We start from the raw sequence: 72,089 nt of genomic DNA on the forward strand, positions 1-72,089 counted from the left end.
TTGGACTTTCTACTAGGGCAGTGTTTCTCAAACTGTGGGTCAGGACTCACTAAGTGGGTTGCGGGCCAATCAGGTGGGTGTCCATTCATTTCAATATTTTATTTTTAATTTATTAGACTTGCTGCTACCATGGTATGTGACTGCATTTGGAGAAATGTTACAGACCTGTACTTTTAACAAGCTACTATGTATATTCTTTGAACAATGATAGTCAATGGGACTTACTCCTGAGTAAATGTGGGTAGGATTGCAGCCTAGGATTGTTAAAAATGTTCCTGCTTGATGATGTCACTTTCAGTCATGACATCACTTCTGGTGGGTCCTGACAGATTCTCATTCTAAAAAGTGGGTTCCAGTGCTAAGTGTGTGAGAACCACTGTACTGGGGGAGTGGATCATTATGCCCTAGGTTCAGGTGGGGAGGAGGGAGAAATGTAAAACAGTAACAAGAAATATTGGTTCCAGAGTTGCCAGACTGCAATCTGGAGATCTTCCCTCTCTCTATAACAAATCTGCACCCACAAAAGAGAATGCAGGATAGCTTCTTTTCCTCACCTTGGTCATCCCTGACTCTTCGCTTACTATTTTTTCTCATCTATTGTGTCAGGAGGAGCTCCAGGAGGGGTGTGTGTGTGTGTGTGTGTGTGTGTGTGTGTGTGTGTGTGTGTGTGAGAGAGAGAGAGAGAGAGAGAGAGTGAGTGAGTAGGGGAGAAACAGAAGACCCACAGCTACAGATATTAGGGAGAACTGTAGGAGCATTAGCAAAGGACCAAGGAAAGTGCAAGGATGACAAGTATTTGCTTATTTGGTTGCAAGAAAACAGAGCCAGGAAGATTCTCCATTTCAGAAACATATGCAACCACTACCAACTGAGTCAGACCGTTGGTCTGATCTCACTCAGTATTGTCAGCGCTGACTGGCAGCATCTCCCAAGAATTTCAAACAGGCTTCTTTTCATGCCCTAGCTGGACCTGGAACTGTCTATGTGCCAAGCACCTGCTATAACCTTACATGCTAGCACTTGCTGTAGCCTTACCTGCTACAGCCCTTCCTATGAATTGGTGACCAGGATCATCTATTTTGGTTTGGGGAGGGGACAGGCAGTATTTTTATTTTTTTTTATTTTTATTGGAGAGCATGATGTTCTGATTTGCCTCGAAACCGACCCTTAGCCAAAATCTCAAGAATCTCAGCCAGGCCAGTGTTTCAATTTTATGCAGACCAGCTTCGAAGCACAATGCTGCATAAGGGATGCAGCGAGGTACCGCAAAGATCTTATAGAGGAATCTGGAGGACAGGCAGTAGCGTAGCTAATGACTGTGTAGCCCGGTGCCAAGCTCAAAATGTTGCTCTGGAAGTGATGTCACAACCGGAAGTGATGTAACAACCGGGCTTTTTAAAAATAGAAAATTGGGAGGAACCCACCTCCTCCCCCCAGCCACTCACCACCCACTTGCTCTGCTGTCTCCCCCTAGTCAGTGGCATAGCTAAGGCATCTGTCTGCAACCTGGGGTCAAAGAACATTTGTAGCCCCCCCAACAAAAATCAAATTAAATAAATTAAATAAATAAAAAGTGTGCACCTGGGTACCACTTGAAAAAGTGCCTTTTTACCCATTTAGCAGGGGTAACTGTATTATGATATATGGAAATGAGAGCTGATTCATATTAACTCCTTATTGGTTTCATGCTGTATCATGATAATATGTCAACATGCCAATAAAATAATAACATATCATTGGCTCTCAGAATAATCAATCTCATAGGTCAGTTTTGAGTTAAGAAAATCCACTTTGTGTTATGTTTTCATTTTCTGGTTAATTGGCCATAACTTTTGATAGAAAACAGATATTCCAGTGCCGTTTGTTGCATAGCATTCTGCATTAAATTACCTTTCCAGTGATGTAAAACATGATGGTATTATTCATACATACCAAGATTCTCACAATTTTGGTCACTAGCATCAAGCTCAGTTTGTTGCCCCCCCTAAAGCTTGATGCCTGGTGTAACTGCTACCCCCTGCACCCTGTTAGCTACGCCACTGGGGACAGGGATGGAGGAAGTGCTTTAATGATGATGCTAAGCATTTACATGGTGCTTTTCCTGAACATTCAAAGCACCTGGCCCACAACAGGTCTATAAAGTATGCCACAGCTGCAATGCCCATATTGCACATGGGGGACTAAGGATGAAAACAGTAGCTAGCCAAAGACCACTGAGGAGTGAGTTTGGAAACAGGGACTTCATAGTTCGAACACTTAGCCACTCCCCTTACCTAACTGGTTTGCACAAGAAAAGGGAAATACGTCAACACACGTACAGAAGCTGAGATTGCTTGAAATCCACCAGGAAAGGTGGGATCTTGCTCCCCCATGTTATATCCCCAATAAGGACCTCCATTGCTGCTCTTACAAGACAACAATTACATGGGGGGGGGGGGTTCCAATGAGAGAGGTTCAAAGTAATTGCTAGTTTAGTCTTAAGTCTGAGCCCATTCCTTGAAAGAATACTTATTCCTCCCCAGTTAGAGTTGCCTCTGTATCCCTCCTTTCCTTCTGTTATGTCCTGTGTCAAATTCTAGACTGTAAGCTCCTTCAGGCAGGGAACTCTCTCCTTGTACTTTGTATAGCACCATGTGCCTTGATGGTGCAACATTATTATGAATGATAAGGATAATAATGCACTCTTTTTACAACTTAAATATGAAATTGAACACTGTGAACAAAATTCTCCATGCACGCTTGCTGAAAGGCCACACAGTGGCGCTATCAAACAGTTTTCATCATTCCTCTAATAAGGAGTCATTTGAAAACTTCCTGTGCTTTGGTTGCTGCTAGTCTAAGAGCATGTGGCATGCCTGAGGAGTTCTTAGCTTTTTTCTTTTCTTTCTTTACACAGATCTGCTTCATGGATTACTGCTTCTCATTCACATTTTCTCATTACTACCATCCTCCGCTCCCCATTCACAAATACCGATGCTTGCTTCCCCATTCACCATCACAGAACAGCCCCGTGGCCAAGCAATAGTACAATTAAGGAAACAGCTTTATAAATGTACATTTCTGCTCAAGATGTTCCTTCAAATCAGCACTAAGTAGCACCTGCAAACTGGAAGCAGATTTCATTCTCCTGTTGTTGTGTTTTAAATTTTTGTAAAGGTACTAAATATAGTACCTTTAGCTGGATGATGTGATCAGTGCTTTGAAGAACTGAGATAAACACGGCTGGTATCTAGCTGATGATTAATTAATGCAAATTAGCAGTTAGAAGTGAAGGTGAAGCAACAACAGAGTACATGTGTTCAAATGTGTCTCATTTCTTACATAGCCCATTATAGGATGGGGGGAAAGTGCATGACTGCAGGAACTTAGTTATTCCATGCCTTTTCCTTGAATGTGAATCTTGCATAAGAAAAGGTAAGTTTCTAGTCCCTCTTACTTGCAAAGATGCAAAGAAAACCACCCGTGAATTATTCTGGTCTGCTGTTCCAAATAAGCTCTGCTTGGCATTTTTTTTAAGTGATGGCTGCAAGCCTATACCTACTTATTTTGACACTGTGGGGTCTCACTGCTGAGTAAATATGCATAAGATCATGTGGTAAATATTATTAAAATTAGGGTTACAATGTTTAATCAGTCCAATTTTTTCCCCAAACAAGCAAATCCTTCTGATCAGCTAAAAAAGGTCCCAGTTAATGAGGCAGAAGACTCTTTTTTGAACTGTTGTATTTTTTATGCAAGTGCTTATGAAAACAAGAACTGCCTCAAATAGAGGCATTCCCCATTCTCATCTGGGCACTAACCAGAGCTAGACCAGCTTAGCTTTAACAAGGTAACATGTCATGTACCTGCAGATCTTGGGAACTTCTGGACTCTTTTACCTCATGTGATTGTTTTTCATTTTATTGCCTTGGTCTTCACTGCTGGTTCCTGTTTTGAGCATGTTTGATTATTTATAGTGATTTGAGTGTTCGTATTATTATTGATAATAATTTTGGGGAGCTGCCCTGGTTCCCATTGGGAGAAGGGTGGTATATAAGCTTTCAAAAGTAAATATCCGTGTCGGAAATGCTGCCCATTTCTCCACTGTGGTTCTGCAAAGAAGAATAAGAAATGAGGAGTGCTCTTGTCCATTAGCGGGAATGGGCGGAGTGCAGAGATATGTGCTTCCTTTTTCATTTCTAGGTGGAAACTTACTAGGGGCTTATACTTGTCCTACATTTTTGTCGTCCATTGATCCTTGCCCTACATTTTTGTTCTGATCATACACGCTAGCAGATAAGTCTGTTTTAAAATGGTTGCTTCTGCTGAGTTGGGAAAGTATGGTTAGGACTTTGGGCCCAATCCTATCCAGCTTTCCAGCACTAGTGCAGGCACAATGCAGCCCCAAGATAAGGGAACAAACATTCCCTTATCTTGCCTCCCCACCACAGGATACAGTGCATGCCCCATTTGCTTGGTTGCACTTACACTGGAAAGCTGGGTTGGATTGGGCCCTTTGTCTATTACCACCACCAAAGTTTCCTCCAATAGTGTGCCTTTCAGTTGGCTTACTTGTGTAGGGTGCTTGATGCTTGCACCCTATGGGATCCTGGGGCATATTTGTAGCTAGAGTCAAAACATCCTTTTGCAATCCAAAAACGCGAGTTAGCAGGCTCCTTGGTCCTCTGCTGTGTGAATCCATTGACCTTGTTGTGTGTTTTGTTTGTGCAAGGGATTGTCCACCATTGTTCTCCATCTGCCTTCATCTGCCCATCTTCCTTTTGTGCATGACCGTATCTGTTTTTCGGAGGTGGTACTGCTTGGTCATATTCTTTATTTATTTCGCAGGTTGGGAGGCTGCTGTGGGCCTTCCCAGAAATCACTCTAATGCAGTGGTTCTCAGACATTTAGCACTGGGACCCACTTTTTAGAATGAGAATCTGTCAGGACACACCAGAAGTGATGTCATGACCGGAAATGACATCGTCAAGCAGGAACATTTTTAACAATCCTAGGCTGCAATGCTACCCACACTTACCTGCATGAGTAAGTCCCATTGACTATCATTGTTCAAAGAATATACATAGTAGCTTGTTAAAAGTACAGGTCTGTAACATTTCCCCAAATGCAGTAAACATGTCATGGTAACATCAAGTCTAATATATTAAAAACTAAATATTGAAATGAATGGGGTCCCACCTGAAATTGGCCCGCGACCCACTTAGTGGGTCCTGACCCACCATTTGAGAAACACTGCATGTGTACATTACCAAATCACCTATGCTCCTATCCCTGGTTCATTCTGTAACCTGTACACACCACTAAAAATAAAGCATGACACTTTAATTTGCTTTAGGAAGCATCTCGTGTGAAAACATGCAATTCTCTGCAGATTACATGCGAGTAAGCATTCAATGGGGTTACATGTAGAATTGCACTGTGAACATATAATTCCTAAGATTCTTGTGGTTGGGATAAGAACATAAGAACAGCCCCACTGGATCAGGCCATAGGCCCATCTAGTCCAGCTTCCTGTATCTCACAGCGGCCCACCAAATGCCCCAGGGAGCACACCAGATAACAAGAGACCTGCATTTTGGTACCCTCCCTTGCACCTGGCATTCTGACATAGCCCATTTCTAAAATCAGGAGGTTGCACATACACTTCATGGCTTGTACCCCATAATGGATATTTCCTCCAAAAACTTGTCCAATCCTCTTTTAAAGGCATCCAGGCCAGATGCCGTCACCACATCTTGCAGCAAGGAGTTCCACAGACCGACCACACGCTGAGTAAAGAAATATTTCTTTTGTCTGACCTAACCCTCCCAACACTCAGTTTTAGTGGATGTCCCCTGGTTCTGGTGTTATGTGAGAGTGTAAAGACCATCTCTCTATCCACTTTATCCTTCCCATGCATAATTTTGTATGTCTCAGTCATGTCCCCCCTCAGGCGCTTTTCTAGGCTGAAGAGGCCCAAACATAGCCTTTCCTCATAAGGAAGGTGCCCCAGCCCAGTAATCATCTTAGTCGCTCTCTTTTGCAACTTTTCCATTTCCACTATGTCCTTTTTGAGATGTGGAGACCAGAACTAGACACAATACTGCAGGTATGGCCTTACCATCAATTTGTACAACAGCATTATAATATTAGCCGTTTTGTTCTCAATACCTTTTCTAACGATCCCAAGCATAGAATTGGCCTTCTTCGCTGCCGCCTCACACTGGGTCGACACTTTCATCAACCTGTCCACCACCACCCCAAGGTGGGATTTGATAGAAAGGCCTAGAGTTTCACCCAGAAGCAAATGAGCAAGAACTTTGCTTCTACCTCAGTTAGGAGTGGTTCACACATCCATGTACATCAGCTCTATGACTGGTGGCTGAATTTGTGACCTAGGACCCTGTGCATATGAAGTGATATGAAAGTTTCCCTGGTGATGGGAGCATGTGTGTGTGAACTAGCCTCTAAGAAAGTCCATCTGGGATCAGTAGCTGGAGCAAGTTAGATTCAATTCACATGTTTGTGAATATATCAGTATAGACCAGGGGTGGGCAAACTTTCAACTTTAGGGATCCTGGACCTTTAATAATTGTATAGAAGAGGTAATTTCAGATGACAAGCTGCACCTGCTGAAATTTTCCATCCTCCACAATTGTTAAAGGTTCAGGATCCCTAAAGTTGAAAGTTTGCCCACTCCTGCTATAGACAAACGCTTCAGCTAGGACTATCTCCCATCACTTCCAGACCATGCTTTTCAGTGGGGTCACACAGGTAGCTACCCATGATGAACTAGGAGCCCCATTCATGCATGTGTGAACCTGCTACTTTTAGGTATCTGATCAGAGATTGAGGACAGGATGCTAGGTGGCTCCTTCAAGAAGGAGGAGGAACTGAGCATGGGGAGGGGGGGAAAGAGAAAGACAGAGAGAGGTGATGGGGTGCAGGCAGATCCTCCAGTTGCATAGCTAAAGGGGGTGCAAAGCACCAAGTTTTGCTGGGAGACTCACCACAGCATCACAGCAGTGTAGGGGGGGGCAAAGAACTAAGTTTTGCAGGGAGCCTCACCGCAGCATCTCAGTAGTGTAGTTGGGGGTGCAAAGCACTCAGCTTTGCAGGGAGATTCAGGGCAGCGTGCAAGGAGCCCCTCGCCCTCCCCTTGGAGCCATTCCAGGAGGGGAGCGCCCAACGAATGTGCCCCCGTCGCCTGGAATGGCTCCAAAGGGGAGGGGCTCCTGCAGAACTTAGTGCTTCGCCCCCCCCCCCCCCAGCGAGGCCACCGAGACGGACCCCTGTGGTGCGTCTGCGTGCGCCGGCCGGGGAAAGGCGGGGAAGTCCGCGCGGGCCGGCCCGCCTGGAGGACAGGAGCGCCGAGGGGCCCCGCGCCGACTGGGGCGCTTCTGCGGCCGTGGGCGGGACGCCGTCGGGGAGGAGGACGCGGCGTTGGCGGCGGAGGCCACCTGGCGGGCCGGGCGCCCCGCAGCTCTGCGCGGGGGAGGCTGTGGTGCGGGGCGGGCTCCGCGCAGCCCGCCCGATGGGGAGGGAGTCCCGGGGAGGCTGCGGGCGGCGGCTGCGCGGAGATGCTGGCGGGCAACGCCAGCGGCTGCCCCGGGTGCCGCTTCCCCCACGAGGCGCGCCACTCCCTGGCCGCCGTGCTCATCTTCACCATCGTGGTGGACGTCGTGGGCAACCTGCTGGTCATCCTGTCCGTGCTCAGGAACCGCAAGCTCCGCAACGCCGGTGAGTGACGGGGAGCCCAAGCCTTAGCACGCCTGCTCGGAAGTAAGTCCCGTTGCAGTCAATGGGGCTTACTCCCAGGACAGTGTGGACAGGATGGGGCTGTGAGTGGGGCGGGCGGCGGCGTCCCCGGGGAAGGCGCTCCGCAGTGGGAGGACCGGGACCGCCGGCCCCGGGGTGCCTGGCACCTCTTGGGCCGCCGGGGAAGAGGGACTTCCTCGCCTCCCTCTCTGGCTCGCCTTGGAGGCTGCAATTCTACCCACACTTTCCTGGGAGGAAGCCCCACTGGCTATAATGGCACTTACTTCTCAGTAGACAGGCATAGGAGTGGGCTCTCAAGCTGCAATGCTGTCCACACTTTCCGGGGAGAAAGCTCCATTGACTATAATGGGACTTACTTTTGAGTGGATGGGCATAGCCCTGGGCTCCAAGATGCACCCCCTCCTAATAACAATACATGGGCGCTTGTATCGCATCAAAGTGATTTCCCTACTTTAACTTGCAATCTTCACAGCGACCCTGCAAAGCAGTCCGGAATGATTACCACGTGAAGGGGGGAGCTGAGGCTGGGCGAGTCGTTTATGCATAGGATTGTGCACTTATGCAGTTCTGTGGAAGTCCCACTGAACGCAGTGCCACTTAGAGCACAATCCTATGCATGCTTACTCAGAAGTAAGTCCAACTGTGTTCAGTGGGACTTACTCCCAGGAAAGGATGCATAGGCTTGCAGCCTTATTTCTGAGGAAATCTGCTTTAGCTCCAACTGTTTGGCCAACTAGTGAGTTGACAGTGAGTGAGTTTCAGGAGCTCCATTCATCTCTTAGCTACCTGGCAAAAGGTAGTAGCCATTTGATAAATTGTAATCTCTTTGGACTCCTTACATGTTTCCCTGGTTGTTCCTTCCCCCTCTCTCAATCCCTCCTTAATTTAGAGCCCAATCCTATGCATGTCTACTCAGAAGTAAATCCCATTAGAATCAATGGGGCTTACTCCCAGGAAAGTGTGGATAGGATTGGGCTGTTAGTCATGCAGAAAAGGGTAACTAGGAATGCACTCCTGTGCACACTTTCCATCAAATACAATTGCACTTACTTCTGAGTAAGTTGTAATTGTGCTGTAAGACACAATCCTATGTGTGTTTATTCAGAAGTAAGTCCCATTATAGTCACTGGGGCTTACTACCAGGCCAGTCTGGATGGGATTGCAGCACAAAGCCCCAATGAGTGTTCCTATATCTCCTTTTCCTTGTTCTGTGTCCCAGTAAAAGTGTCTTGTGTAGAACTTTGCAAATTCTTCGGCTTTGGCTTATGTTGGGGCTCACAAGGGGTGCTCAGTCCCAGATCATGTTTTCTGTACCAGGTTCAAGCCCTGAAGCATGTGAAGAAGTGATGGAATGTAACCCCTGAGCTCATGCAGAGTGCTTACTGCAAATCTAGGATACCTAGGGGAATAGGCTTCAAGGAGAAAGGTCAGAAACTTCCACACAGTGTCAGAGCATGAGTGTCCTCTTTCCTTTTTGAATTTCAGCTCTGCCTGACTGGGTGAGAGATCTGCGAAGTGCTTCTAAAGAGATAGAAACAGTCTTGAATGTCCTGACTACAGATCGGGGTGGGGTGGAGGTGGAATAACAGCTCTAATGCACAAATGCAAGCTAACCAAATTTTATGAGGAGAAACTTAACACAAATTTGTGGGTTAATTTGTTTAAAAAGTTTTAAAAGTCATAATCTGGTAATACCTTTGTTAGGTTTGTCTCTAAAATGACACACAGTTGTAAACCACAAGGTGTCTAGTTTTACAGAATTCTCAATTTGTTTGGATGGCAAAACGAAAAAGGGGGGAGGAAGCTGGGTATGGTGTCTGAGTCTCATAGTCTACAAGAGTCTTGAGATAGTGAACAGGAAGAATTGCATGGACCTAAGTGGGTTAGCCTCGCTAGGTGGCATTTGGATTTATCAAGGGGATTTTCTCTCCAAGACAGTTGCACATGATGTTTTCAATCAAATATTTTTCTAGGGATGTATTTTCTACAAGTGTGCCATAAACTTTTAAAGGGAAGGTGACTCTCTTCTTCAGCCTCTTTGGAATTGACTGTGAGACTGCTTTGAGGATGAGGGTGACCGAAACAGATGTGATGTCCACTTGCAAGCATCTGCTGGAAAATCTGTTTCTATGAGACTGGGACATCCAATGGATCTTGAGAGGTGGTGTGATTTCTACCATACATGTAATATGCAAAACAGATTCATTAGTCATTAATTGTGTTGCTGTCTATGAATGGGGCATAACCACATGAGAAAAAGCTTTGCACAAAAGTCTACTGTAAGGCTGAAGTCCTAAATGCACCAAGTGGGAAGTAAGCCCCATTGCATACAGTGGCTCGAGTAAATGTGCACAGGATTTCCTATCCTGCAATGCTGTGAATCTTATGTTCCAAATGCTTACTTGGAAGTAAGTCTCCATGAACTCCTTGCAAACATTCTTAAGATCATTACTTGTTTCACTTAGGTCAACTGAATTCTTAGCATTTGTGGATCCCCAAAAGCAAATGAAGCCAACCTTATCCTGTATGATTTCCATGCATTTCTCAAAGCACTTGGGGATAACCTCATATTGGAAGCCCAAATGACTCTCATTAAGGAAGAGTTTGAGGAAGCTCATAGCCACTTAGCCCCCAAACAGACCTAAGCATGTGCAGATCTGTACTTCAAATATAAAGTTGAGGATCTCTGCTTTTAAAGGTGGGCTGGGATGAATTGTTATTAACAAAGTGTGCATAGGTTTAAAGTCACCAGGCTTATTTGTGCTTATCTTTAACCAGCAGCAGGCAGTAGAGAGCTTGGAAGAGAGAACAAATTAAGGGGGAAATTGTGGTGGATTGGTCTTTGTATTTACTGAGTGGCTTATTTAGCTGGAGCCTCCTGATCAAGTTTCTGTTGATCAACTGCTTGTTGGTGCAAGGTTCATGACCTAACAGAATCCCCATTTGCTAGCTGGTGGCTATTTGGTATCTCCTTTCAACATTTCTGATTGCAAAGGGCTGGTTTGTGACAAGGTGCCTTCCTTAACATTACCTGTGGTGTTGCTTCCCCCTCTTTTAAAACTTGTAAAGCTGCAGTTATTGCATTGTAATCCAATTGCAGTGTGATTATCTCCAATTAAAAGTGTATCTGAATTAAAAGTCTGAAGTATATAATCAATTACCTTGCTGGAAGCAGAGTTGGGATTTGAGAGTGCAGCTAGCCCAGCTCCTCTTATTCTTGCTGAATGGATTATTCATATAGCTTTTGTCATTTTTTTAGGCACATTTGGTAATTACTCTGTATCATTTTGTTCCCTGTGAATCTTAATATGTGAAATTTTTTGCTGTTGGCACTTTTGTTTTTGGAACTGCAGAAGCCAGTTGGTTAAGTGAGAGCAGGATGTGAGGACCTTTATAAGTATCTGTATTCAGAAATTATAGTGTTGAAACATGTTTAGCTGTGAATGCTCATCAACTCTGCATGGCAACTTAGGCAGAAATTCCTCAGTAAAACATGTAGTGTTGTTGGGAGAAAGAATGTAAGGTTTGTTCACACATCTATGCACATGTGTGGATAAAGGCCCCCCATTTCAGGCCCCCCCATATTATGAGGTCCGTTGCTTTCAATGAGAGACCCAGTGGTGATTTTGCTACTTATGAATTTTTTTCTTTGGACCATTTATCCAAACTCTCTTAACTTTGTCTGGGCTGATATCTTGAGGGGCTATCAGGCTGACTGAAGATGAATTGGCATGTTCATTTTCATCCCCAATTCATTTTGGAAACCAATGTACATCCCTAACAATTACTGTATTATGAGTGGAGCCATACAAATTTGGAAGTTCTGAAGCCCTTGATGTTTGAGGTGGGATATACTACTGAAAGGAGACTAGATTTGCCTACTCCTGCAAAAGTAAGCAGGGACCCAGAAATGCTACACATGGGTAGTGGATGAAAGGACCAGAAGAGAAGAAATGGATGGGGGGAAAAGCCACAGTGGCTGCATCTGCCTTTCAGTCTGGTGCTGAATCTCGGAAGGGGAAGTCTCCAGGTGACAAGCTGAAGTAGTTGCAGAGAACTGGGAGGAGAAGTCAAAGTACTGCATTGGAAGGGAGACAAATGATGATTCTTGTTGATCTATGAGAAGAAATGGCACCGAATGTCCCCATGGTCTGCCAAGGACAGTGTGTCCCCTGGTCATGAGATGAAGCTGAATCCATAGAGCCAACATGCACCCTTCCCTTTGGGATGTTGGTGCAGTAACTGTCCAAGGAAAATCCAAATGCTTTTCTTGGCTGGCCCAAAGGAAAATGGATTACAGTATGGTCAGAAATACTCCCTCTTGGAATTAAAATAAAACTGATTGAAAAGCACATTGTGGCATAGCAAAGAGCCATTTTCAGGAGTTGATAAGTCTCTGCGTTTGGAATTGGCTTAACCCATTTCTGCCCAGCCCTCAGGTGTAAACATTTGATCCCTGTTGCGTATATGCAGTGTTGGGTAGAAATAGCTTAATGGCATTCAGGACATGATCCTGAGCAACGCGCCAGCCCAGCACCGGCATGCAGTGTCACAAATGTGCCATAAGGCACACCTACGACAGTCTCCACTGGTCCAGCACTGGAGCAGGCTCTGTACAAGCCCGTGCTGAGCCAGCGCTGGTCGGTGGACAGAGGACCATCGCCTAGAGCTCCGGATGAGCACTGGGCAGCAGAGAGTTAAGTCGGGAGGGAGGTGTTCCAGGATGGGGGGAGGGTGGGGGAAAGGCATGGCAGGGGAAGGAGCAGGGCGGGAGAAGACGGATATGGCATCAGGCCCTGCCACCATATCCTTCCCCTCCTCTGAGCACGGAAGACCTGACTCAGGTCTCGTCAAACCTGCACCCACTCGGTAGCAGGCACAGATCCGAGGAGACCCATTGGGGCTGCCTGGTTGCTACAAGAGGTAAGGGAGCATAAGCTTCTTCGAGTAGCCCTGGCAGTGCTTCCCAGCCCCTTGGAGTGAAGCAGTAGCCATTCTGGCTACTTCTTAGGCTGTTCGTCCCTAACTGTTCCTTTGCCCCTCTAATAACTCTGAGTCAAAGAGCTCATTATACTTGTGTAAAATGTGGGAGTGTGTACAGCTGTTTCCGAAGTATCAGTGATGACCAGACATTAAAACAAGGGAGATAATTTGCACATCAGATGTTTGAATATTCAACAACCCCATGAAAACAAATCCCCACTTCTTTTTTCTTTTTGCCTCTACGTAGAGAAATGGAGCAGGAGCCAACTACACTTTTCAAGTCCAGATTCAACACTGAGGCTGCTAGTTGCTGACCCTTAGTGTATAAGTTATTTTAAAAAATGTTTGCACCCCGCTTTAGCCTCTTAATAAAATAAGATGCTCAAAGCAGCTTGCAGTAATTAAAACACATTTATAATGCAATAAATACATCAAATAAAAAAATAAAACCGTGGTGCAATAAAATGGGCCAAAATAAAATCCAAATTCAAAGAGAGAGAAGGGGGAAACTAACAAAAAACTCAACCTGAGGAAGAAATCTGGGCAAAATAAAAAGGTCTTCAGGCTCCATCAGAAGGGGAGATGGGCCATTCTTAGTACTGTGGGGAGGTGGCTCCAGAGATGATGCCACCACCAACCATGTTTTGTGTAGTGATAGCTCACATAGGAAGGGCTCACCATATGATCTCAGGGGGTGGGCCATCTCATATGGAAAAAAGTGATACTTCCAGGTGACTCTTCAGATACCATGAATGATAAAGAAAAAAAATGTTTATCCTGCTTTTCTCCCACCAGGGGACTCAAACACAAGCTCTCTGCTGCTTCAGTAGATGACAACTGACCGTCGCTTCTTGTGTTATCACCTAGATCTGATATTTATCCTTTTTTATTTACATTTTTGTAAATTAAGTTAGGCACCCAGAGGTTAATCAAATTATACCAGTGGATAAAGTACTTTGAGCACACAGAAACATTAAATACTATTAGGTTTCTCTATACTCAGTACCCGTTGTCTTAGTTCTCATAGATGGTCCTCCCTACGAAATAAATATATGAACACACAACACATTTCTACTGTGAAACAGTAGATATGAGCTTACCTTTTTGCTGACATTCTTTGAAGATGTAAATATGCAGCCTCTAAGCCACCCTCGCAGCTGTTCCTAAACCTCACATCAGCAAGCCAGTTTTTATATATAAAGAAATTTTGCCTTGGATTTTTTCTGATGGGCAATTGTCTCTATAGTGTTCTTATTCAAATCTGCCATGCAACACATCATTTCTTTTTCCTTTGCCAAGGTGTTAAATCTGTCCTGGGTCATTGTTCTACTTAGGAAGGTTTTATCCTCTTCAAAGTAGAGAAGCACATTTCTGCTTCTGCTGTTGTTAATGGAGCAGTTATAAGAATTTTCAAGAGTTTTATCATCTCTGTAAATGTGTCCTATAGACTGTTGCTGAAGAAAAGAACTTTAGTAGTGCCACAGTTCCTGTAGCACTTTGAAACTTTTTTAATATAGCAGTGTCCGTTCAGAATTGAGTCTTTGCCAGCATAGGGTATTATTATTATTATTAACAGTACTTCCCCTGGGTGCTGGGGATAAGAATAGGCCCTCGGTTTGGCTGTACTTGTCGTAAGAGGCGACTAAACAGCCACTGGGTAGATGGACTCGTTAGCCTGGGAAGGCAGCTCATCTGAGAGAAGGAAAACTCTGATCCCAAACCTCCCATGCCTTGTGGCTACATCCAGTTATGGAAGAGGCTTCAGGAGTCAACCTCAAGGCAAAATCCGGAGCCGGAGTCCCTGAGGCAGTTCATGGCTGAACACAGTCACGTTCTGGCAATTCCTGCGACGCCACAGGAACCAACCGTATTGGCCTCTCCACTGGACCATTTCAGCGACATGGAGAGGGGGGATTTGCTGCATGGGAAACAGTCTATCCTCCATAACTACTTTACCCAGGCTTCGCGCACTGGAGAGGACACTCTGTTCCAGAACCACCATTCAGAGTGCGATACCATAGTCTTCCAAGACTGAAGGATGCCAACCATTAACAGTATTTATATACCACTTTCAACAAAAAGCTCACAAAGCGGTTTGCAGTGTTTTACAGAGAAAATCAAATAACTAATGATGACACCGTATCATTGAATGGCTGTACTGAGAATACTTTGCAAAGCAATCACTGTGCATGAGTTTTGCACTCACTAAACACTTGGTAAATGTAACTCTTTCCCTAGAATGTACAATGACAATACCGCCTGCTTCATATGCCGTTCGTTGTAGTGTTTCTATATTGCGATGGCACCACTGAGCACTTTGGTGTGCAAGCCCTTTATTTATGGCAGCCTGTGTTTCATTTATGCAGTTGGTGAATTAATTGAGAAATAACCTTTTCTGCACACACGGAATCCCAGTTTTGCTTTTGTAGCTGATTGCATAGTTTGACAACTTGAGGCGTTAGTTCGTGAAAGAGAGAGAGGGAGAGAAAAAAACCAAGGAACAAAGAAATTCCTCATCGAGTTCCAGAAATCTTTTTCAGCTTCTAGCGTCATGGACAGCATTGTTTACAAAGCCATCTGAATTGTCAATGTAATGAATACACTTCCTCAGATCCTTTCTGTGTTCATGCACCATATTCAGTGTGTGAATGTGAACAATCCAGCATGTCCTGGGTCCTGCTGGTTTTCCACTACTGTGTCATCTAGGATTTCTGTCCTATTTGGAGGAGAAGAAGAAAAGAAAGCTGGAAACCCATAGAAGCTAGAAAAAAAATATTCTCGCTTTAGTGACCTGAGACACTGCTTGCTGTATTATCAGGTTGAGTTGGTGAGCATGACGGTGTACGTAATAGGCATAAGGGTATTGATCTCTAACTGTTTTCTGGAGTCCTCAGTCTTCTCCATGCATTCTACTTGCACTAACATAGCACAGAGCAATCAACTTTTTTTTTTTTTTTTAAATCTTGGAAGCATTTCTTCAAGTTTTAATAACGTAGTAGCAATGGAGCTTGAAGAAGCATAATGAAGACATATTTAGCTACCAAGGTACTCTACTACTTGATTTTTTATATACAGTACGGATATATTTTGGTTCTCACTACTGGCTGAGAATGATACATGAGATGTGTCATCTCCCTGTATGGCTATAAATCCTGCTTTTGTTAATGGCACCCATTGAAACTTCCAAAATGCAATCAAAAAGTTCAGTTTGAATAGTTTTGGATGTTCCTTTGAACATCGCTGCAGTTCTCAAGTGTGTTGCTGCCATCACACTATGCTGGCTAGCTTACCAAATAAAGCACGTTTGTGCCTCCTTAGGCAGGAGCCGCGTTGGCGCATCCAGATGTGCCGATGCGTGGATGGAGGCAGAAGCCTCCGCCACGGTTCCCGCGCTGCCGCTTGTGCCTTCAGGTCAATCCTAGAGGGGTGGCAACTGCAGGACACAACAGCACCAATTTATACTTAAAGAACACAAATGTGTTTTTAACCTATTAAGACAGGGGTGTCAAACATAAGGCCCGTGGGCTGAACGTGGTCCGTGGAAGCAATTTATCTGGACTCCATTATAATTGGGCTCTCCCAGCTTAATAATTAGGCTCTTATATCTTGAAAATCTGAACAAGATTACACATTTTCTCTTTATCATTAATGAGTTTCATTAATGAGCAGCTAATGAGTGTGAAAACGAAGTGCTTATTTCTGGGCATTGTCTGCTTAATGATGTCACTTTCTACTTAATGATTAATGATGTCACTTTCTGCGTAATGTCACTTTCTGCTTAAAGATTAATGATGTCACTTTCTGCATAATGACGTCACTTTCTTCTTAATGACATCACTTCCAGCCGTCAGCAGGCGCCATAATGCTAACTTTGGCTCTTTGTATGAAACGAGGTTGACATTCCTGTATTAAAAATTAACATTCTTAATTAAATATGAGGTGACCCCAGGTGTAGGTGTCCTCATAGGCCAGTCATGTCTGGCAGCTTCACCACAGGGTTTTTGTAAAGGGGGGGGAAGAGGGTTGAGGGAATGAAATGTCCAACACTTGGAGCCCCATTGGTGTGAAGGGACTCCCATTTGAACATTATTCCTTGGTGGGAAGGAGAGGACCCTGAGGAAAAATTTGAACATAAAAGCCCTCAGGTCCACTTTTCCACACCAACCGTGTGGCAGCCATGGCAGGCCTGTTGCGAAGGGAGGGGGGAACCTGCTCCTTAGAATTGCGCCTTTTCTTCCTTATATGGTAATGACCCCGTTATAGACCCCACCAACTGTCTGTCGTACTAAGAGTCAGGCAGCCCGTTACAAAGGGAGGGGGGAACCTACTCCTTAGAATTGCGCCTTTTCTTCTCAGGCGAAGTCTGAGGTGTAAAAATTCCCAAATTTTGGGAATTTTTTTAAAAACGAGAATTTGCAATCTTTCAAAAGTAAAGCTGGCACAATAGGGCATTTTCTATAACTCCTTAATGCAGTGGCTCCCAAACTGTAGGTCGGGACCCATTGGTGGGTCCTGTAGCAGCCAAGCAGAGCCTCCAGTGAAAAGATCACTAATTTCCTCAATTACCTGAAGCCATGAGGCTATTAAAATTGCTACTAATTGCTTTACAAAGAGCTCAGCTCCTGCAGTTTGCAAGCATGTATAAATATAAGGAGATAAATGTTTTAGCATCTTTTTTTCCTGGTTATTATCACTTGTAAATAAATAAATAAAACTATTTCTTTCTGCAGTCGATCTCCTTTTTCAAAAAAAGTCTCATAAATCTTGGTGGGTCCTGCTAGAGCAGCCATCTTCAACCACTGTGCCATGGCACATTGGTGTGCCACAAGTGGTCCACAAGTGTGCCACAGGAATATGGGGGAAGGTCGTTTATTAGTAGGGCCAAGGGGGGGATATGAGCCCCCACTGGCAGCATGGCATGCCTTGTCAATTGTCAAAAACCTAATGGTGTGCCTTGATAATTTTAGTGCCTTGTCAGTGTGCCATGAGATGAAAAAGGTTGAAATTCTCTGCAGTAGAGTGTCACTTTAAAAACTGGGTCCTGGTGCTAAAAAGTTTGGGAAATACTACCTTAACGTATCATGTTTTAAATTTTTTTTAAAAATTCAAATGCCAACCTGTTCTGGGGTCTTTTCTGCTATGGCACAGGTTGGGCATCCCTTATCCAGAATTCTGAAATATGGAGTATTCCAATATACTGAACTTTTTTGAGCACCAACGTGACTTTTTAAAAAACTTTTTTTGCCTAAAGAAATATGATCACAAACCTTGTCTCATGTACAAACATTGTTTCATGCTCAAAATTATCAAAAAATATTGGGTAAAATTGCCTTAGGCTACGCATATAAGGGGTATAGGAAACAAAATGAATGTCGTGTTTAGACTTGGGCCGCACAGTCATGTGCTGCTTAACGACAGAGATGTGAACCAGCATCCCTGTCGTCATGTGGGGCTTGACATAATGCTGAACCTCCAAAGGCAAGGGGATGCTCTGCTCCTCTTGCCTCCGGAGGCATGTCCGCACACTGCCTCTGTGAGGCTCAGAATGCCTGAATCACGCGAGAGACATGACTTCTGACCCGCAAATTGCATCTCTTGCACGATTGGGGCATTCTGAGTCTCGTAGAGGCAGTGCGCGGACATGCACTGCCTCTCTGAGGCTTGGGGGTGCGCCCAGGTCTGACCACGTGACCAGCGGTGGCTATTGCATATGCAACTCGTCGCTGGCCAGAAGGTTGTTAAGGGGCACATGCTTGTATATTCAATTATTCCAAAATATGGAAAAATCTGATAGCCAAAATGCTTCTGGTTGCAAGCACTTTTGATAAGGGATACCCAATCTGTATTGGCATTTTCCAGTAAATGTTAGATGGAATCTGGTTGCATTTTATTAATCAAGGTGGAGTGAGTGCAACTGTGCACTAAAATGACTGAATGACCATCACTTTGGTCATCCTTGTTGCTTCTTGAACTCCTGATGTTATTTGGAGTTTGTAAACTGTTCCAGGTCTGCCTAATTATACATAAGTTTGACAGTTTTTCATTTAGTTGTGAAGACCAAACTAAACGAGGTGTATTTTGATATTGAGTAAATTGCCAAATTGAATTGCATCTTTAAATGCATTTTTTATTTTGTTTACTTTTTTTTTTTCAATGGCTAAGACTCATTTGCCCCTACAAAGGAGCTTTCACTGCCTCTTTACGTAGGAATGTGTTTACAACAGTTGTCGCCAACCTTTTTCGTGCCACGGCCCCAATAAATAAAGTATGAAACTGGGGACCTGCTGCCAATCCTGGGATCCAGTCTTCCAACCCGTTTCCCGCCCTGTTTCCCCCTAACATTTGTGTCTTCACAACAACCCTATGAGGTAGCAGCCTGAGCAAGGCCAGCCTTAAGAGCTGCAGGGCAAGACAGCACGAAGAGGCTGTGCAGGATTATATCAAGAACTCTGTTTTGTTAAGGCAGTACCATTATTAGATTGGGTCCAAGCCCTCTTTTGCACAGACTTTGAAAGGTTGCCACGACGCCCCCCCCTCAAATGAGGCTTCACAACCCCTTTGGGGTCCCAACACACAGTTGAAGAACAGTATGTTACAAGACCCAAGTGAGGCAGGTGAAGACCCCTTGCTGGTTGAAACTCCCAGAGAGCCACTGCCACTAGTCTATACTGACCGAGATGGATGTACAGTCTGACTAAGCATAAGGCAGGTTCATAAAGAACGGAATTAAATGATGAATTGCTTTTATACATTCCAGTCTTTGAGTAAAAGCATGGTTGACCAGTGACACAACAGGTCAAACCTATAGAGGTCTGCAGAAATCAGCTGTTGATAACAACAGAGGGAAAAAGATCCCTCCTGCGCATTTAATTGTTGGTAAGGCCAATTCTTTGGAACAGCATAAATAATTTTGACCATCCTGCATATTTGAATGGGGAAGGAAAGCAAGAAACTGCTAGACCTAAGGAATTCAGGGCAAAGCAGGGACCGTTTGGCCCGTGTATAGAGAATGGCAATGCAAGCATCAAATAACATTTTAATTGGGTCTGTTTCTCAGAATAGCCCCCTCTAGGCGACAGTGAAAGCTGATCTCCATTTGTCCTTGTGATATTCTGGGAGGAGGCTTGCTGCTGCTGTTATTGCAAAGGGGCATGAAGCCTTGTTCAGAGCATTTGCACTTTTAACAAACTTTCCGCAGATGTTTCTGACTTTTCTTATGCTTCATTGTCCTCTTTTTTTCAGTGATTGGACCATTGTATCCAGGACAACATCGTCCAGGTCAAATGCATCTCAGTATTGGACATTTGAATCCCTTCTTTTTGCACCCTGTACATTTGTGTCCTAATATATGTATATTTATATGGGATTAGTTTAGACAAAGATAACATTATGGTTAGAGCTGGGACAATAGGCTTAGGTAATATAACATAGGGTTTGTTATATAGATACTGGATAGGCTGGATATAACAGAGTGCTGGAAAGTCTCTGGAAAGTTATAGTTTGTTGGTTGCTCAGTTGTAGTGGGATGCAAACAAACAAAACCCAGACTTTAATGTCCAGAGATGCCAATGACCAGGACATATTTGACCAGGACACCATTGTCCAGGACTCAAATACCGTGGTAACCTTTTTCCATGGCAATTTCAGGGGCAAGGAAGTTGGTGGTGGTGTTTAGGGGAAAGAGATTAGGATCAGGAAGCTCTAATTCTTATTCACCCCCACCACCGCACATTATGTTCTTTTCCACCCTGGTTAGTTGGCCAATCACTCTCTGCTTGGAGTGATTGACTACGCAAGTCACACTGGATGAAGAGATGGGGCAACCCTCCTCAGCAGAGGCTAATTAGAAGGAGGAAAGGGCAGTGAATCATTGCACAGGACATATCATCCTCTCTTGATATGTATTTTGGGCTCACCAACTCTTTTAATTATTTACAGAATTTATTTATCACACCATATGAGCTGTTCACTTGCAAATTACTGATGCAGAAGTTGGAGTTTCCCTCTTTGCAAGGTGATCACGGGGGCTTTGTATTAATTCTCATGAACAACATTGCATCACTGTCTCTTGTCCCTATCTCTGCCCTTCACTCGCTCGTCCTCCCAAATCCTGGCTCAGTTTGCTCTTTTGACAGTGAAACTCTGAAGGAGGTGACAGGGGAAGGAAGCCAGCTTTCACATCTGCATCAGCATATCTAAGACAGTCAGTCCTTTGGCAGCATAACAGATCACTTGGTTTGGAGGAAGGCTGATATCTCTGCTGTGATTGTGTGAATTCTGTTCAAACTTCATTTTTTTTTTTACAAAAAAAAACACTACACCCTGTTGGAGGTGAATGCAGAAGGTGACAACCTTGCATGCTCTCAGTTTCTTTGATGCAGTGCAGAAAATTTGCTGGCTCCATGCTTGCTGTCAATCATAGGGGTAGGCATTCATGCACACTTTAGGTCTATGAAGTAAGAGAAAAACCTCTAGCATGCCTCCCCCCCCCAGTAATTAATTCTAGTGCTTGACTGCTCTTACCGTTAACAAGTTTCTCATAATGGTCCACTGAAATCTATCCTCTATAGCAGGGGTGTCAGACATAAGACCCGGGGGCCAAATGCGGCCCACAGAAGCTTTTCATCTGGCTCTTGAGTCCTAAGCTACTGAGCAATGCTGAGGTCTCACTGCTGAAAGGATGGCCAGCATGATAATTGGGTTCCCCCATGCCTTGAAATATGTTCAAGATTTGTGTATTTTCTGTCATTTGCAGCTAATGAGTTCCTATAGAGTGTTTATTTTCGGTTTTGACCTGTTTAATGACATCACTTTCTGCCAAATGACATCATCATGTCCAGCCATCAGCAGGCATCATGAATGCTATTCGGCCTGCTGTATGACACGAGTTTGACACCGCTGCTCTATAACGGAAGCTGATGGACAGCATAGAACAAATCTTTGCTCTCTTCAATGTAACAGCCCTTGCTAACTGGTTAAGAGGCACTTTTTCAATGGGTGCTCCTCTTTTATTTAGCAGGGGGAGAGCAACTGGCCCTCCTCACCCCAGCAGTGTCTTTTCTAGTGGCTGCCTGCTGGTGTTTTGCATCTTTTTAGATTGTGAAGCCTTTTGGGATGGGGGAGCCACTTTATCCAGCAGGCACTGGGAAGCTGCTGGGAGTCTCCTCGGGGGAAGCCCCAGGCTTTGCAATGGAGCTACTTAAGTCTGCACTGGCTGTTTTGCTGGTGCAGACTTGAGAGACTTCAGGATACAGTGCAGCAGGGTCGAGAGCGTGGTGAATGTTACCAGCTTGTGAGGAGTCTAGAATACAGTTGAGGGCGATAGAGAAATCATTAGCAAAGAGTTAACAAGGAAGAATTAACTAAGGCAAAAAAAAGTGGTTTTAAAAAAGAAAATTATTATTTCAAAAGCTTTTCTGTCCCTTGGCCTTTCCCTGAATAGTAAGCGTCCCATTTTACAGCAGTTTAGCAGGTCATTAAAATATATTAGACATCTTTTTTTAAAAATGGAGAGGCGAATGAACAGGAATAGAACAAAATGCAAACCTTCTTAAAGGGATCGTTGAAGCAGTCTGTTGCGTGCTGGAAAGCCATTGTGGCTTCTCAAGGGAGATTGCGCAGGAAAGGAAACCTCCTTTTCATTTCCCAGTGGACAGCCTAATAAGGACACTTAAACTCCTCTCTCCAGAGGCTATTTTCTTTGCAGTGAATTCCCTTTAAATGTAGGACATGAAATAAAACTAGAATTTGCCAGAATTGGGAATGGGCTGTAGATGTGTGGATGCAGAAGATCCCAGTTTTGATCTCGGGTGTCTCCAGAAGACTCGTTTCAAGCCTTGGAGAACCATGGGCCATCCTGGGCTCCATGGCTCCATGGCCTGATTTTACACGAGGCAGCTTCCTCTCTTTCCCATTTAAAAAGGCAGTCACATGCTTTGATGGTGCTGATCATGGGCTGGTTAGTGACTCCCTCCCAGGGCTGGGCCCTGAAAATGAGCATTGTGTCATGGCTAAGAGACAGAAGTCCTGACTCAGGAAATCCTGAGTTTGAATCTCATCTATACCACTTCTGAATTATTGGGAACTCAGATTGGAGTTTTGCTACATTTGTAGCACTTAAGAGAATCTGCCTCTGAATGTCAGCTTGTTCTCCTGCAAACTGTGGGAGGTTCTGGATTCTGGCATTCAGGGGCACATGCAACAGGCTGTGTGCTGACAATTGCAGTCATACAGGCCATTAATTCCATGAAAATTGGCAGTTGTAGAAAATACATGCGCTTTCTTCAACAAAAACTAGACTCAAACCTAAGTGATGGGAAAGGCTAAAATGGAAAAAGAAAGTGAGCATCTGACGGTTTTTTACATGTGATGTGAAATGTGAAGTGTGATGTTTCGCAGTGTGTGAAACACAGTTTCTGAATGATTGCACAACAGATGCATCACCAAACCTGATTCCTTGATGTGCATACTATCTGATATGTGTATCTGAGCCCAATTCAAAGGCTGGTGCAAGACCCTTGCGCCGATCCGGAGGTGTTGCAAAAGTGCTATAAGGCACTTTTGTGCCACCCTGGGAGGAGGCAGGCCTCCAGAGGCCAAATCTGGCTTCGGGAGCACCAGCGCGCAGCAAGTTTGCAGTGGCTTACTTTGGCCAGCATGGGGGTTTGGGGGAGGGCAGGGGGAAGGCAGAATGGGGGTGTTCCGGGGCAGAGGACGGTGGGTGGCAGGCAGGTTGGTGGGAGGGCCAGGCCCAGAAGGGGAGTCGGACCAGGATCCAACACTTAGACTGGATTCTAACCCCCCCTCCTGGGCAGCCTGGCTTTACACCGGCCTGCTTGAATCTTCACCACCACTTTAGGTGGCGCAGATCTGAGTAACCACACAGGGTCAGCTGCCAAGTGACATGGGGAAGGGGAAGGAATTCCCCTTACTCTGAGATGCGCTGCAACCCAGCCCTGCTCTGGATGCAGCCCAGGCCTGCCTGCCTGGTCCAGGGCATGTTAGGATTGGGCTGTAACTGTCTGATAGGTGTATTTTGTTGCATTTGCACATGACTCTTAAAACATTTCAGGTATACACTTTTATAAACATTATAACTTTTATATCGGTTATATAAAAACCATAATAGGCAAAGGATACCAAGCTCTTTGTGTAATCCACCACCATGCTGACCATGAAATAGCAGCTGGATTCAGCACACAGGGTAAGTTCTTAGAAACATTAAAGGAACAGAAAATGTAAAAGGCATCAGGAGTTGATATTGATGTAATGCTATTTTGATAGTGTATTTCAAGAATTCCAAACTTGCTGCTGTAATCCAAGCAAAGGCTGGATTATTACTTTTTATTGAATTTTAATGGAAGAAATTGTTAGGCTTGGCGGAGTCACTTCTGTTTAGTGAGATTGATGTTGCATGACTGGGCAATCATTGCTGCTTTTGCAAGGCTGTTTTTGCTTAGGATGAACAGGGTCAGTTCTAGCATCTGTATTCCAAGAATAAAGCCTAGCTTTTGTGAAGAAAATCCTTACATTTAGAGAGCCCACAGCACTCTCTGGGAGCTACTAGTTCTCATGTGGTTTCACTTAATTTAAGAGTGAGTAAGTCGTGATTAAGGATGTTTAAATCACAGGATTTCCATTCACCCCCTTAATGAAACTTCAGAGGGCTCTGATTTTGATTTGGTAGTTGTGGTGAGGTAAAATGTGTTCAACCTCCCCTCTGGGCTGTTTCTCCAATTTAAGTTGTTCCACCCCACCCCAAAGATGCTAGAGGACTCATAGTGAAAAAAGGCATACAGAACAAGAGCTCCATCACTGAGCTGCTGTGCAGACATGATACCACTACAGATACTTTTATAAAAATTGTAAACCCTATTATTTTTTTGGGGGGGGGGGGGAATGTAGATGTTCTGATAAAAACTGGAGTGCCTGATGGGTCACTGCTTTGCAGGGGAGGGTTGATATAACTGCAGATATCCAGCACCTTGTCTGTTTTGGCCCTTACAGATACAAATATGTAGAACAGTGTTTTCAGTCTTTGTCCGGTCCCCCTGTCCCCCACGATGTACCACTTCTCATGGTCTATTTATCTTAAGTACCACCAGAAATATCTACCAATGATGTCATTGCCAGTTAATTCCAGATTGAGAGGCCAGACGAGACACTACAAACAGCAGTAAGAGGCTCAGGGCGAGCAGGTAGGCTTTTTCAAGTGTGTGAAAGCATGTGCTGGAGCACTGCCTGCCGAGTCTAGCCAAGCCTCCTCCTGCTGTTTGTATTATCACATTGCAGTCTCACTGCTGGGTGGTGGGTGTCCCCTGGGAACCATGTGCACAACTGAACAACACCTCAAGTACTACCAGTGGTGTGCGTACTGCCAGTTGAAAAAAGCTCGTAGAATAAAGAATGGAACAACATTCCTGGACATTCCTGTACCACTCCAGTCTGTGGTGGTAGGATCGTTCTCGAATGCTTCTCCATGTGGAACAATCTCCTTGCATGGACTGTGAGCAGTCAGAATAGAACTGATTCAGTAGGAGTCAGCTTCTGTGTTCAGAAGATGTCCCAGAAAGGCAGGTTACCCACTACAAATGATAATGCGCATCAATACGCAGCTGTGCAAGCGTGATCTATATTCTGAATTTGTGCTGAGCAGTGATGAAACACAGAAGATGGGGGGGGAATCATAGAGCACCTGTTTTGCATGCAGATGTTCCTGGCTTCAACCTCTGGCATCTCCAAGAAGAGCTGGGACAGGTCCACATCTGTGAAGCTGTCAGTTGGCTTAGACCAGGGGTGCCCAGTTGCGGCCCTCGAGGCCTCTCAATGTGGCCAGCCTCTGGCCCTCAGGAGATTTGTTGGAGCCCACACTGGCCCGACGCAACTGTTTGACCTCTTGCGTGAGCTGTGGGATAAGGGCTCCCTCCACTGCTTGTTGTTTCATGTCTGTGATGCAGTAGTGGCAGCAAAAGAAAGGCCAGCCTTACTTTGTGCAAGGCCTTTTATAGGCCTTGAGCTATTGCAAGACCTTCATTCATTCATATAAGTTCATCTTTAATATATTCATTTATGTAAATCTATGTAAATTTATTCAAATGTTAAATGTAAATTAATTCTTTTTTCCCACACAGTGTGGGAATTCTTTTTTCTGACACAGTGTCAGCGAGATGATGTGACTTTTTTCTGACACAGTGTCAGAGAGATGATGTGACCCTCCTGTCAAAAATTTTGGACACCCCTGGCTTAGACTATCCTGATTCAATAGCCTGACTCGGCATAAAGCAGCTTCATATGTAAGTGATGAGTGCTCTGTACATCCTAAACCAGGGGTGTCCAAAGTTTTTGGCAGGAGGGCCACATCATCTCTCTGACACTGTGTCGGGGGCCAGGAGAAAAAAGAATTAATTTACATTTAAAATTTGAATAAATTTACATAAGTTTACATAAATGACTATATTAAAGATGAACTTACATGAATGAATGAAGGTCTTGCAATAGCTCAAGGCCTATAAAAGGCCTTGCACAAAGCAAGGCTGGCCTTTCCTTTTCTGCAACTACTGCATCACAGATGCGAAACAGCAAGCAGTGGAGGGAGCCCTCATCCACAGCTCATGCGAGAGGTTAAATAGTCACCCTCACGCTGACAGCAGTTGCGTTGGGCCAGTGTGGGCTCCAACAAATCCCCGGAGGGCCAGAGGCTCATTGGAGACTCCCCAAGGGCCGCATTGAGAGGCCTCGAGGGCCGCAAATGGCCCCAGGGCCGGGGTTTGGGCACCCCTGTCCTAAACTAAAGATTTTCAATGTTTTTCTTCTCATGGCACATTGAACTCTGTGATCTTTGCCTCTAGTGAAGTCACTTGCGGCTTCTGGGAGGTTCTTCTGGATTCTGTCATTTTGTATGTAGGGCACCTGTCTGTAGTAATGAATTGTCTGTTCCTCGAGCCAGTGGAGGAACAGGCACAGACAACCTGTTACTACAGACAGTTGTCCTAAAAACAGAACTTCAGAACCCTGAAGCGGGTTCAAATTCATGTTCCAAATTCGTGTTGCACATCTGCAGACTGTTCTCAGCACAGCAGTTGGAAATCACTGTCCTAAACAGTTCCCAGAATCCTTTGAAGCAGATGGGGACCATGACAGAGGCTCATGGGTTCGTGACAACCTATGGGAGACAAACCTATGGGAGGAAAACATTCCCTGGGGGAAAGGAAAGAAGTATGAAAATTGGTGCCTTGGGCATATCTAATCTCTTTCCTTTAGGAGCAGAGACTTGTGCCTGGTTGACATTTTGAGACAGAAATGTTAACTTTTAAAGTAAGATAACTCTTACTAAACCATTATGATGATCCCATTAATCTTCAGAGAATGTTCTTGCCAGGAGTCAGTGTAGACCGGGACCTGCATAATGAGAATATTAATTCTGAATAGTACATGGTTTTTGGAAAGCTTCTGTCCTAAAAGATTATCTGTTTTATAGCCATGAGCCCCTTACTTATCCCCTTACTTCAGTACAATAAACCACGTGAATTGATGGAGAATGCTTAAACAGGCAAGGCAGTCACTAAAACCATTAATAAATCTATATGTTCAAATCAACATGTGGCTGAAAGGGGTTGGGTGGGAACAAAAAAAAAAACTCAGCAGGCAGCCAAACTGACTGAATGCCATGGACATAGTGTACCTAGATTTCAGCAACGTTTTTGACAGTCTCTCATCATGATAACTTTATGGATAAAATGGTAAAATGTGGGCTAGATGTAACTACGGTTGAACAGCTGTTCCCAATGAGTGCTAATAAATGACTCCACATCAGCCTGTTGAGAGATTTCAAATGGAAAGCCACAGGGTTCTGTCTTAGGCAGAACATTTTTATAAATGACCTGGGTGGATAGGTAGAGAGAATGCTTATCAAATTTGCAGATGACGCAAAGCAGGGCGTGAGGATAAGTAACTTCTTGGAAGACTAAATTAGAATTCATAATGATTTTGACAGGTTCAACCAGGGGTCCCATAGTAACAAAATCAAGTTAAATGGAGGCATATGTAAGGTCCGGCACGTAGATACAAAAATCAGAGGCACAAGTATAGAATGGGGAAAATCCGGCTTGGTGGCAGCACTTGTGAAAATGGCTTCGGTGTCCTACAGCACAGTCCTAATTTGTGCTGGAACAGGCAGGCCAGTAGGGGGCTGACTGTGGCTTGGCCTGAGGTAAGGGGAAATAATTTCCCTTACCCCGGGTAGAACTGCAGCAGCCCTAATGGGTCTACTTGGACCTGCACCACCTAAAGAGGTGGCGCAAATCTGAGCTGCCCCAAGCTGTCTTAGAATGGGGCTAGGATCCATCATAAGTGCTGGATCCTGACCCTGCGCCCCGCTTCCCCATCGCCTGCCCACGGGCCTGCCCATCACCCTTCCTCCCCCATCCCAGAATGTCTCCTCCCTGCCCTCGCCCACAAACCCCTGCACTGGCTGTGCTCAGCTGCCGTGAACTTACCTGGTGCCGTGGGGAGGCCAGTGCACATCCTTGCGCTGGCCTCCCCAACTTGAAAGGAACCACAAATGTGCTTTATGGCACGTTTGCCACCTTCTCGGGTCAGCGAAAGGGACTTGTGCCAGCCCAAGGGCATGTTAGGATTGTGCTCTTAGTGCACCACAGGTTGAACATGAGCCATCAGTGTGATGTAGCTGCAAAAAGAGCTAATGCAATTCTGGGTTGCATTAGCGGAGGCAGAGTCCAGCTAGCAAGAAATAATACTTCCACTGTATTCTGCACTGCACAGACCTCACTTGGACTATTGCATCCAATTTGGGGCATCATGTTCTAAGAAGGGCATTGATATGCTGGGGCGGATTCAGAGGAGGGCAGCTAAGATAGTGAGGAGTCTAGAAACCATGTTTTATGAAGAATGGTTAAAAGAACTTGGTAATGTTTCACCTGGAGAAGAGATTCCAAGGGGAGATATGATTGCTGTCTTCAAGTATCCGAAGGGCTGTCATACAGCCTTTTCCGATCTAAGGAGTGGGGGGGGGGGGCAGAGACTGGCACATCACCAGCCTATTTGTTGCTCTGACTCAGGCTTCAGGAAGTCTTGGGTCAACCAGGCCAAGGAACACAAGATGAGAACCACCATTTGTGTGAACCCCCAGATCTGCTGGCTGATTTATAGTTTGGATAGGAGGCAACAGTTCTAATAAAACCCTCTTTTCTAGCAGAGCAAAGCACACAAGTTGATGACAGTATATTGGCAAGCAGCTTTGTCTGGAGCCGATGCTTTGTGTTTTGGTGTCCAGTGGTATCTGTCCATTATTTTTGTCTCCGGATAGACATTGGCTAGATGTCAAAAAAACAGTTCATTCCACTGACTTCAGTTCCCATGTTGCTGTTCCTGAGTGATCTGGGGTTTCTTGGGTTCCAGCGGGTTAAGCATCTTATTTGGAGGAGATTGAGCTTGTACTTTTCATAACTCCCCTAGGGGCTGGGGGATAAGAATAGGCCCTCAGTTTGACTGTACTTGTCATAAGAGGCGACTAAACAGCCACCGGGTAGATGGGACTCATCAGCCTGGGAAGGCAGCTCATCTAAGAGAAGGAAAACTCTGATCCCAAACCTCCACTGCCTTGTGGCTACATTCAGTTATGGAAAAGGCTTCAGGAGTCAACCTCGAGGCAAAATCCAGAGCCTGAGGCAGTTCATGGCTGAACACAGTCACGTTCTGGCAACTCCTGCGATGCTGCTGGAACCAACAGTATTGGCTTCTGCCTTTCCATTGGACCATTCCAGCGACGTGGAGAGGGGAGGTTTGCTACATGGGTAACAGCCTATCCTCCATACCTACCTTACCCAGGCTTCGTGCACTGGAGAGGGTACTCTGTTCCAGAACCACCATTCAGAGCGCGATACCATAGTCTTCTGAGACTAAAGGATGCCAACATGAATTACATCTTTGAAAACCCAAAGGGAAATTCAAATAACACCCCCTTTCCCCCCATATTCTGATTGCTCCAGACAGCCAAAGTATTAAAGGCTGGAAGCATTGCAAGTTAATGCAAGCACAAGAACCACATTCAAAGGGAAGAATACGAAAACAACAATAAGAACACAAATTTAGTTGACTTGGTAGTATATCTCTGCTTTATTGGATGCACATGGATGTCAAGAGAATGACTCTGTTCCATTGTGAACCAAGAACAAAGTTTATTAAAGGGAAGAAAATGGCAGTGGGGGATTTTGTTAAGGCACAATTGTCAAAATGTAATAGATAGTACTTGCATTTTTTTAATGCTCCCCACAGCCCAATCCCATCTAAATCCCTTCTGCTGCAGGTGGAGCTGCGCCACCATAGCTGGAAGGGGGATTGGATATTGATGGTGGTGCTGCCGCTGATACCACCCCATCCATGCCACCCCCTCTTATCCCCAGTCTTTGCCCCATTTGCTGGTTCTGTTCCTGGCTCCACTGCTGTGCAGCCGCTTATCACTTATGGTGGCGCACTGATCACACTTGATGGTGTATCACTTTTTCCAACAGCTATAACCACATTACACCACTGGAACATGAGTTTGGCAGTGCAAAGGCCCCATTGCATTGGCCAGTCTTTTATGTGGTGGAGGTGTTGTCTAACTGTTAAACATAAATACAGGTGTGTCCCCATATCCACAGGGGTTCCATTTCGGATTCCCCTGCGGTGACATGAAACTGCGGATACAGGCAAATGCTTCCCCCACCATCTGGAAGCAAGGGGAACTTGTCTTTCTGCAGCCTCTGCCAGGCTCGGACAGAGCCTGACAGTTTAAGAAAGTGACTTCTGGTTTGTGCAAAACTGGAAGTTACTTTTTAATGCCTTAAAAGGCATTAGGAAGTGAGAAAAACCAGTCTGTCCACAGTGAGATGAGAGGTGGTCTTTTGCATCTTTTTAGATTGTGAGCGCTTTCGGGATGAGGGAGTCTTTAGTTATTTGATTTTCTCTATAAACCGCTTTGTGAACTTTTCATTGAAAAGCGCTATATAAATACTGTTAATAATAAATACCAGTGCTTCCCAAACTTTTTAGCACTTATAAATGGCGATCTGTTGCAACCCACTAACCCCCCTAAAAGAGAGATCTAGAAGAAAATAATTTTATTTATTATTAATAAATTATTAATTAATAATCAGGGTCTCGTGCTCCCAAGGCTGCTAGAGACCTCTTATGTAGTATGTGTGTGTAGGTATTTGCTAGATGCTCTCCAGAAATGGAGCTCAAGTATTGTCTCCCCAAACCTTTACAGTCATTTCAGGGTACTCAGAAGACTGAAGTAGAGAGCAAGACCTGTAGTTAGGGACTTCCAGGCCAGACTAAGGCTGAAACTGTGTTCATAGGTGATCTGTGGCATGCCAGTTACTAGAGAAAATGGGAAAAATTGATGGTATGAAAACTACCTCATACTGTCAAAAGTTGACATTACAGCTAATGATTTTCTTCTGCAAACTGGGCAAGAGTTTCTGCTAACCACCAAAAATCGGCTTGCGACCAACTGGTGGGTCCTGACCCACAGTTTGGGAAACACTTTTATAACAGTTATAGCATTGAGATTGCTGGGTCTAACTAATCAAACCTTGAATGTATGAATTAAATGTTAACTAATAGTTAACAACAGTAGCTAAGCATTATTGTTCTTCCTAGGTGAAAGGTGAATTTTACAAGGCAGGTTTAATTCATGAGACCCAGTGATCCGAGCAAGAAATTTGATCCTGCACCTTTTTAATGAAGTGCAGGCCTTGTTCTTCTGAAACTAATGGGGGATTGAAAGAATCTTGATTTCCAAGTATCACTATAGCTAGCAAATGAAATGCCTAGTATAGTGTGCCAAGGAGTGTCTCCCCCCCCCCCCAAATGGCACTTCTTTTCAAGTGACCTTGAAAAGCAAGGAATTCTTAATTGGATTGTCTCCTGCTGGCAGTAATGTCATGGTCATCTGTAATAATGAAGCTTTTCTGTTCCAAGAAATACTTTCTCCCAGGATTGGAGAGTCACAGGCCTTTTGGGGATCAGCAATGGTGTTTCCATAACAATGGGTAAAATAAGTTTTCATGATTCTCTTAGGAGATTGTGATGCCTAGTATTTAAAATAAATTGTCTGACCTGGCTGGACCAACATTTCCCAAATTTTGGATAACTGAGAGCCAAACTGGATGATACTTGGAAAAGCTTGAACAGTCTTCAGATTTTTTTTTTTAACATTGAAAAACAGCTGCAGAAGCCTGCCAGCTTCAATGGGGAATGACAGGGAGAGGAGCTGCATCCATCAATCTAAAACCAGCCTCTCCAAGTTGATTTTTGCTTTGAAAAACCAAAATTTCACTTTGAAACTTGCTATACTTCATTTATTGATCTAGCACAATAGTTCTGAAACTGTGGGTCATGACCAGATTTTTGATGGGTCTTGGGGCTGACAGAGTCCGGAAGCTCCAAGGCATTTTGGACCACACTGCACCCTAGAATGCCTTGCAGTTTCCAGATAGCACCAGCATACTACCCACTTCGTTGGCTTTGTTATGCCCCAGAATGCCTTGCAGTGTTGCATTCTGGGGCAAGACCCGAGAAATGCGAGGCATTCTGGGGTACAACAGGGCCACCACAGCCAATGATGTGTGGTAAAAAGTTTGAGAACTGCTGATCTAGCACATTTCATTCGAAACTCTTGGAATGAATTCCAATAGTTTTAGGCAACTTTATCAGTTTGCCTCCTTTTGAAACTAATGCTGCTTCTTGGCTAAAATGCTTCAAAACAAGTGCCTGCGTGCACCTCCTGGTCACATCACATCTGCTGTAGGGAAAGTCCTGGAGCGCCCCACTCCCGTGTTCCCCTTGATTACGCTCTTGCGCTACCCCAAGCTATGGCTTCTTCCCATCCTCTCCATTCATAGAGGGCACAACTTCTCATACAACTTTATCCATGCAAAACTTTCATTGTTCCAACTCCAACTTCATGAGATCACTCCTTCTCTCCCAAGATGTATTAAGCCATGACTGGCAAAAGAACTGAACAGGAGGCCTAGGAGTTTAGTAGCAGGAGGTTGGTGGGCCTTTCTTAGCTGATCTTCCTGATTAACGGTGTTGCCACTTCAAAAAAGGAGATTAACAGCAGAAGAGAGATACAGTTGGCTACTTTCCCAACAAGTTTTGCTTTTATTCTTAATGGGGTAATGTGATCTTTGGCTGTCCAGGCAGCTTAACTCAGAAATGAAAATCAAAACCAGGAGCTTATGGTGAATGATTGACTGGCTAATCCCTGGAAGGATTCTCTATTCTCCAGGTCATCTTCCCAAGTCCAGCTTCTTATGTGAACTCTTAGCGCAAATCTGCCATCCACTGTGGATGCTCTTGAGATAAAGCTTGTCAAAAATGTATAACCTGGGATCTCCTGAAAATTGGTTGCTGCTCTGCTTGCCTAGTTGAATTGATATCTCCTTAGAAGTTGTGGGGCCCAATTGAAAACTTTTTTTTTGCATATAGTCAAGGTCTGTAGAATCTTATTTTAGAGCAGGGGTGTCAAATGTAAGGCCCAGGGGCTGGATGCTGCCTGCTGAAGCTTTTTATTCGACCCTTGGACTCTCAGCTGCTGACCAGTGCTAAGGTGTCACTGCTGAAAGGGTGACCTGCATGATAACTGGGCTCTTCCAATACTTGAAATATGATCAAGATTTGTGTATTTTCTCTTCTGTCATTCTCAGTGAATGAATTCCTAAGTGAGAAAAAAGTGTTTATTTCTGGTTATCACCTGTTTAATGACATCACTTCCTGCCTAATAACATCACTTCTGGCCCTCAGCAGGCATGAATGCTGTTCAACCTGCTGTATGAAATGGGTTTGACACCACTGTTTTAGACTTTGTATCTCTGTGGTAGAATGGAAAGCAATCAAAATGTGCCCTTAAAAAGTGCATGTGAGTTAATGGACCAAATGGATCTTCTAAGCACATTTTAATACAGGCGCCCACCACTTGACAACCGTTTGCTTAACGACGGACCGCATATATGATGATGGTTAAAGCACAGTAAAGATGCTCTTAATGAAGCAATCGCATCTCCCATAGTCCTCAGCAGAGTGTCTGTTTACACAGTAGAGAGGCTCTTAATGCAAAGGAGAGGCAATCTATCTGAATGAATTCCTAAGTGAGAAAAAAGTGTTTATTTCTGGTTATCACCTGTTTAATGACATCACTTCCTGCCTAATAACACTCACCATCAGGAGACAAAGGAGGTAAAGGCACTGTTGATGTAGCCTGTTATTTGTGTGTTGTTTTCTGCAGCCCTGCTGGTTAGAGCAAAAGAGAAAATTCTGCACTAGCGACCTTAGAGAGCCCGCTTGGCCTCAAGGACATTTCCCTGTCTGATCTCCTGGATGGAATTCTTTCCACAGCCTGATGAAAGGTGTTCCCAAGGCCCCCATACTGAATCAGTCCTTTGGTATCAGCCCAGTATTGTACTGGATCGGTTCTGGTTCATCCCAGCAGCATCTCAGTCTCTGACTGGCAGCAAGTCTCCAGGCTTTTTCCCAGGAGATAGTTTAGGCAGAGATGGCTGAGATTAAATTGGGAGTCTGTTTATGTGCAAAACATGTACTTTACTGCTCACAAAGGCCTCTTACAGGAGGAAAGGAGTTCCTCCCTCATGTTGTCAATGGAATTGCAAGTGTCTCCCGCTTCCTGTAATACGAGAAATGGTTCTCAGAAAGGCACTACAAAGTTCCTGAGTGCTTAACGCAGCTCTTCCCATTACAGAGTTTTTTTTCCATTCTAAGGACTGGCAGCCTTGTTCTGCTGCAGAGATAAGATGGGCAATGGAAATGCAAGTAAGTGCCCCAGAAGGCTTTGTTCTGCAGTAATGACTAGGTGCTAAAAACTGCCATTACAGCATGCCCCAAACAAGCCATTACCCTTCCCTTCAAGCGCAGAGAAAAACCAGGAGCCTTATCCGTAGCAGTAATGCACTGGCCCTTATCCACCCTAATTACCCAAGAGTAGGAGAATTTGTTCACAAAGTGGTGATAATGGACTTGATAAGTGGAATGAACAGCATTAGCGCACTCCCGGTTAGAGAGGTTAGAGATTGCTCTGAGGTCCTTCCTGCAGCTCCCAACCGTGTAACATTTTCTGTTCCTGGCAATGGTGGCAGTGCATTGGGTTTTGTGTCTGCTGAAACCACGTAAACCCTGGAGTGCCTTGCCATCCGCATGGAGGCCTGCATGCAACAGGGTTTCATGCTTCCAGCATGCTTTGCAGGGACGGAGGCTCAAGCTTGCTGGGATTGTTTGAACTGGTCACCAGATCTGGCAAGGATTTAGGCTCCGCTGCTTCTGCTCAGCTTTGGTCAAAGAAGGGATCGTCAGGGAGAGAGTCCTTCATCACCAACAGGCCAATGCAGGTCAAGCAATCCTCCAGATTCCTATCAAAAATCCTAGGTCTGGCTTGGATGACCAACCCACTCTAAGAGTTTGGGATGAAATGTGTTTCATTTTTATAAGGGCAGAAGTTTGACAGTTGATTTTTGGGTTGAATACAGTGGGCCCTTGGTATCTGTGTGGGATCCATTTTGGGGCAGATTCTGCAGATTCTGCATTCCGCAGATAGTTAAGTCCACTGCTGGAGGGCCTCAAAACACCTCTGAACGTCACTGGGAATCACCAGTGTGAACCAAAAGTAACTTCTAGTTGTGTCTGGGGAGTCTTTTCTCTCCAGTAGCAGACTTAGCACCTGCAGGTACTGAAATCTATGGATGTTGAGCCCAAGGATAGAGGGCTAATAAAAGGATAAAGGATAAAGAGAGCCAGTCTGAGGGCCCAATCCTATCCAATTTTCCAGCGCTGGTGCAGCTGTGCCAATGGGGTGTTTGCTGCATCCTGTGGCGGGGAGGCAGTCACAGAGGCCTCCTCAAGGTAAGAGAACATTTGTTCCCTTATCTCGGGGCTGCATTGTGGCTGCACCAGTGCAGAATATTGGATAGGATTGGGCCCTTAGTGGGATGTGACTCTGGGTGTGTGAATGTCACTCCTCCATCCCTCAAGCGCACAGAATTTATTGTTCCTCAAACACGCTGAATGTGTTTATTCTGTGTGCTTGATCATTAATTGGACATTTATTGTGGATTCTTCTTCAAGCACACAGAATTTAAGTCCTCTTTCAACTGGTTTTATTACTGTTGCAGGAACCAGCTTCCACCCATGCATATGAAACCATCTTTTCTGGATGATCCATGATGTCTTATACCAGGGGTGTCCAAACATTTTGGCAGGAGGGCCACATCATCTCTCTGACACTGTGTTGGGGGCTGGGGAAAAAAGGAGTTAATTTACATTTTAAATTTGAATAAATTTACGTAAATATATTAGAGATGGAACATATGAATGAATGAAGATTTTTCAGTAGCTCAAGGTCTATAAAAGGCTTTGCACAAAGCAAGGCCAGCCTTTCCTTTGCTGCACCACAGATGTGAAACAGCAAGTAGTGGAGGGAGCCCTCCCCCCACAGCTTCGGTGAGAGGTTGAACAGTCGTCCTCACACTGAGAGCAGTTGCGTTGGGCCAGCACAAGCTCCAGCAAGTCTCTGGAGGGCCATTGGAGACTGGGGGCTTCCTGCGGGCCGAATTGTAAACCCCCGAGGGCCGCAAGTGGCCCCCGGGCCGGGGTTTGGGCAACCCTGCCTTATACTTACATATGTCTAGATCCTGGAACTGATCAAAGAGCATTCTTGTAAGACTTCATCTCAAGAAACAGGAGCAGGAGGTCTGGTCTAGAGGGTAGAGCCTCCGTCTGCCTGAAGATAACATCCACAAGGCCGCCAGTTTGAGGCCACCAGCACCGTGCAACCTTGAAGCAGCTGACAAGCTGAACCGAGTTATTCCATCTGCTCTGAGCATGAGAGGATGGAGGCCAGAATGTGAAACCAGATCAGAAAGAAACATCTGAATGTTGTGGTTCTTGAAAGACAGAACCTTCTTTCAATTGTAAAAATCCCTACGGGGATTTAATCAGCCTGCCTATGTAAACCGCCTTGAATAAAGTCTTGAATAAAGACCAAGAAAGGCGGTATATAAATACCTGTTATTATTATTACTTATTATTAAGAAACAGGCAGATGGTGGATCTCAGTTGTACCCTGGGATTGTTTTGTGCTAAAATTAAAAGACGTTTGCATCATCATGGGACTCGATGAAAGAATACATTTCCATGTGTTTGTGTTGGGCTCTGGCCATCCTAAGTGCTGTGGCCCTCTCTTTCAAATTATTCCCAGTGCAAAAAAGTTCCCTTAAATTAAAAAAAAAAAACCACACAAAAAGGGGGCGAAGTGTTTTAGACAAGCGGATGGCTTGCCTTGTTAATTTAATTTTTGGCTGCTGTTAATGGGTGCTGCTGTTGGCGGGGAAGGGATAACCTTTTTTGACATTTCGATCTGAAATGTGTTTATTTGGAATTACATTCCATGATTCTCGCACACTAGTATAGGGTTGATTTAGGATTCTTTTCGTTTCAATTTAGCCTGCTCCAACTAAAAGATTTACAGCCATTTTAAAATTTTGCTTCCTTTATCCAAGCAGCTCTGAGAGACGCAGTCACAAAACTGCTCTAAGTTTGCACAAACCCCATATGTAGATTTTAGCAATTGCAGACTGAGGCACCTACTTCCCCTCCCCCCCCGTCCCATGTCCTTATGGCTGTCATCTTGCTGGACGAAGAGCGTAATGGGACCCTGATGCTCACAGTTTGATGTTTTGTTTCTGTTTGGTTGGTCCTTATAAAAGTATTGCCCTACTTGGATTGTAGGTTTTTCTTCTAATGGACCAAAACAGCCACATATGATTTTGTAATGGTGTTTCAGTTAATAATGGGGAAGATGACACAGAGGATTTAAATCTAAACTGGATGACGGGGAAAACAAACAGAGGCTGGAGAAGGAGGGACAAGGGCAGAGAAAATACATATGCAGTAGGTCCTTTTTATCTACTGATTCAGAACCTGCAGATTTGAACCACCACAGGTTCCTAATCTACTTCTGGAAGACCCACAGAGGACCTCCCAGAACTTTCTCGCAGGCATTTCCAGTTTTCACAAAAACCATTTGTGCCTGTCAGAAGACTCCAGCAGGCATTCTGAGGTGCAGGGTATACAGGTACAGGCGCAAGCACACAACCTCCTCAGAAAGCAGGTCAGATCATGAATTTCATTATCCTGGATTTTTGTCTTCCGCAGGGCTTCCAGGAGCAGAACCCTGTGAGTGCCAAGAATCGGTTAGGAATGAGAAGTAAGGGGATAATAACCCATATGGACTAGGTGGGTTTGGAGGGCAGATTTGAATGAAGGGGGATGAGCTACCAAGGTAGCTCCAGGGGCTGGCATCAGGGTGGGCCTCTGGTTCGGAAGTGGCTGAGACCCTAAGCACATTGGAGGGCCAACACCTGAAAACCAATGATTTTCAACATATTTCTGCTGATCGCACACTAACCTCTATAGTCTTCGCCTCTTATGATGTCACTTCCAGCTTCCAGGAGGACTCTTCTAGGTTCTGTGGCTCTATTTCTAGGGCAACTGTCTGTGCTAAGAATTGTCTGTCTCTTCCTCCCCTTGGCTTGAGAGACAATTTGTTACTACAGGCAGTTGCCCCAAAAACAGAGTCTCAGAACCCAGAAGACTTTTTCAGCTATTTTCAGTGCTGTGCTGCAAGCACCTGTGGCACACCTGTGGACCTTCCTTGGCACACCAATGTTCTATGGCACACAGGTTGAAAATTTCTGACTGAAACTCTCAGTACTGATAAGGACATAAGAACAGCCCCACTGGATCAGGCCATAGGCCCATCTAGTCCAGCTTCCTGTATCTCACAGTGGCCCACCAAATGCCCCAGGGAGCACACCAGATAACAACAGACCTGCATCCTGGTGCCCTCCCTTGCATCTGGCATTCTGACATAGCCCATTTCTAAAATCAGGAGGTTGCACATACACATCATGGCTTGTAACCCATAATGGATTTTTCCTCCAGAAACTTGTCCAATCCCCTTTTAAAGGCATCCAGGCCAGATGCTGTCACCACATCCTGTGGCAAGGAGTTCCACAGACCAACCACGTGGCAAGTAAAGAAATATTTTATTTTGTCTGTCCTAACACTCCCAACACTCAATTTTAGTGGATGTCCCCTGGTTCTGGTGTTATGTGAGAGTGTAAAGAGCATCTCTCTATCCACTTTATCCTTCCCATGCATAATTTTGTATGTCTCAATCATGTCCCCCTCAGGCATCTCTTTTCTAGACTGAAATGGCCCAAACGCCGTAGCCTTTCCTCCTAAGGAAGGTGCCCCAGCCCATTAATCATCTTAGTCGCTCTCTTTTGCACCTTTTCCATTTCCACTATGTCCTTTTTGAGATGTGGCGACCAGTACTGGACACAATACTCCAGGTGTGGCCTTACCATCGATTTGTACAATGGCATTATAATATTAGCTGTTTTGTTCTCAATACCTTTTCTAATGATCCCAAGCATAGAATTGGCCTTCTTCACTGCCGCCGCACATTGGGTCGACACTTTCATCGACCTGTCCACCGCCACCCCAAGATCTCTCTCCTGATCTGTCACAGACAGCTCAGAACCCATCAGCCTATATCTAAAGTTTTGATTTTTTGCCCCAATGTGCATGACTTTACACTTACTTACATTGAAACGCATCTGCCATTTTGCTGCCCATTCTGCCAGTCTGGAGAGATCCTTCTGGAGCTCCTCACAATCACGTCTGGTCTTCACCACTCAGAAAAGTTTGGTGTCATCTGCAAACTTAGCCACCTCACTGCTCACACCTCTCTCCAGGTCATTTATGAAGAGGTTGAAGAGCACTGGTCCCAGGACAGATCCTTGGGGCACACTGCTTTTCACCTCTCTCCATTGTGAAAATTGCCCATTGACACCCACTCTCTGTTTCCTGGTCTTCAACCAGGTCTCAGTCCAGGGGAGGACCTGCCCTCTAATTCCCTGACTGTGTAGTTTTTTCAGTAGCTTTGGGATCAGTGGTAGTGCGTAATGAAGTTCAGTAGCAAAAAACCACCTATGAATAGTTCATTGTTGAAAGCGTAGAGATGATTTTTTGCTAGGATTGCCTCCAAACTCTTATAAATACTTTTGCAAATGGAACAAGAAACCTCCAGATCTCTTACAAAATTTCAAAACGGACGTATAAAAAAATAACCGGGACCATCCTTGCTTTTGGCAAAGCAAATGAAATTTCCACTTTGACTGACATCTGATAGGAAACGGCTGTCTTTTTTTTCTTTTTTTCCCCCTGATTGCACGGCTATGAAAATAATGATAAACTGGAGATTGGAAAAACCTGGTTGCCAGGAGTGTAGCCAGTTATAGGTAGCATTTGCTCATCCAAGCTCAGCATGGGGTTTGTTTGAGTCTAAGCAGCTGTCTCCAATTTCCATTGCTGAGCTGCCATCCTGTCAAAATTCCAGAGATTTGATGAAAATTCAGCAGGACTTTAAAATCTGTGTTGCCCTTGGAAAATGGTCTTGGTGGGAAAGGAAAGCGGGAGTCAATTTGATGAAGCTACAAATACTTTGGGCTGAGGGCAGTAGCAGAAATAAATTGCTAAGACCCCCATCCTCTTCTTTCCCTCCTGCCAATGCAGTGGGGCCTAAATGGTTACTGCTGCATCCTGTAAAGGGGGGGGGGGTTGCAGAGGTCTCCTCTTGGTAAGGGGACAATCATTCCCTTACCTGGGGGTAAGTCTCCACTGTATGGGGGGGTCTCGTGGACCTGCAATAGCTAAACAGCTGGCACAAGTCTGCATGGACCCGCACCATGGGATCAGGTCTGGGAAGGGAGTTAGGATTTAGCTGTCACTGCTGTAACCAAACTCACCCCCTCCTCACACCCGATCTGTCCAACCCCATCTTCATCACTGCCCCATTCTCCCTTCCCCCATCACCACTGTTGTTTCACTCTCCCTGTCCCCATTCCTCGTCCCGCACCCAACCCACCTCCCCCACCATCTTGCCTTCACTGGTGGCAGTGTCTAGTTGCTCTGGAGCATGTGGGAAGTCTCCGACTTTCCCACTGGTACTCCAGCAGTGCGCAGCTTTCTATGCTGCTGGAGTACATTTTACAACTGGCACTGCCTGCTTTACGACAGTCCAACAGCCCAGCCCAGATAGGATTTGGCTGTAAATGATTTTTTAAAGAGAAATGTTTTGAACTGATTATACAGGAAAGCACTTGCATGGTTGTGATAGTTAGGTTATAATTTAAGGGCACGAGCAATTGTGCATGGTCACCACTGTGATATTGGCCATTGCAAGCTTGGGCTTTTTCATAAAGGGTAGCCAAGGAGGGCAAGTCTGCCCCAAGACCTTCTGTTGCATGAGGTAGAAGGCTAAACCCTCTTTACTTGGCGGTTTTCCAGCTGATGTTTCTCCTCCCCCCACTCCCTAGGTTAGAATATGACGAGTGGAAGTTTGGAGGAGAGGAGATTAATGTATCTCGTAATTTAAAAGCATTTTTAAAAATGCTGCCTGATCACTCAAGAGGCCCTTCGTTAGTTATCAAAATTCCTTGTAATTGATTGATGTCACCTAGCAATTCCCAGACTCTCCGGGAGTTTGGGAACCGCAGTAAGTCTTTAGGGGAGGGGAAAATGCAGCAATATAATCCCCACAACAGGGGCAACAGGGGCTTCGTTTTACTCACCAGCAGCGTCAATCTCCTGGGGGTGTAGGGAGCCCTGTGAAGGCCTCCGCAGGGCTCCCCAAGTCTTGGAAAATCTAAAAATAGAGATTGTGTCCCACTTCTGGTTTTTGATCACAAAACCGGAAGTGGGTCGCGATCTTTATTTTTAGATTTTCTGGGGTTTGAGGAGCCCTGTGGAGGCTTCTGTGGGGCTCCCCGCACCCCTGGGAGGCTGCTGTCTGTGGGTAAAATAAAGTCCCTGTCACCCCTGGCAGTGGCGTGATCCTGGGGATCAGGTCACTGCTTTCCTCCCCTCCCCGAAAGGGGCAAAGACAGGCTGGGCAGTTGCGATGCCCAAGTTTGAGAACCTCTGATCTAGCCGCTTTTATGTCGCAAAACTAGTTTCTGTAGGCAACAATAGATGGAAAGAGTTGCCCCAAGTCTGAAACCACATCTTAAAAGGAGGAAAATCAGCAGGTGGGAGAAGGCCTTAATGTAAAGACTGAGCACCAGAAGAAATAAATCATGTAAGAGGGACAAGTTATGCTGTTATATAATAATAGTATTCGTAATGTTTGGATTTTGATCAGGAAGTGGCAGTGGGATGCCCGTAATTTGCTTTAGGGAAACTGACCAAGCAAAGCGAAAATGTCTATTCCGTTGAAACTAGCGCTGCCCAGCTGTTTGGTGTGATCACATTAAGATAAGAGCGAAAGGCGGAAATGTCAGGGGGATTTCTAAGAGATTTCAAAGGAACAGTGCTGTCCTTTTGTCTCCTGAAGCTTCTTGCTGCATTGTGAAATTAAGAAAAGAGCTTTCTCAGGGATTAAAGGAGCAGAAGATGTGTGTGTGGGGGGGGGGGGAGAAGTTCTCAAACTGTGGGTCGCAACCCAATTTTTGGTGGGTTGCACAGCTTGCGTGACCCAAAAGCTGCAAAGCATTCTAGGCCATGTCACACCCCACAATACCTTGCAGTTTCAGGTAGTATCAACGTGTGACATGCTTTGTTGGCCACGTTGCACCCCAGAATGCCTTGTAGTGTTTCATTCTGGGGTGCAACCTGGAAGCCGCAATGCATTATAGAGCACAACACAGCTGCAGTGGCTGCCGTGGTGGGTCACAACCATAAAAGGTTTGAGAACTGCCGTGGTAGGAAGATTCTAAGTCCCTTCTTTAAATCCACCTCTTCCGTGAAGCCTTTGGCACTCTGCATTGATCCCCATTCCCACTGACTGTGACATAGGTTACCCAAGAGATGTTGCAACAACTGCATACCCTTTGCCCCTGCCTCCATTTCTCTTCCCTTCCTCTGTTGTCTTTCTTTTGTCAATATTGTAAGCAGGATCCTGCCCTGTCATTGGGCAGGATTCTGCCCTGTCATTCCCTGTATCCTGCCAAGTACTTGAATGGCGCTACCTAAGCACACTGAGTGCTCCGTTTATTTGGAGGGAAAGGTGCAATATCAGCTACTTAAATAATAATTGAATACAGTGTTTTCCAAACCGTGGGTCATGAGCCATCATCATCCATTTTCACGACATGACCGAGCCAACGCAGGCATCTCTGTTTCAGCAGTGCATACATGCTAGGGATTCCAGCACTTTCCAGGACTGTGTTGTTTGAATGATGGCTGGATCCCAAAGGATCTCCTCTATGGAGAACTAGTGCAAGGAAAGCGCCCTACAGGTAGACCACAGCTGCGATACAAGGACATCTGCAAGAGGGATCTGAAGGCCTTAGGAGTGGACCTCAACAAGTGGGAAACCCTGGCCTCTGAGCGGCCCGCTTGGAGGCAGGCTGTGCAGCATGGCCTTTCCCAGTTTGAAGAGACACTTGGCCAACAGACTGAGGCAAAGAAGGAAGGCCCATAGCCAGGGAGACAGACCAGGGACAGGCTGCACTTGCTCCCAGTGTGGGAGGGATTGTCACTCCCGAATCGGCCTTTTCAGCCACACTAGACACTGTGCCAGAACCACCATTCAGAGCGCGATACCATAGTGTTTCGAGACTGAAGGTTGCCAACAGGGTCATGAGCCCATGTGCATTGGATTGTGACCCCATGTGTGTTGGGTCCGAAGTGGTGCTCTTATAGTGCCAGGAGCCGTGCCTTAGTGGGAGATCCCAGAGGCCTCTTCCAGGTCATGCCCTGCCTGTAACCCACTCTATTGGCCTCCACTGGCCTCAGAATGGCCTACAGGAAGTAACCAGAAACAACTTCTGGTTTGTGGATACAACTTCCAGTTTGATCGCAAGTCACTTCCAATCACTTCTGCAGGCCATTCTGAGGCCTGTGGTGGTCAATAGAGTGGGTCGTGGGCCTGTCACAACCAGAAGAGGCATTCGGGGCCTCCAAAGGACATTGAGGCACTACCAGGAGCATCGCATCATAACCCACCACAGAGGACGAGGTGGGTCACAGCACTGAAAAGTTTGGGAACCACTGATTTACAGTGCAATCCTAGGCATGTCTACTCAGAAGTAAGTCCCATTACACTCAGTGGGGCTTACTCCCAGGGAAGTATGTAGAGGATTGCAGCCTCAATAGGTTATGATAATTCTCCACATGCATACCAGTTGCTTGAACTTCTGTGTTTTTTTTGTTCCCCACCACACAGGCAATATCTTTGTTGTCAGTCTGTCTGTAGCGGACCTCGTGGTGGCCGTGTACCCCTACCCTCTTATCTTGAGAGCCATCTTCCACAATGGATGGACAATGGGTCCCATTCACTGCCAGATCAGTGGCTTCCTCACGGGTTTGAGTGTCATCGGCTCCATCTTCAACATTACTGCCATAGCCATCAACAGGTACTGCTACATTTGCCATAGCCTCCGGTACGATAAACTCTTCAACCTGAAGAATACTTGCTGCTACCTTTGCCTGACGTGGCTGCTCACCTTGGTGGCGATTGTGCCAAACTTCTTTGTGGGTTCCCTGCAGTACGACGATCGGATTTATTCCTGCACATTTGCTCAGACAGTCAGCATGTCGTATACCGTCACAGTGGTGGTTGTCCATTTCATCATCCCTCTCTCCATCGTGACTTTTTGCTACCTCCGGATTTGGATCCTGGTGATCCAGGTCAAGCACCGGGTCAGGCAAGACTGCAAGCAGAAGGTGAGGGCAGCTGACGTCCGGAACTTTCTGACCATGTTTGTGGTTTTTGTCCTCTTTGCGGTGTGCTGGGGACCGCTCAACTTCATTGGCCTGGCCGTCTCCATCAACCCTTCGAAGGTCATCCCCCAGATTCCAGAGTGGCTCTTTGTGGTGAGCTATTTCATGGCCTACTTTAACAGCTGCCTCAATGCCGTGATCTATGGCCTTCTCAACCAGAACTTCCGGAAGGAGTACAAAAGGATCCTTATGGCTCTCTGGACCCCACGGTTGCTCTTTGTTGACGTGTCAAAAGGCGGGACGGAGGCAATGAAAAGCAAACCGTCTCCAGCAGTCACAAATAACAACAATAACCAAGCAGAAATCTACTTGTAAATAGAATGGAAACTATTTATTCTGATATGTCTGCATAGACTATGTAAAACTCTTTCTATATATGCTTCTACAGGGTGCAATGCTGCCAATCCTAACTCACGCACATTATCTCCCCCTCCCATCATTTTTTAAAATGGCCTCCTGACTAGTGTTTATTGGGACTACTGGTGAGGAGTATGAATCCCCAGTTTGAACCTCTCCTCAGCCATAAACTTATTGAAAAGGCTAAAACAAGTTCCTTTTGTCACAGTAAGAAAATATGAAGATGCTTTATCTCAATGGGGTCAGCTACTTAAGTCATGTCTTACACTGAGTGGCAGCAAAGTTACAGGAAATTTCCCAGCTGGAGATGAAACATTCTACAGTCAGTTCTCGTTATCCTCCCCGGCCCGGGGGCCAGTTGCGGCCCACAGCCAGCCTCTATCCGGCCCACAGCCAGCCTCTTGTCCCCTGAAAGCCTCTGGCCCACTCAACTGAACATGACCAAAGCTGTGCTGGAGGGTGTTCTGAGGGCCAGAGTGGTTGAATGAATTAGCCAATTCATTCATTTATTCACTCATCTAAGTTCCATCTCTAATTTATTTATTTAAATTTTATGTTTAAATTTTTTTCTGGCCCTCAACACCAAGCCAGATATTTGCTGCAGCCCTCTGGCCAAAAAGTTTGGAGACCCCTGCCTAGGGTGGTGTTTCTCAGACTGTGGGTTGGGACTCACTAGGTGGGTTGCAAGCCAATTTCAGGTGGGTCTCCATTCACTTCAATATTTTTAATATATTAGACTTGACATGGTATGTGACTGCATTTGGGGAAATGTGACAGATCTGCACTTTTAACAAGCTACTATGTATATGCGTTTAACAATTGTAGTAAATGGGACTAACTCCTGGGTAAGTGTGGGTAGGATTGTAGCCTAGGATGGTTAAGAATGTTCCTGCTTGATGATGTCACTTCCGGACATGACATCACTTCCAGTGGGTCCTGACAGATTCTCATTCTAAAAAGTGGGTCCTGGTGCTAAATGTGCTCTAGGGTTAGGTTCCTGGAAAACTTAGTGGATACCGAATTAGCGGATACCACACTATTGAGCCTATGGGAAAAATTGGGTTAGGTTCTAGGGGACCCTCTTCACCATACAGTCCATGAACCAGAATAATATTTTGAAGTCTAAGGGTCTGGGTGATAGCAAGGGCTCATTAACACCTGATGCTTCCTCCTTCGAAGGCTGAGAGCGTGAACCAGTATTATCTTTTGAAACGGCAGTTTCAAAGATATGCTGATTTTGCTCTGTGCTGGAGCACATTCCATCCCAGACGCCATACTGGATTGTTCTGAAAAGACTCCCCCCCACGGCCCACCAGGTTCAACATGAAAGTGAACAAAGGTTTTAACCGTGAGTAATCAGATCATTAAACTTTAATTGAGAAGCTTAAAGGAGGGAAAGATATCTTTAAGATCGTTAACGTTGGCTGGCAGCCACCCAGAGGGGGGAAGTAGCGAACTCTGAGGTTAAAAAGCCCCATCTGGAGTATTCTTTTTTTTTTAAAAAGGGTGATTGGAAGAAAAGAAGAGAGATAAGAAGGAAAAAATAAGGGAAGATAATGTAAATCACCTGATTGTAATGGTATACGTGCAAAAAGAACACCTGATGCTTCCTCCTTCGCGCTGGCTGTCCCTCAACTAGTTGAAGGTTACTGGTCCAACAACGAGACCTCAGAGTTCAGCAATGGGGAGCGGGTTGCTTCACCCATCCTCCTCCTACAGCTGTCTCTTTGCTCCTTTCCTGAGCTTGCCCCAGCCCAAGAGAAGTCCTCAGGTAACCTTACAGAGACCTCTCATCATCGGTCTCTCATCATTACCAGGGTTGTGAAGGTTCAGCTGGAGTCCCCAGGATGGTGGGGGAAGTCTAGATGTGGACACAACTGTGCCTGGTGATTCTCCCCAGGCCAATCTCAATGCTCGTTCAATGCAGAAAACTGACCCAATGTAGTCAACTTTCTAAAAACAAATATAATTGGCTGGGTACAATGACCCCAGCCCTCTTCCTTGTTGGCCGTATGCTGTCTCTTCCTGTCTTCCCTCCACAGCACTGTCTTCTGCTCATGAGGAGACCTTTGTCTCTTCTTCTTTTCCTCCTGCCATCTCTCTTACCCCTACCTGCTTGTGGCTGCACTGAGCCTGCCCCCCCACCCCAGTGCACCAGCTCAGTATTCACAGATAATGAGAACAGAGCCACAGATAACAAGAGGTAGGTGACAATTCTGCCCCTCGCAGGTAAGTGAATTCACATATAAAGAGAACTGACTGTATATTCAAGGCACACACTCTACAGCTGAGCTATCCCCGTTCCAAATTTCAGCTCACTAGTTCCACCAAAACCACGGATGTGAGTAAGGATTGCAGGATAGAGCCTGCTGGTTCTCATTTTCAGTGCTGTTCCCCCTACGATGTGCCTGAAGGATTTTGGATGCGCTTGTTGCACATGTGTGCTTGCCCTCTGAGATGGGAAGCATGTTTAAATAAAAGAGCACGCTACTTGAAGAATGTGTGTAAAGTCATGGCAGGGTGATAGAACTAAGACCACATTGTCATCTTTGTATCGTGCTGCCGGAAGGTGATACGTGCTCCATCCTTCTAGTATTATTCTGCTAGAGTATGCATATTCCAACTGCATGACTAACTCAATGCCATGTTAGATGACTACGGTATCTGTACTAAGCAGCAGTTCCACCCCTTTGCTGCCATTCCACAATGTTTATAACGTTTAGCAGCCAAGAGTTGGCAATGGGCAGAGCTGCCATCAGAGAACTTGCCTGTGCCATGCAAAGTAAATTAAATAATTAAAGGCTCCAGTGAGCTCAGCATACCCTCTCATAGAAGAGGCTGCCTGTCACATCTCTGCATTATACTGTTCCAGATTTGCCATGCCTTTTAAACAGAGAGCGCACCCAGATCAGTGACTTATGAAGTAACACTGGGATGGGGGTTTCCCTGAAAAGGGGGGGGCCATGAATCTTACTCACATGCACTTTAAAGCTGCAAATCTATGCATACTTACTTGGGAGCTCATGGATGAATAAGGAGTGGGGCTGTAATTTGGTGGCATAGCATCTGCTTTGCTTGTAAAAGGTAATGGCTTCCGTTCCTGGCATCTCCAAGACACAGCAGAGAAAATTCTCTCTCTGAAACCCTGGAAAACTGCTTGCCAGTCAGCCACACCATTATGGCCTGACTCTATCAGGTTGTGTACTTGCGCATGGGATTGCACTGCACGAGCAAAGTTTGGGAAGCGCAAGATTGAAATGTGCCTACCATTTTTAAATTTAAGTTTTAAAAAAAGTGTGCCTCCATTATCACTAGTTTACTGAACTGAAGAGGTCTTAGAAAGAGTAGAGCAAATATCTCCAAGCTCCAGGTCATTTTTGCACTTAAAAAAAGAGTTTCCTTAAAAAGGAGGGGGTGAGAAATGCATAAACTCATGAATGTTAATTTAAAAATAAAGGGGGCATGTAGTTAAAGGGCAGGACAAGAGGCTGAGGGCCCAATCCTATCCAAATTTCCAGTTCCAGTGTAGCCACAATGCGACCCTGTGGTAAGGGAACACATGTTCCCATACTTTGAGAAGGCCCCAGTGACTGCACCTCCACCACTGGATTAAGTGCACACCCCATTGGCACACCTGCACCACAACTGGAAAACTGGATAGGATTGGACCCTGAGCTGGTATTTGCAGGGCCGGCCCATCCATGAGACCAACTGAGGTGGGTGCCCCAAGCACCAGATTGGTGGGGGGTCTGTCCGTCTTCTTGCCTCCTGTGCTTCTCTTTCTCTTTTCCACAAGAAAGTGGAGGAGAGAGAGGAAGAGAAAATGTGAGATAAATATGCTGAGCTAGAACCCTGGACAGTGGGAAGAGCGGTGGCTGGCAAATCATCAGGAAAGGGGGGCTATATTTGGCCTGCTGCCTCAGGTGTCAGGAAGTACTGGGCAGGCCAGCATTGGGTATTTGATTAATTGGTATGCACATCTGTCATTTTAGTTGCAAAACTAGCGACAGCCAGGCTCATTTCACAGGTGTGGGATGTGTTGTGAACTCTCTCTCTCTTTGTGTGATGTTTGCTTTCCCCCTAAGGACAAGATGTTGCCTTCACATTTCCAGTCTAGATACAGAAGAAAAAGGTTGGATAAGAGGGTAAAAGAAAATGTTGGAGGAAAAGAGACAGTAGGTCAAGTTTCTGCACTGATGGAATGTGCAGAATGTGCAGAAAAGGCAGCAATGTCATGGAATTGCTGCCTTACAGAGGATTCTGGGATGCATGTCAAGCTCCCCACTGCCCTGGCTCCTTGAGCATTGCTCCTGCACCTTGTAAATGGAGAAGATCCCCTTGAACTCATCCAGCAGCCGTTTATGACTGCTAGCAGAAGATTGGCACTGGAGAGCAAGCCTTTCTTTGGGGGCATATGTTGGTCATTACCTGTCTTCTCATTAACCACCAAAAAGGTTCTGATGAACCCAGAATTGCCCCAAAACACAATCTGAAAGCCACCTAATTTGAGCAAAACAATGTTAATGTGATAAGCAGGGAAGATGCACCACAGTCTCTGGAGTTTTGGAATACAAGTAGTCATTAGTGTCTCAACGTTATAGGAAACTCATAAATCGTTGGTAAAGTCCAGCTTTGTTAGAATGGCAAGCTTTTTACAAGTCTCCTGGGTGCAATTGAATACCCATTTGCTTGGACATGTCATAAGAATATGAGAGTCATACTGGTTGCTGCCAAAGGCCCATCTTGTCCAGTATCTTGTGTCCCACTGGGGGCCACCAGTTTTTCTGGGAAGCCCACGAGCAGGAGATGAAGGCCCATCCCTCTTCTGCATTGTTCCTCTTTCAACTGGTATTCAGAGGCACTCTATCTCTGATCCTAGAGGTGGCATACAGCCATCATAACTGTCAGCCATTGTTAGACCGCTCCTCCATGAGGTTGTCTAATTTCCCATCTAAGCTAGTGGCCATCACCACATTTTGTAGCAATGATTTTCACAGACTAATTATGCACTGTGTGAAGAAGTACCTTTTGTCTGTCCTAACTCTGCTGCCTACCTCTGACTTTGCTGTAGTGAGAAAGAGAGAAAAGCTTTTCTCTATCCACTTCAAGCCGTGCATAATTTCATAAACCTCAGTGATGTCCCCACTAAACCATCCTTTTCTAGACGAAAATGCCCCAAATTCTGTCACTTTTCATCATAAGGAAGATGCTCCAGGCCTCTGATCATTTCAGTTGCCCCCTTCTGCACCTTTTCCAGCCCAACAGTATTCTTGAAGTATGGTGACAGAACCAGAGACAGAATTCCAAATGTGGCCACACCATCTCTCTAAGCAAATGTTTTCCACCAGCCCATGTTGCTCAAAAGTCCTCTGATTATGCTATTGTGCAGTACTCTGTTGCTATTGCCACCTCTGTGTTTGTTCCCACACCATTAGGATAAGCATATAAACATAGAGTTGGAAGGGTCCTAATATGTCATCTTGTCCAACCCCCTGCCTGAGGCAGGAAATCCTCTTAGACTAGAGCAGGGTTCTCCAAATGCCTCTATCTGGCCCGTGGCCAGGCTTTTGTCCACTGAATGCCTCTGGCCCGCTCAACCAAACACGAACAGAGCTGTGCTTTGGAGTTTGTCCTGAAGGCCGGAGAGGTTGAATGAACGAGCCCATTCATTCAATTATTCACTCATCTAAGTTCCATCTCTTATTTATTTATTTATTTAAATTTTATATTTAAATTTTTTTCTGGCCCTCAACACTGCGCCAGATATTTGATGTGGCCCTCTGACCACAAAGTTTGGAGACCCCCAGACTAGAGCATCTCCAACAGGTGCTTGTCGAGCCTCTGCTTGAAGATCTCCAGTGAGGGAGAGTCCACCACCTCTCTTGGCAATCTGTTCCACTCCCGAACCGCCCTGACCATCAGGAATTTTTTCCTGTTGTCTGATCGAAATCTCCTCTCACAGTTTGTACCCACTGGTTCTAGTTCTGCTTTCAGAGACAGATGAGAGTCAATTGTTCCCTTCTTCCCTGGTCTCACTGCCAGGCAGCAGAAGGCCTGCAACAACCTGGCAAATGCCTTTAGGTGTTTGAAGAGAGCTCTCATATCCCCTCCCAGCCTTCTCTTCTCCAGGCTGAACATGCCAAGTTCCCTCAACCTTTCCTTGTGGGGCTTGTCCTCCGGCCCCCTGATCATCCTCGTTGTGGAAGCATAGAGGCTTCCATTCATAAAAGTTTAGCCCAATTCAACAGGCAGCCCAAACGAGCACGACAGGCTAGAGTGTTGGAGAAACCTTCTGCATATACATCTGTACATGTTTTGGAATCTCTATTGTGCGTATACCAGCAGTTCCCAAACTTGCCAGGGAACTTACAGCATCCTCAGAACCAGGAAGTGAGTGACAATGACGTGAAACATGTCGTGGTGACATCACCGCCGTTCACTTTCTGGTTCTGAAGTCTAATGTGAGTCTCTGAACAGCAGTCAAGTGGATCGGGGCGAGTGGGATGGCTTTCCCACTGGCGAGTGAGCAGTTCTTGCCCGCCATGCTGAGCCTCCTGCCACTGTCTGGAGACTTGTTCCATGGTCTCACTGCCAGGCAGCAGAAGGCCTGCAACAACCTGGCAAATGCCTTGTGGTGCCCAAGGCATCGCAACGCACAATTTGGGACCTGCTGGTATATGCTATTCGGGGGGATGGGGCCAGCTGGTGTTAGATTCATCCTTAGCTCACTTCCATGCATTGATTGATTGTGTAGAGATAAGACAATGCAGTACTTCTGAAGCTAGAAGACATGATGCATGTCTGTTCAGAACTCTAATCTTACCCAAGTCAAGTCAACAGGATCATACCTTTATCCCTGGTAGGCAGCCACCTTTTCTAGGAATCATGCCTCACAATTGTGTGACCTGCCCCATAGATGGTACATCTGGTAAAACTGGTCTGCCATTTTCAGCTTCTCCTTGGCACAAGCAATGAGAGACATGAGTGTGTTGTTACAAAGGGAAGGTTTTCTGTAACGGAGTGTTCTTTTAAGATGCTGATGACTGTTGCACAAAATAATTTTTAAACAAAGGGAACATAAATAAAATTATGTGTAAGACTGCACTGTTTGTATTGTCTGTTGGAACACAGATTATTGATTTTAAAGGGCAATTGGTGGTTTTGTTAATAAAAATATTTAATCCTTTTATCTAACACGTGCCTGTTACCGGATTGCCTGATTGAGAAATGGGGAACAGCACTTTTGATTTTCAATGAACAAGCAGATCAAATTGGATGCAACATTTATGCTCTAGCATATCCCATCTACTTGGCTTATATCAAATGTGCCTTGTATCCTCTGGTTCCTGCCCTTCTTCCCATTTTTAAGCCCAGTTTTCTCTAGTCTGCACCTTTGGATAAAACCAATATGAGTTTGTGACCTATAAACACTGAGTAGTGTGTCCTAAACTCAGTTCTTCTCACAGAGCTGGTGACCTGTGTCTGAACAAGATCACTTGTGTCTCCCATGGTGGAGTGCTCCTTCATGCACAAAAATTCCCTGCCAAGGCTGAAGTGGCCCACCAGCCTCCCAACTCTGTTCACTTTTTTAGGAGTCCTTGGAGATGTCTAAGGACTATTGTCACAAATCCAAAGCCAAACGAGTGCACTCTTGAGTTCCTTGCAATTTTCCCTGAGAAAACCGGGGGCTCTTCCTGAGAATATGTGGAGTTGGCAGGTTTTTGGAATTGGTTGAAACAACTTCTGTTGTCCCTGGGAGCTCTCCAGGGTTCTGCAGTACCAGAATCATCTGACCCAGCATTTCTCAAACCATTGGTTGGGACCCACTAGGTGGTTTGCAAGCCAATTTGAATTAGTTCATTAAATATACAGATCTGAAAGTAAAGGATACAGAAAGCAGGGTGCTTTGCCCTGAATAGTTAGGAAGATGGCACGCTGGAAAAGGTAGTGTAGTTGAAGAAGAATCCGAGTCTGTTCTGCTTTGACTTCCAAGCTGGAATGTTTGAATTCCAAGCTTTGCAAAATAACAGCGCAAGCATGCTGTGCAATGGGACCTTGATTGCAGCTTAGGTTTGAAGCCTCAATTGATTATGGGCACAATCCTAACCAGGTCTACTCAGAAGTAAGTCCTATTTTGTTCAATGAGTCTTCCTCTCAGGAAAGTGTGGTTAGGATTGCAGCCTAAGTCACTTCCAAACAAACCACCACTTCCAGGTTAATGACATTACTTCCAGTGGGTCCTGACAGATTGTCATTCTAAAAAGTGGGTCCTGGTGCTAAAACTTTTGATAACCATTGATCTGACCCAGGGGTGTCCAAACCTTTTTGCAGGCGGGCCACATCATCTCTCTGACACGCGAGAGGTCAAACAGTTGGCTGACACACTGAGAGCAGTTGCATCAGGCCAGCAAGGGCTCCAGCAAGTCTATGGAGGGCCAGAGGCTCATTGGAGACTAGGGGCTTCCTGAGGGCCAGATTGGGAGTCCTCAAGGGCCGCATGTGGCCCCTGGGCTGGGGTTTGGGCACCCCTGATCTGAACAGTTGGCATGAAACAAACTGCAGTTCAAGACCAGCTCCTGACTTCTTCCCCAGGTTAGTTTCTCCCTCACACCTTCCCCAGAGCCTCTTAGCAATTGCTGGGGCAGTTTTTCTTGACTTGAGCTGCAACCAAAGTGTAATTATTCCAGGTAATTTTTGCCACTCATCCTGTTCAGTAATACTTTCAAAATTGCTAAGGGCCATATACTAGGTTGCTTGCCATTATTTTTTATTAATGTATTATTATTCCACAAGATAGGTTACAAAGCAGTTTATTTAGCAAAATAAATGAAAAATTTAAATCAACAGACAGAAGGATTTTATTTGTGTGTTAATCTCTCTTGCCAACCTGATCAGAAGTCATTAGACTTCTCTTGTTTTCAGCTCACCCCGATTTAATTGGATGGTTTTTGCAGTTTGGTTCATACCCATGAAAAGGTAGGGTCTCAAGGAAGGTATAATTTATCTCTCAAATTGAATGGCTCTCCTTTTGGAGGTCTTCAGAAGGCTGCAGGAAGGGGAAGTAGTGTTCCGAGTTGACCTACGGGCAATTAATGATTATGAGTCAGGAGCCCAGAGGTCAAACTAGAGTCAGTAAAGACTACTGTTACTCAAGAAAAGTTGCATTCTGAACATGATGCTGTTAAAGCCGTTCCAGGTCAATAGGGGCAATGGCCAGACTGGATGGGGAGAGCCAGCATACAGCTATGGGTTACTAGCTCTAGCCCTAATAGTTCTTGAGAAGTTGCTACTGCACCACCTCTTTCCAGCAGACATTGAGGACATTTACTGTAACACAACACTTTTCAAGCTCTTGGCTTGTCATAGCACCAGAAAGAAGAGTTGTGTGTTTGCTTAAATGTTCTAAAGGATACAGATATATTTGGTTTCTTTATGAAGTGTTATGGGAAGAGGACTTCTGTTTTTAATGCAATGTTGTCTATGCAACATCCTGATTCTTTGTAAGGTAAAATTTGACCATCTTCCTTTTTCTTTAAAAGAGGCATTCCTCCGGTCTGAGAATCTATAGAGAATTTCTCTTCTGACCAGTGTCTGCCAACTGCAGTTCTTGTGAGCACATCTCTTAAAACAATTAATTATTTTTTGTTTGAAAATGTGGTGCCCAATTAATCTGGGATATCTTAATCTATCTGATTAATGGATTAAAGGCTGTAGCTCTAATTCTCAGTCATTGCTTGACACCTTTTTCAATTATTCATTGTACATCTTTGCATTCATTAAATGGATCCGAAAAAAAGCCGGCTCTAAGATCACCAAGCTAGGTTGGTGTTCTTTATTACAAATTAGTGTGTTCTATCTGGCAAAATGCCACTGGAGCAATTACCATGGAATGGCTTTCTTTAAGGCTGGGGTGAGAGCGGGGTTAAATGTTGAATCATTTGTAAGCACCTTTACTGTCCAAATATTTGAAAAGATCTATCTATCATAAGTCAAAGTACTTTAAAAGGGAGCAAAAAGTTTCCATTATTCATGCAGAACATTAACATCTATAGTTTATTGTGCAGAAAAAGCATTTTTACAAGTTTGGTGAATTTTTTCCCCCCGTTTTATTTTAAAGGTCTCAGCAGTTTAGCACAATTGCAAAAGTATCGAGGTTCAGGGAGTTTGTTGGAACCAGCTGGCTTCCTTTGGTTCTCATGTATCCCAGGTAGAGGGATGGGCTTCTCCAAGGAAATTTCACCCAGTTCTGGATCTAGTGTCTCAGCCCCGAGTTCAAAGCAGGATTTGATGCAGAGGGGAAAAGCTGGCCAGATCCCCAGTACCAGCTTTCAAGGTGGAGAACTGAGGACCTGACAATCCTAGGAACCAGGACATGGATCCCCAGAGATGGTCTCTTTGAGTTGGACTCAGCAAAGAGGTCAGACCCAACAAGACATGCTCCCCAACATTGTTGCCTTTCAGTGTCTGCACTGATCCAGAGAATGCTTCAGGCAGTAGGTGACTGAGAGAATGTGGAAGCTTGTGGGATTTTTTAAGAATTTGCACACTGCAGCAGTGTATTTTTTTATACAGGGCAGCTTACACAGCTGCTCCTCCCCTCATTATTGTCCTCACAACAACCCTGTGAGATAGGTGAGGCTGAGAAGTGACTGGCCCAAAGTCACCCAGGAAGCTTTGTGGCTAAGGGGGGATTTGAACCTGGATCATCCAGGTCTAAGTCCACCTCCCAAACCACTACACCACCCTGGCTTTCAGGGTGTATTGGAGGCTGGGAGAGATGGTCAGGAGATTAAAAAAATTTCTCAGTTCAAACTGGAACTGATTGGATCTCAATTCTCACTTGGACCTGTTGGAGGACCACTTGCCTTGCCTTGCCTTGCCTTACTACACTATACCTCTTGGATTCTGGTGTGAGGTCAGGATATTTGGGTGTCTTGGGTCTGAATATGACACTGCCCACTTCCAGGCTCACTGCTTCCCCTAACCAAACAATTCCCACTGAGATGGCACAGTGGATCTCCAGTAAGATGCTGCCCAGGCTCATCCAGATAAAAAATTCCATCCTGAATATTGCACTTCTAACCCAAGGTTTCCCAAAGTGTGGGTTGCAACCCACTGGTGGGTCACAAGCCCATGTATGGTGGGTCATTATGGACTGTTTGGCTCCAACCCGAAGCCATTCCAGAAGGGGGTGCTGGCCCAGCGACACTGCTGACCAGAATGATATAAAACAACATTTCTCAAAGTGTGTATTGGGACCCACTCACGACGCAATTTCAGTTAGGTTGCAGAGCACCAGCTCCGCTGCCATTGAAAATATAGAACAGAAAATACAGGGTACAGAGCTTCTGGGCAGGGTGGACTCCAGGGCAGGCAAAGAGAGACATGATGCTTTGCCCCAAATAGGTGAGAAGATTGGATGCTGGACAGGGAGGGGGAGGGCTGTGTGGTTGGAGAAGATTCAAGTCTAAGTTCTGCTTTGATTTCTGAGCTGGAATGTTTGAATTCTGAATTATGCAAAATAACAGCACGAGCCTGCTGTGTCATGGGACCTTTGGCTGATCTCGGCCAGTCTTTATGTTTGAAGCTTAAATTGAAGTCGCTTCCAGCCATGACAGCTTAATGACATTCCTGGTTAATGACATCGCTTCTGGTGAATCCTGATAGACTGTCGTTCTAAACCAGGGGTCTCCAAACATTTTGGCCAGAGGGCTGCATCAAATGTCTGGCATGGTTTTGAGGGCCAAAAAAAAAAAAAAAAATTAAATATAAAATTTATATAAATAAATTAGATGAGTGAATAAATGAATGAATGGGCTCATTCATTCAACCTCTCTGACCCTTAGAACACCCTCCAGATGCAACCAGAGCATAGTTCCAGTCATGTTTGGCAAAGTAGGCCAGGAGCTTTCACAGGACAAGAGGCTGGCCACGGGCCTGATAGGGGCTCACCATGGGCCATATCTGGCCCCCGGGGTTAGGGTTTGGAGACCCCTGTTCTAAACAGTGGGTCCTGGTGCTAAAATGTTTAAGAACTTAACAGATGCTTCCTGAGGCCTCTTCTAAGTTGCGCCAGGCTAGCGACCCACTCAAGTGCCTCCGTGAGCCTTAGAATAGCTCACAGAAGTGTCCAGAAGCCACTTCCAGTTTTCCAAGGTCTTGTTTGACTGGAAGTTACTCTTTTGAGGGCCATTATGAGGTCTCAGGAAGCCCTTAGAGTGGGTTGCCAGCACAGTGCAACCTGTAAGAGGCCTCTGGATGTGTCTGGGTAAGTCATTCCAGCCCGCAATGTTGCAACCCACCATTGAGGACAAAGTGGGTCACGGCACTGGTAAGTTTGGGAACCACTGTGTTTAACCCATTTGGATTCTTTTCCCCCAGCAGATCTGCAAATCAAGCCATAATGCTTTGAATTATGCAGCCACTCTATTTTAATTTCACAGTCTTTCTTTTCCCCACTCCCCTTCAGTTATGAAAGATGACCTCAAAAAGCTTCACTTCCTTTTCCGATGTGGCTTCAGTGTAATGTTTCAGGAGGCCAAAGATCAAACATCTTTCCTGAAAAGAACCTCTGATTTCTGCAAGAAGTTACACTTCTACAGCTTCTGCTGATGTAATCAAAGTGTTGTCAGCCTTTCCATTATCAACTTCTATCCCCAGGAGTCTATTAACTTAGTTATGGAGAACCTTGCCTAAAGGCTGAAACTTAGCAATTATAAAAAACATTAGACAGGATGGAGACACAATACAAATTATTTATTTGCAGAGTGATTTAGAAGTGGAGTTCTATATTCTAGAAGATTTCCCCCATTCCCCCCCCCCAAAAAAAAATTAATGCAAAAGATTGAGGCTTACATAGAAAGTAGCCACCTTCTCATTTCAAAAACAGATGGCTTATGATGATACTGGATTTAGCCCAACTTACCATTCATGCAATTAATTTTTTTTGTTTAAATTATTTATCTTGGTGTGCCTCGTAAAGGGTTTGTTACTCATTTTCTGTGAATTAAGGAGCTGTGATCTCAACAGGGTGAAAGACTCCTTCCCCGCAGGAGAGGCAAGACTGGATGAAGTATAAGACAATAGAGTCTCTCTGGAGCGCATCAGGTTGGCTCTCTTTGTGCATTACATCACTTCTAATGCATTTGGCTGTGGTCCAGATGGCGTCCTTGTGATGGATAAACCTGCAGTGTCTGCGGTTCATGCTCCAGGACAGCTTGCATCAGAGAGAAGTCACCCAACTGCACAGTTCTCTAAAGCACCTTCTCCAAATAATGAGCAACATAAAGACAGTTAAAATGGAGGTACGATTAAGGCAGAGTGAGAGTTAGTGGAGTGGGGTGACTAAGATACGGACCTGCCCAAGAACTTCCAGTGGGTGAGGCGTTAGGGACACACGATAAATGCTGCCCCTCCCATACCTTAGCAGCATGCCTGATGAAAAGAGCTACTAATCCTCTTTCTTCTGCACTCTCATATGAAATGGATGAGGGGAATGGAGCAAGTGTGGAAAGTGTGGAGGAGAGCAGAGGAGAGTGGCGGGCTAGCTAGGCCACCTCTCTTTCCCCCTACTTCCTCTTCATTTTCCATGGCCAAATCAGATGGGAGAAGCACGAGAAGCAATGATGGAGAAGACACCCACACCCCTCCTAATCAGTCTGCCTCTTGGATGGGATAGCCCTACTATCTATTTCCATTTACCCCAAAGCGATGCAAGATGCGGACACAAGTGACAAGAGGCTTAGCTGGGGAACTGTCCGACAGGGTGAGAAGGGACCCAGCCAAAAGGTCTGGACAAGCAGGGGCAGCCATTGGGCTGCTGTCCAACAGAATTTGTTTAGGAGGTGCTGTGTGGCTTGGCTAGGCAAGGGAGCACCCCCACAGATCTGTTGCACCAGAAGAGAGGAGACGCTGGAGGGTCCTCTAGTGCGTTCTCTAATGTTTTAGCATTGGGACCCACTTTTTAGAATGGCAATCTGTCGGGACCCACTGGAAGTGGTGTCATTAACCTGGAAGTGATGTCATAGTCCACCCCCCTGTCTGTAACAGTAAATCCTCCTACAGCAGGGGTGCTCACACTTTTTTGGCTCGAGAGCTACTTTGAAACCCAGCAAGGCCCGGAGATCTACCAGAGTTTTTTTACAATGTTCGCGCCATCATAACATATAACATTTATGTGTACAATGTATGTTGGTGTACCTTGAGCCCCACTGAGTATAACAGGACTTACTCCTGAGTAGACATGCCTAGGATTAGGCTGTGAGGCTGCAATCCTAGCCACACTTACCTGGGAGTAAGCCCCATTGAGTACAGTGGGCCTTACTCCCAGCGTTTCCTCCCAGAGGCACCTGAAGGGGGGGGTCGGCACTCCACGATCTGCTCATTTTGCCTCGCAATCTACCGGTAGATCGCAATCTATCTATTGAGCACCCCTGTCCTACAGCATCTCCAGCAGGTATCTGTCAAGCCTTTGCTTGACAACCTCCAGTGAGGAAGAATCCATCACCTCTCTCGGCAATCTGTTCCACTGCCAAACCGCCCTGACCATCAAGAAGCTCTTCGTGATGTCCAACCAGAATCTCCTCTCTTGCACTTTGTACCCATTGGATCTAGTTCTACTCTTAGAGGCAGTTGAGAACAAATTTTGTTCCTTCTTCCACGTGACAGCCCTACAGGGTATTTGGAGAGCAGTATCATATCCCCTCTCCGCCTTCTCTTCTCCAGGCTAAATGTATACTTGCAATTTTTGACCGCAAGCCCTCTAATCCAAAGAGGCAAGGAATTTGTTTCAGCCATATTCCCAGTGGATTATCTTGAGTCAAATGCAGGTCACTGTGTCACCCCAGGCAACTCAGCACCCCATCCTCCTTTGCATAATTAGGAAAAAAAGTATGCCTCTATTTATATATATATATTGGCAACCTTCAGTCTCGAAAGACTATGGTATCGCGCTCTGAAAGGTGGTTCTGGCACAGCGTCTAGTGTGGCTGAAAAGGCCGATTCGGGAGTGACAATCCCTTTCACACCAGGAGCAAGTGCAGTCTGTCCCTGGTCTGTCTCCCTGGCTATGGGCCTTCCTTCTTTGCCTCTTAGCCTCAGTCTGTTGGCCAAGTGTCTCTTCAAACTGGGAAAGGCCATGCTGCACAGCCTGCCTCCAAGCAGGCCGCTCAGAGGCCAGGATTTCCCACCTGTTGAGGTCCACTCCTAAGGCCTTCAGATCCCTCTTGCAGATGTCCTTGTATTGCAGCTGTGGTCTACCTGTAGGGCGCTTTCCTTGCAGGAGTTCACCATAGAGATCCTTTGGGATCCGCCCATCTTCCATTCTCAGGCGTCTCTGTTTCAGCAGTGCATACATGCTAGGGATTCCAGCTCGTTCCAGGACTGTGTTGTTTGGAACTTTGTCCTGCCAGGTGATGCCGAGAATGCGTCGGAGGCAGCGCATGTGGAAAGCGCTCAGTTTCCTCTCCTGTTATGAGCGAAGAGTCCATGACTCGCTGCAGTACAGAAGTGTACTCAGGACACAAGCTCTGTAGACCTGGATCTTGGTATGTTCCATCATTTATGCCTCTATTTACGGGATTACTTTCCTCCAGAAGAAAGTACAGTATAATGAGTCGGGGCTCCTCGTTTGTCAGAAGTTCTTGATTCTCGTCAGTTTCTGACTCATCCCTTCAGTGGGAAAACAAGTGGGAGGTGAAAGAGCAGTGGGAAATTCCTTTGCCTTGGACAACTGGCGGGAAACAGGACGAGCAGGGCCTGCAGGGGCTATGCCCCTTGGAACAATGCCTCACGTCCAATTTCGTCGCATAGCTTTGATCCAAAGGGAGATGTGTGCTTTTTGGTCCCGTGGAATGGTATGCAGGAGTTTAGGGTGTGGAATATTGACTAGCTGCCTGATTGTGTGCCGGTTAAAATTATTTTATAAAACTATGGTTAATAGAGAACATTAAGCTGACAGACGCTCTGCCCTGGTTAATGGAAGCATTATGCAATTCCCCGCTCAGAGGCAGCGCAATTAGCTGTAGATAATTAAAATGCAAATGGCAGCACTGGTCAAAAAGCCTTGTTGTGGTCTTTCTCTCACTCACTCACTCACTCACTCACTCACTCACTCACTCACTCACTCACTCTCACACAGGCTGTGAGCCAATGAATGCGATCCCCATGTCCACAATCTACCATATGTGATTCTGCTATGCCTGGGGTAACAAATCTAGGGAATGTGAAATGAAAGATCACATTCTGGAAGTGGTAAAGCACATGCCTTCCCCCAATGGATCCTCCTGCAGGGACCTTCCTGCAATCATGGCATTTGCCATGTTCAGCAGTGTGAGTGCAGTGCTCCACTGAATAGTCAAAAGGCACACTCTTTCCCTTCTATCCTTCCTGGTCAGCTCTCTGGAATGTCATGGCTATAACATTTACCCAGTTTTGAAAGGCAGGAAAGAGGAAGCAAGGCATGACAATGTAGAAAGCAGAGATTGTGCCCTGGTAGGAGAGAATTCAGGTGGATGGGGAGAACTCGTGCAAGGAAAGCGCCCTACAGATAGACCACAGCTGCGATACAAGGACATCTGCAAGAGGGATCTGAAGGCCTTAGGAGTGGACCTCAACAGGTGGGAAACCCTGGCCTCTGAGCGGCCCGCTTGGAGGCAGGCTGTGCAGCATGGCCTTTCCCAGTTTGAAGAGACACTTGGCCAACAGTCTGAGGCAAAGAGGCAAAGAAGGAAGGCCCATAGCCAGGCAGACAGACCAGGGACAGACTGCACTTGCTCCCGGTGTGGAAGGGATTGTCACTCCCGGATTGGCCTTTTCAGCCACACTAGACACTGTGCCAGAACCACCATTCAGAGCGCGATACCAGAGTCTTTCGAGACTGAAGGTTGCCAACAATCTGGGTAGAGGAATGAAGGGGTCCACTGAAGATTGGAGGTGGGGAACCAAAGCATCTCATCCATCCAAAACCAAAGCCTTCATTACTACCTGCCTTACCCAGGATCCCTGGGTAGTGTTCAAACTGTGCAGTCCGTCAAACCAAATGGCGGCAGTAGCACTGGGATGACCCAGCTCAGGTTTTCCAACCCACTTCTGGGCCTGTTCCACCCGTTGAAGGCCTCTGATCTAAAATACCTGTGACTTCCAGATGATAGCTACTCAGCGGCATAACCAAGGCATCTGGCACCTGGGTGCACAAAAATTTTAACAACTCCTATACACAAAATCAAATTTAACACCACCCATTGCATCCGGGAGGTGCTCTGAGACTGTGCATTGCCTCCCTGGGCCTCAGAAGACCCCTTGGACAGTGGCGTCGCTGGGGGTTGTGGGGAGTGCAGGCTGCACCAGGCAATGTGCATGGGGGGCGGAAAGGACACCACTACTGGCCACAATTTTTATAAATCTTGGTACTTTTGAATAATACCATCATATATTATTCAGTGTGGAATTTCATGCAGAATGCAAGGAATCAAAATGCATTGAAATATCTCTATTCTATCAAAAGTTACAGCCAGAAGACCAATGGGGCAGGGCAATGGTGCATCACCGCACCCACCACCCAGGGCATTGCCCCAGGGTTGGCAACCTTCAGTCTCGAAAGACTATGGTATAAGCCTACAGCACCCGGTATTCCCAGGTGGTCTCCCATCCAAGTACTAACCAGGCCTGACCCTGCTTAGCTTCCAAGATCAGATGAGATCAGGCATGTGCAGGGAATGGAAGCATTTGGTGTCCCATCCAAGGCATAGGGACTTCCAAGTCATGCACCTTTTTATTCTGCAGCTTCCTAGCCTCAGTGGGCCTGCAACCCACCAAAAATTGAGTTACGACCCACTGGTGGGCTGTGACCCACAGTCTAGGTACTGCTGCATTAATGCATATAACACTCTCTGGACATTTTTGTACACTCCAAAAGTAGGCCAGGAGGCTGCGGTTTTGATTGCAGGATTGGGGGGAAGAGAAGGGGTGCTGAATCCTTTCCCTGATAGTTGCTGCATATCAGCGGCTAGGGAGGTTCACATCAGAGGAGGGCTATAAGCACAACTTCCTAGAGGTCCCTAGAAGTTTGAAAACCCTTGTAGACACTGTGAGTTGAAATAAACACGGTTGCTTCTTTTGGTTGGCAACCTTCAGTCTCGAAAGACTATGGTATAAGCCTGCGGCACCCGGTATTCCCAGGTGGTCTCCCATCCAAGTACTAACCAGGCCTGACCCTGCTTAGCTTCCAAGATCAGATGAGATCAGGCATGTGCAGGGTAACAGTTGCCCCACCCACTTCATGAAAGGAGGTCCATTTAAGGTGATGCACTGGCCTCCTGCACAGGATGACGCAACCCTAATGACACCACTGCCCCTGGAGGCCTTAGAAAGGTGCTTCTAGTTTTTGTAAAAACCAGAGGTACCTTTCTAAGGTCTCCAGGAGGCCTTCCAAGGCCCCGGCTCCACCTCAGGATGTGGGGTGCAGGTTGGCACCTCACCAAGGCACAGTACCCAGGGCAGTTTATGCCCCTGCCCCTTTTCTACCCCACTGTAGCTACACACTACAGGAGGCATCACTGTTGTAGAGGTACCCTGCTGGTGGACAAAGAATGCTGATCTAGCCAGGCATCTCTCTCCTACTGCAATGATAGGAGTGCGCACACAAGTCCGGTCACACTGGTTATTTCCAGAAAGTACTTTTAATCTTTGGGTGACAGCATCTGCAGTAATTGCTTTTCAGCCACTTCTGGCTGCTTAATGCAAAACGACTCCTTGTATCTCCTCATTAGGACCCACATCCAGTAGGCTGAACTGTGAAAACAATTTTCAGGCTGTCTTTGCAATGAGGAAAATGAGAGAAAGATTATTGGGAAGGGGGGGGGAGAAGTTTCCCTGCCTGATGGAGGGGCATCCGATAGCACTTTTACCGGAGGCCAAACAGCAAGGCATGTCGGAACTCAGTGCTTCAAACTTTTAATGCCATCATCGCCTACCACTCTAAAAGGTAGGTTCAGGAGCTAAATTGGGGGACCCCCAAAGGGAATTAGGATTTTCTAAACAGACAAAATTGCTTTCCACTGGTATGGCAGGCAGTAGTGGCCCTGTTGTGTTGGGGAATTCGTGACATTACGCTGCCTGGTCCAACTTCACTGGGAGTAAATATGGCTGGGTCTTCTGTATGCAAACCAGGGGTTCTCACACTGAGCTGTGGTCCTGAATCTATGCTTGTGGTGGCAGGGGGTCAGCCGATTTAACTGTGCAGGGAGAAATGTATGAGAATAACTTGAAGTTGCTATCAGGCCAAAGCAAAAAGGTACAGGCACAAAAATACACCGGCTCAGATCAGTGGCCGTAGCTCAGTTATCGAACAATAGACATGCATTGCATTGCATGTATTGACATGCAATGGTCCTAGGTCAGCATTTTGCAACATTTTTCCCCAGCCATACATTTTCCCCTGCAACATTTTTCCCCTGCCACATGGTTCACCTATTGCTAATACTCCAGAAGGATCTCTCCGGACTGGTGGAACGGGCAGCAAAATGGCAGATGCGCTTCAATGTCAGTAAGTGTAAAGTCATGCACATTGGGGTAAAAAATCAAAACTTCACATATAGGCTAATGGGTTCTGAGCTGTCTGTGACAGATCAGGAGAGAGATCTTGGGGTGGTGGTGGACAGGTCGATGAAAGGGTCAACTCAATGTGCGGTGGCAGTAAAGAAGGTCAATTCTATGCTTGGGATCATTAGAAAAGGTATTGAGAACAAAATGGCTAATATTATAATGCCGTTGTACAAATCGATGGTAAGGCCACACCTGGAGTATTGTGTCCAGTTCTGGTCGCCGCATCTCAAGAAAGACATCGTGGAAATGGAAAAGGTGCAAAAGAGAGCGACTAAGATGATTACGGGGCTGGGGCACCTTCCTTATGAGGAAAGGCTACGGCGTTTGGGTCTCTTCAGCCTAGAAAAGAGGCGCCTGAGGGGGGACATGATTGAGACATACAAAATTATGCAGGGGATGGACAGAGTGGATAGAGAGATGCTCTTTACACTCTCACATAACACCAGAACCAGGGGACATCCACGAAAATTGAGTGTTGGGAGGGTTAGAACAGACAAAAGAAAATATTTCTTTACTCAGCATGTGGTTGGTCTGTAGAACTCCTTGCCACAGGATGTGGTGATGGCGTCTGGCATGGACGCCTTTAAAAGGGGATTGGACAAGTTTCTGGAGGAAAAATCCATTACGGGCTACAAGCCATGATGTGTATGTGCAACCTCCTGATTTTAGAAATGGGTTATGTCAGAATGCCGGATGCAAGGGAGGGCACCAGGATGAGGTCTCTTGTTATCTGGTGTGCTCCCTGGGGCATTTGGTGGGCCGCTGTGAGATACAGGAAGCTGGACTAGATGGGCCTATGGCCTGATCCAGTGGGGCTGTTCTTATGTTCTTATGTACTACCAGATGATGTCATCACCAGCTACTTCCAGATTAGGTGGCCATACGCAATGTGACAAACACTGGTAAGAGGCTCAGGGTGGACAAGAGGGCTTTTTTCAAATGTGTCAAAAGCACTCTGCCCACTGAGCCGCCTACTGCCACTTGTTGCATTGCATTGCTGGTCTTGTTGCCAGGTGGTGGGGGCATGAGGGTCCCATGTGTATCATTGGACACTCCTTCAAATACCATCGGTGGTACACGTACCGCTGGTTGAAAACACTGACCTAGGTTCATCTTCTGGTCTAAAGACCCTGTTGCCACACAGTTTAGGCTATATCATGCAAGTATCATTTGCCTCAATATAACACAACTTCCTGTGTTCACTGCCAGTGCCCATTAAAGGTATATTTGAAATGCACAGACTGCATTAGCTGCCTAGTTGTGCTGGAAGTGTTTACAGGCAATGACATAGCTAGAAGGGGTGTGAAGCACTAGGTTTTGCAGGGAGGCTTGCCGCAGTGTGCAAGGGGCCCCTCCCTTCCCTTCAGAGCCAGGTATACGCCTCTGTTTTGCTCCCCCTCCCATCTGAAATGGCTCCGATGGGGAGGGGGACGGGCCCCTTGCACACTGCGGTGAGGCTCCCTACAAAACTTTGTGCTTTGCCCCCCTCCAGCTATGCCACTGACAGCTGCCATCTTAGAAGGGGGCATTCATTCTCTTCCATGTGTCAGATCCAGCTCCAATTGTTCGTTTTTGGTAAATGCTTGCAGCAAAATAACATTCTTAAAAAAAAAAATCTGTTGTCCAGTTAATTTGGGGCATGTTTTTGGCAGATCCAAAGGTCGCAATAAGCATATTAATTTCACTAAATGTTGCAGCCCTGAACTTATTTGTTTATTTGCCTGCCTGTGCCGTTGGGCCGATCGTCCACCCATTTTGACAGTTCAGGCCTGGTGACCGACGTCTTGCCACAAACAAACATGGAAGGAATGCCCAAGGAGAGAGATCAGATTTGCTGGTTAGTGACACTAGTGCATAACCCTAGTGCAGGGCTCTCCAAACTTTTTGGCCAGAGGGCCGCATCAAATGTCTGGCATGGTTTTGAGGGCCAGTAAAAAAATTTAAATATAAAATTTATATAAATAAATTAGAGATGGAATTAGATGTGTGAATAAATGAATGAATGGGATTATTCATTCAACCTCTCTGGCCCTTAGAACACCCTCCAGATGCAAGCAGAGCATAGTTCTAGTCATGTTTGGCAAAGTGGGCCAGGGGCTTTCAGGGGACAAGAGGCTGGCCACAGACCGGATAGAGGCTCACCTCGGGTTGCATCTGGTCCCTGGGCCGGGGTTTGGAGACCCCTGCCCGAGTGCATGCCTAATTCCTGTTGGGGCCGGGGCTCTCTTCCTGCTGTTGTTTGAGTGACATCTGGCAAGCTGGGAACCCTGTTTTATTCACACAGTTGGTTGTTTTATGTGGGATTTTTCATGCCTTTCGGTTCTCACAGCAATTGTGAAAAAAAGTTTACTCAAAAGAACAAATTGCCTTAAGCTGTTTCCATGCAGGAGAATATTTTTATCTCTCTTTCCAAACAGCAAGAGAAAGAAATTCTCATCTTCCTTAATGCGTAAACTTATTCGGCACACGCTAGGAAGAACTGGGCAACTTCAACTGTGTTTTCCTTTTAATTCAAAGTCAATAAGGGCGCAATCCTAACCCCTTATGTCACTGCTTTCCAGCACTGACATAAGGGCAATACAGCTCTAAGGTAAGGGAACAAACATTCCCTTACTTTGAGGAGGCCTCCATGAGTGACACCCAACTGCAGGATGCAGCACATGTCCCATTGGCACCCCTATGCCAGTGCTGGAAAGCACTGACATAAGGGGTTAGGATTGCGCCCTAAGAAATCACAGCTCATGTTAAGAGAGGTAAATACAGTGAGAAGGATGGGTATCTCCTCTTCAGCTATTTCTCATTTTCTGTTTCTCACTCTGCCCAAAGAAAGAAAGTTGGGGCGGGGGATATCGACACAGTATGAAATGGCAGCTTTGGTGATGCTTACACCAAACCTCATCTTGCTTCATCACTAAAGCTATACTTACGGAAAACATAATGTGAATGTATTTATACCCTTAACTCCGGTTAAAGGATGGCACAGACCACTCTGTAACTAATACAACAGGATGAGGATATTTCTCCTGAGATGCTTGGGTGGTTTATATATCCCCCAGACTAAAGGTGGTCCTTGAGACCCCGAGAAATGCCCAGCAAGGTCTCAGGAAAAGATAGCCTTTGACTTCCAGCAGCTCATAGAGCAAGCACTCCCCCATGGACTACCAGAGAAAGCGGAGAACGGACCGCCCACAGCTGTCACTGAAGAGTCAGCTGTGGCTGTGAGTGGCCCATTTTCCACCCTCTCTGTTAGTCCATGGGGGACTGCTCACTCAGGAGATGCTTCCCCATGGACCATCAGAGAGGGTGGAGAACAGACCGCCCACAGCCGGCCACACAGAAAGCAATCTACGAATCTCTATAATAAATCTAATAAATCTCTAATGAATCTTCTCAGATTATCACACATTTAACTATATTTTTTGTGTGCAATGGGGGTGCAGAGGTGGGTTGTTGTGTGTGGTCCACAGCAATTCCAATTTTTTCCTCAGTAGTTCGTGGGCTCCTAAAACTTGGGAACCAGGGGTGTAGATCAAACCTTTTTGCTGTAATAAGATTTGCTTATTTCAGCAGGACTTAGATCTGGCCAATGGGCAGAGTGGATTAATGTCGTAGAACCTTGAACTGATGGAGAGGACTGTTCCAGTTCAGATGGTAAGTGGGGGTACCATTTTTAATTGATCTTCCAAGAACAGTTTACTTCTGCCAAATTTTTTAAAAAAAGTTTATCAGGAATAAAGGTGCTAACCCTGGCCCATGTCCTGCTATGGTTGCTTTTGGACTGCAGGTTATTGTTGTTTACATATGAGGGGCTTTTAAAACTGTGATTTCCTCCACCTGACATTCTGTCTTTCTGTCTCAGGGTCTCCCACCCATTCATCATCTCATTTTGTTGCATGTGTCAGGGGAAATTCTGCTGCATGGTGCCCAGTTTTTCAGTCCCTGTTGCTTCAGTCCTTTTGCTATCCTGTTCCACAGGCACATATCTGAAGTTGATCTTTCCCTGAGATACTCTCCAGCTATGCTTATGTGGTCCAGGCAATTGGAGGAAAGGCAGCCAGCTTGCTTGCTGGATTCTGAGATTCAGGCCCAATCCTAAATCCTCCCAGCACCACCACTGAGCTTCAATGCCAGCACTGGGTGCCATAAACATGCCATAAAGCCGAGAGAGCAAGGAGTGCCAGCGCAGGGCACAGGCAGACGCTGGGGGAGCACTACTGGCTGGCGGAGGTGCACCACTGGGTGGTAGTGTGAGGTTTCTGGGCAGGAGGGAAGGCATTCCAGGGTTGGGGAGGACAAGGCAGAGGGAGAAACTAGGGTGGAAGGAGGTGGGAATGGCGGAGCCCTGCTCCACAGGATCCTATGCTCCTTGTTGGGCTGAAAAGCCTGATATGGAGCTCCTCCAACCTGCACCAGCAAAATAACTGGAGGTGACCCACTGCGGGGCTTCTGCCCTTACCCGGGGGAAGGAGACACATGTCCCCTTCCCCCAAGGAGACTCCAGCAGATACTGTTGCGCCCATAGGGTGCAGCAGTAGCTATTTCAGTGCTGCTGCTCATAACATAAGAACATAAGAACAGCCCCACTGGATCAGGCCATAGGCCCATCTAGTGCAGCTTCCTGTATCTCACAGCGGCCCACCAAATGCCCCAGGGAGCACACCAGGTAACAAGAGACCTCATCCTAGTGCCCTCCCCTACATCTGGCATTCTGACTTAACCCATTTCTAAAATCAGGAGGTTGCGCATACACATCATGGCTTGTACCCCGTAATGGATTTTTCCTCCAGAAACTTGTCCAATCCCCTTTTAAAGGCGTCCAGGCCAGTTGCCATCACCACATCCTGTGGCAAGGAGTTCCACAGACCAACCACACGCTGAGTAAAGAAATATTTTCTCTTGTCTGTTCTAACTCTCCCAACACTCAATTTTTGTGGATGTCCCCTGGTTCTGGTGTTATGTGAGAGTGTAAAGAGCATCTCCCTATCCACTCTGTCCATCCCCTGCTTAATTTTGTATGTCTCAATCATGTCCCCCCTCAGGCGCCTCTTTTCTAGGCTGAAGAGGCCCAAACGCCATTGCCTTTCCTCATAAGGAAGGTGCCCCAGCCCCGTAATCATCTTAGTTGCTCTCTTTTGCACCTTTTCCATTTCCACTAAGTCTTTTTTGAGATGTGGCGACCATCTGGGTCCTGGGCAGTTCAGGATTGGGCTGCCCCTGTTCTAAGACTAAGAACAGAATCTTCCCACCCTTTCCTTTCCTGCTCCCACACTGAATACAGCATGTTGATATATGCTATATATATACGATCTGGGTGTTCTCATCAAACCGATCCATATTTGTCTCCCAAGGGACCCTTCTTCCCACCTTGAATACAGTCCATCTCCAATTTTGTGAACACAGCCTTCTCTACTTGTCTGTTTCCCTGATTGCAGTAAAATGTCACACTGAATGGGAACAGTTCTCTTGCATGCTAATAATTTATTTCACACGGTTCCTTCTCCCATAGGAAATTTAGAAATTATAGTGGGAGTTAAAGATTGGCACTTTATTAAAGTTCTGTGCCAAAAAAAATTCTTTGTTAAAAACATTCTCAACCCATTTTTTGGCTGGGTAACAAATGTATATCATTATGGGAGATTATGGTTTGGTTGCAGTTGGCACGCCATCGTAATCATCCTGTTTAGGCACTCCATTTTTATTTCATTAAGGTGTGTGATTAAATAACACATTAATTCCATGGCTCATGCGCCATGCTGGGAAGACTTCTGTGGCTTCATTGTATCTTGTTCTCATACTGTAGCAATTTATATTATAAATCAGTCCCAATTTTTGTTTGCCCCAACTGTCACTTCTCTCTGGACAACCATTTAGTCGAATCCCTCCAAAGTATCTTTTTTTTTAACTGTATATATTCATTTTACAACAGAGCTTGGTTGGCAGCTCCTTTAAGCTTCAAGCTAACTGCAAAAACTATTTTATGTGTTTATATTGTACTTTTAATTGGACTGTGATTTTATTTTCCACTGCTCCTGAGTTTTAATTTAGTCTTTATATTTCACCCCTCTTATACTCCCCTTCCACCATTTAAGATTTGCTTCTTTAAATTTCTTTATATTTTAATGCATTCTTGCTGCTTCTTTTGTTATTTTTGTAATTTGGTAGGCACCCAGAAATCTTGGCATGTGGAAGGGATGGTATAAATCTTTCCAATGCATCAACAGAGGATGCCATCTTAGAGGTGACCTCTTTGCACAAAATATAATAATATTTTTTATTTGTAGAATGCATGTAAAAGCAGGTGCTGTGCCAAACACACAATATTATTATATTATTATTATTACTAATTATTGTTTATAAAACATATCTAGGTGCTCTACATAAATTAAGGGCGCAATCCTAACCCCTTAGGTCAGTGCTTTCCAGCACTGACATAAGGGCAACGCAGCTCTGAGATAAGGAAACAAACATTCCCTTACCTTGAGGAGGCCTCTGTGAGTGACACCCAACTGCAAGATGCAGCACACGTCCCACTGGCACCGCTATGTCAGTGCTGGAAAGCACTGACATAAGGGGTTAGGATTGCACCCTAAAAATAACTGAGGCCCCACCTGTAGGCTTAAAGTCTAAAAGACATGACAAGACAGAAAGGAGAGGAAAAGAAAAGAGGATGAGACTCAACTGAGGAAAACAAGTTGGAGAGTTGTCCTCAGGGCCAGGTCAAGACCCCCTGATGCTTGAGGTGGCATGCCAAATGATTCCCCCTCTTATCCAATGATGTGCCAGCCTCTGGTCTTCCTACTTTGGAAATTGAAAAGGTGCAAAAGACAGCGACTAAGATGATTACGGGGCTGGGGCACCTTCCTTATGAGGAAAGGCTACGGCATTTGGGCCTCTTCAGCCTAGAAAAGAGACGCCTGAGGGGGGACATGATTGAGACATACAAAATTATGCAGGGGATGGACAGAGTGGATAGGGAGATGCTCTTTACACTCTCACATAATACCAGAACCAGGGGACATCCACTAAAATTGAGTGTTGGGCGGGTTAGGACAGACAAAAGAAAATATTTCTTTACTCAGCGTGTGGTCGGTCTGTGGAACTCCTTGCCACAGGATGTGGTGATGGCGTCTAGCCTAGACGCCTTTAAAAGGGGATTGGACAAGTTTCTGGAGGAAAAATCCATTATGGGGTACAAGCCATGATGTGTATGCGCAACCTCCTGATTTTAGAAATGGGTTATGTCAGAAGGCCAGATGCAAGGGAGGGCACCAGGATGCAGGTCTCTTGTTGTCTTGTGTGCTCCCTGGGGCATTTGGTGGGCCGCTGTGAGATACAGGAAGCTGGACTGGATGGGCCTATGGTCTGATCCAGTGGGGCTGTTCTTATGTTCTTAACTACAATTCCCAGGAGGCCTTGCAGGTCTCTTGTTATCTGGTGTGCTCCCTGGGGCATTTGGTGGGCCGCTGTGAGATACAGGAAGCTGGACTAGATGGGCCGATGGCCTGATCCAGTGGGGCTGTTCTTAG

General features: G+C 45.7%; 1 protein-coding gene and 1 pseudogene across 1 annotated transcript; one reads left to right on the plus strand and one right to left on the minus strand.

The window, feature by feature from the left end:
• Nucleotides 1-7,559: 7,559 nt before the first annotated feature.
• On the plus strand, nucleotides 7,560-45,471 carry GPR50 (G protein-coupled receptor 50). Its single transcript, XM_066640003.1, has 2 exons — nucleotides 7,560-7,719; nucleotides 44,048-45,471. Exons 1-2 carry the CDS (start codon nucleotides 7,560-7,562, stop codon nucleotides 44,917-44,919), a joined length of 1,032 nt encoding a protein of 343 aa, XP_066496100.1. The 3' UTR covers nucleotides 44,920-45,471.
• Nucleotides 45,472-63,113: 17,642 nt separating this feature from the next.
• LOC136663538 (5S ribosomal RNA) lies at nucleotides 63,114-63,233 on the minus strand (annotated as a pseudogene).
• Nucleotides 63,234-72,089: the final 8,856 nt, after the last annotated feature.

Source organism: Tiliqua scincoides, chromosome 12 (genome assembly GCF_035046505.1).
Source record: "Tiliqua scincoides isolate rTilSci1 chromosome 12, rTilSci1.hap2, whole genome shotgun sequence".
Lineage (NCBI taxonomy): Eukaryota > Metazoa > Chordata > Lepidosauria > Squamata > Scincidae > Tiliqua > Tiliqua scincoides.

Bases quoted from the DNA above. Each gene is read 5' to 3' on its own strand.
- GPR50 (XM_066640003.1), top strand. From the start codon at position 7,560: ATGCTGGCGGGCAACGCCAGCGGCTGCCCCGGGTGCCGCTTCCCCCAC. The intron at 7,720-44,047 runs GTGAGTGACGGG...CCCACCACACAG, and splicing joins CCGCAAGCTCCGCAACGCCG to GCAATATCTTTGTTGTCAGT.